Here is a 72,089-nt window from a genome sequence, read left to right as displayed (position 1 = left end):
GAGAGACAGGACAGGTGTTGTTTGATCAGTTTAATAACATGCTTAGGGAATGTGACTTTGGGAAATAGGTAATCTTAATGGGAGATTTTAACATTAATTATGAAGACAAGTTTTGTAGGAAAACCCTCAAACGGATCACTAATACCTGTGACCTTACACAGCTAGTTAAAGGGCCAACCAGGGTGACTTGTTGCTCTAAACCACAGATTGATTTGGTGTTCAGTAATAAACCAGAAAGAGTGACTAAATCATTCAATATGGTTCCTGGGCTATCTGATCATAATCTGACACTTATAGCCAGAAATCTGTCTAAGAGAAGGTTTAACCTCTCTACTGTTAGAAAGACGGATCAACTAAGAATATCTAAGAGTGAATTAAGCTATTTTGAAAACGCAATTAAGGTAATTAACTGGAATGATCTTTTGTCCTATACAGACGTGGAAGGTGATTGTCAAGTTTTTCTATCCACAATCCAAACTACAATAAATGGCTTCCTAAAGAAAATCAAATCCAAACCTGGCCAAAAGAGCACTCTTCCTTGGCTAAATGGAGAAATCTGGAAATTCATGAAAGAACGAGATTATGCAAAAAAAAAAAAACTAATATCCAAATTAGAGCATGACAGAAGTAGGTTTACCATGTTGAGAAATAAGGTGATGAAAGAAATCAGACAGGCCAAGGCAAACTTTTTTATGAACATCATAAACACAAAGGGAAATTCTAAACTGATCTGGGAGAATCTAAAAAAGTTTACAGGGAAAGAGCATAGTAACACTGCAAAAAGACTAGAAATCATGGTGAATAACAAGCTAACACAGGATGCAGTCGAAATAGCAATAGCCTTCAATTTCTACTTTATTGACTCTGTCAGGGTACTGACACAGAACCCCTCCACTGGTTTCTTGGGCTCAGTAAATGATGCTCAACCTGTCTTCATCATAAGGGAGGCTTCTGAGTCAAAGGTGAACAAGGTGATTAGCTCACTAAAGAACTTTTCTTAAAAACTACAAAGAGTCACTCATTGGCCCCATTACTAAGGTCACCAACACATCTATTGGTCTCGGGGTGTTTCCAAGGGTATGGAAGTCGGCCATAATAACGGTCATCTTTAAATCAGGCGACCCTGCTGACGTGAGTAACTACAAGCCCATTAGTATACTACCTGTGGTGTCAAAGGTTGTTGAAAAGTGTGTAGCAGAACAACTTATTGCCCACCTCAACAACAGCCCCTTCACATTACATTTCATGCAGTTTGGCTTCAGAGCGAAACACTCCACAGAAACGGCCAACTGCTTTCTTCTGGAAAATGTGAAGTTCAAAATGGACAACGGGTGCGTTGTTGGGGCTGTTTTTCTGGACCTAAGGAAGGCTTTTGATACTGTTAACCATGAGATTCTCATCACAAAATTGACTAAGTTCAACTTTTCCCCTGATGCCTTGAGATGGATGAAATCATACCTTGAAGGCAGAACTCAGTGTGTCAGAGTGAGCAATGAGCTGTCGCCCACTCTTAGCTATGATGTGGGCGTGCCCCAAGGGTCAATACTGTGGCCCCTCCTGTTCAGCCTGTACATTAATGATCTGCCTTCTGTCTGTACTGGGTCTGAAGTTCAAATGTATGCAGATGATACAGTGATATATGTGCATGCAAAGAGCAAACAACAAGCTGCACAAGAACTCACTACTGTAATGGTCCAGGTTACAAAGTGGCTCAGTGACTCGTGTTTGCATCTCAATGTGAAAAAAACTGTTTGCATGTTCTTCACAAAGAGGGCAACAGATGCTACTGAGCCAGATTTCTATGTGTCAGGGGAGAAGCTACAGGTGGCATCTGATTTTAAGTACCTTGGCATCATACTTGATTCCAACCTCTCTTTTAAAAAGCATGTGAAAAAGGTAATTCAAATAACCAAATTCAAGCTAGCTAATTTCAGATTTATACGAAATTGTTTGACTACAGAGGTAGCAAAACTGAACTTCAAATTTATGATACTCCCCCACTTAACATACTGCTTAACTAGTTGGGCCCAAGCTTGCTGTACAACATTAAGACCTATTCAGTCTGTCTACAAACAGGCTCTCAAAGTGCTTGATAGGAAGCACAATAGCCATCATCACTGTTACATCCTCAGAAAGCATGAGCTCCTAAATTGGGAAAATCTTGTGCATTACACCGACGCATGTCTTGTATTCAAGATCCTAAATGGCCTGGCTCCCCCTCCACTCAGTATTTTTGTTAAACAGAAAATCCAAACGTATGGCAGCAGATCCACAAGATCTGCCATGAGAGGTGACTGTATAGTTCCCTTAAGGAAAAGCACCTTTAGTAAATCCGTTTTCTCTGTGAGACCTTCCCATGTCTGGAATATACACTACATATACACTGAATATCAGACACACATATAACTGCACCACATATCACACTTTCAAAAAAAGCTTGAAGACATGGCTAAAGGTCAATCAGATTTGTGAACATGGTCCCTAGCTGTGTGTTGCCGCTTTCCATGTTGTCTGTAGCTTGTGAGGTGTGGAAACACTTTGTTGCTTTTATTAATTTTGTCTTGCTGCTTTTTGTTCTATGTTGCTATGGCTGTATGCTACGTCTTGCTTGTCCTATGTTGCTATTGTCTAAATTGTAATTGTTTTGAATTACCTGCCCAGGGACTGCGGTTGAAAATTAGCTGGCTGGCTAAAACCGGCACTTTTACTGAAACGTTGATTAATGTGCACTGTCCCTGTAAAAAATTAAATAATAATAATAATAATAAATAAATAAAAATGTAAAACATCAGCTGGGGAGAGCGTGATCACACAGTTGTCCGGAACATGAAAGTTAAATATTTCTAATCATTTATTTTGAATTTTGTGCTCTGCAATTTCACAGGATGTTGTCAAAATGTTCCGCTAGCGGAACCCCTAGCCGTAACAGGTTCTTGGTGACAGGGGCAGTATTTTCACATCCGGATGAACTGCATGCACAAATTCAACTGCCTGCTACTCATCCCCAGAAGATAAGATATGCATAGTATTAGTATATCTGGAGAGAAAACACTCTGATGTTTCAAAAACTGTTTGAATCATGTCTGTGAGTATAACAGAACTTATTTAGCAGGCAAAACCCTGAGGACAAAGCATTCAGAATAAAGAAATGTTGAGGTCACACTCTTTCCAATTAGTTTTCATTGGGAATCCAGATTTCTAAGGGACCTTCCTGCAGTGCCTACCACTTCCACTGGATGTCAACAGTCTTTAGAAATTGGTTGAGGTTTTTCATTTTTTCCTTTGTGTAATGAAGAAGTATCTTGAACGAGGGTAACTTGAAGTGTACTGTTAGATAGTGGCGCGTGACCAGAAAGCTAGTTACAGTTTGTTTTCCCGCTGTATTGAACACAGATCATCCCGTCTTCAATTGAATCTATTATTTACATAAAAAAATACCTAAAGTTGTATTACAAAAGTAGTTTGAAATGTTTTGGCAAAGTTTACAGGTAACTTTTGAGATATTTTGTAGTCACGTTGCGCAAGTTAGAACCAGCGTTTTTCTGGATCAAACGCACCAAATAAATGGACATTTTGGATATATATCGACAGAATAAATCGAACAAAAGGACCATTTGTGATGTTTATGGGACATATTGGAGTGCCAACAAAAGAAGCTCGTCAAAGGTAAGGCATTAATTATATTTTTATTTCTGCGTTTTGTGTCATGCCTGCAGGGTTGAAATATGCTACTCTCTCTTTGTTTACTGGGGTGCTGTCCTCAGATAATAGCATCTTTTGCTTTTGCCGAAAAGCCTTTTTGAAATCTGACATGTTGGCTGGATTCACAACAAGAGTAGCTTTAATTTGCTATCTTGCATGTGTGATTGAATGAAACTTTGGTTTTTATAGTAATTTATTTTAATTCGGAGCTCTGCATTCTCCCGGGCTTTTGGCCAGGTGGGACGCTTCCCACAAAACCCGGAGAGGTTAATCGACTAAAGCTCAGCATTCAACACCATAGTGCCCACGGAGCTCATCACTAAGCTAAGGACTTTGGGACTAAAGGGCCGCCCCCAGGTGGTAAGATCCTTAACACTGATCCTTAACACTGGGGCCCCTCAGGGGTGTGTACTTAGTCCCCTCCTTTATTCCCTGATCACCCACTGTGTGGCCAAACATGACTCCAACACCATTAAGTTTGCTGACGACACAACAGTGGTTGGCCTGATCACCGACAATGATGAGGCGGCCTGCAGAGAGGAGGTCAGAGAACTGGCAGTGTGGTGTCAGGACAACAACCTCTCCCGCAATGTGAGCAAGACAAAGGAGCTGATCGTGGACTACAGGAAAAGGTGGGCCAAACAGGCCCCCATTAATCTTTTATGGATAGGGGAGACGCTAGCGTCTGAAGTGGCCAATAGCCTCGGGAAATGCAGAGAGCCAAATTCAAATAAAATGCGATAAAACTCAAACTTTCATTAAAACACACATGCAGGGTACTCAATTAAGGCTACACTCGTTGTGAATCCAGCCAACATGTCAGATTTTTAAAATGCTTTTCGGCGAAAGCATGAGAAGCTATTATCTGATAGCATGCACCCCCCTGAACCCCCTGAACGAGCTGTAAACAAAAGAATTAGCGTAGCCGGTGCTACACAAAACGCTGAAATAAAATATAAAAAATGCATTACCTTTGACGAGCTTCTTAGTTGGCACTCCAATATGTCACATAAACATCACAATTGGTCCTTTTTTTCGATTAATTCCGTAAATGTATACCCAAAATGTCCATTTATAAAGCAGGTTTGATCCGGAAAAAAACAGCTTTCCAAAACACAACGTCACTACAAAACATTTCAAAAGTTGCCTATAAACTTTGCCAAAATATTTCAAACTACTTTTGAAATACAACTTTAGGTATTTTTAAACGTTAATAATCGATCAAATTGTAGACGGGGCAATCTGTATTCGATAGAGAAAGTAAACAAACATGCACCATTTTCCCTCTTGCGTAACTATCAACAGTGTAACGTTGTTCCAGGATGTGCCTCTTCTTCGTTTCACCAATGATTAACTTCAACCCAATTCCAAAGACTGGTGACATCCTGTGGAAGTCGTAGGAACTGTAAAATGGTCGCTATCAAATTTTCGTTGGCAAAGACAACTGGGGGAACGGTCAGAGGAAAAAAATAAAAAATTCGGAACAGTTTTTCCTCTGGGTTTTGCCTGCTACATAAGTTCTGTTATAGTCACAGATATTATTGAACCAGTTTTAGAAACTTCAGAGTGTTTTCTATCCACACCTACTAATCATATGCATATAACATATTCCTGGCATGAGTAGCAGGAATTTGAAATTGTGCACGCTATTTATCCAAAAGTGGAAATGCTGCCCCCTATCCTTTAAGAGGCTAACGTCGACTGGGCTGTAGTGGAGCGGGTCAAGAGTTTCAAGTTCCTTGGTGTCCACATCACCAGCGAACTATAATGGTCCAAACATATCAAGGCAGTTGTGAATAGGGCACGACAAAACTTTTTCCCCCTCAGGAGACTGAAAAGATTTGGCATGGGCCCCCAGATCCTCAAAAGGTTCTACAGCTGCACCTTCGAGAGCATCCTGACCGTTTGCATCACCACCTGGCAACTGCTCGGATGCTCGGCATCTGACCATAAGGCGCTACAAAGGGTAGTGCGAACGGCTCAGTACACCAAGCTCCCCCCAACCCCGCTCTTGTGCACTGTTTCTACTCACTGTTTGTTTGTTACCTATGCATAGTCACTTCGCCCCCACCTACATGTACAGATTACCTCGACTAGCCTGTACCCCCTCACACTGACTCGGTACCGGTGCCACCTGTATATAGCCTCTTTATTGTTATTCTTGTTGTGTTACTTTTTATTATTACTTTTTATTTTAGCCTACTTGGTAAATATTTTCTTCTTCTTGAATTGCACTGTTGGTTAAGGGCTTGTAAGTAAACATTTCATGGTAAAGTCTACACTTGCTTTATTCCCTCGCATGTAGCAAATAAAGTTTGATTTGATTTTAAATCCATCGACTAGGGCCTAATAAATGTATTTAAATTGACTGATTTCTTTATATGAATTTAACTCTGTAAAATCTTAAAAACTGTTGCATGTTGCCTTTATATTTTTGTTCAGGGTACAAAGAAGGATAAGCTTATTAGCACTGCCAGGCCACTAACACTTTCATTTTACAATGTGTGAGAAAATCTGTTCAGCGTGTCCTTACAGTGTCTACAGTCAGCTGTGCCCCACAATCTCATATTAGGATCCCAGCAAGACACATCCTGCCTCGCCAACCAGACTTTCTTTCTTTCTACAGAATCCAGATTATTTTCCCCTCTTCAACATGAATGGTTGAAACAAAGGGGAAATGAAAAATAAAACATAAATTGAAATATAATGAATGGTTTGGGATTTTGGCCCTTATTGAAAGAGGTGATCAACAACAATGCATTACTGACAACTAGTTTGACTGCTGTGTCAACTTGAGATGCCAAGGCAATATTCTTTGAAAGGAAGTTTAGTTTCTCAGGCCTAGTGTAATATTAATAACCAAGTTGTGCGTATTTCCAAGTTTCATTGAACTATGTTCAACATTCAAACCCACGCTGCGAACCGGACACACACTCGGGATATAATGTAAGCAATAGATAAATTGCTTACGTTATTTGTGCAGCATGTCATAACTAGCTGTCTTTTGAAACTCCTGATGTAAATTGCCATTGATGGGAGAGCAGATAATGCCAAGTATCTGCCATACTCCACAGAGGTTAACATAGGAATATCTCTCACTGTCAACTGATGAATTCCACTGCAGTGCTGATTGTAATGAAAGTCTTCACTCAGTTGGACTGATGATTAAAATATTTTGTCATAGGCTTAACAACATTCCCACATAGGTGTTATTTTTGTCCAGGTGAGAAAGGGCAGTGTGGAGTGCGATTGAGATTGCGTCATCTGTAGATGTGTTGGGGCGGTATGAGAATTGGAGCGGGAATAGGGTGTCGGGCGGATGTGAGCCATGACCAGCCTTTCAAAGCACTTCATGGCTACCGACGTGAGAGCCACGGGGCGGTAATCATTTAGGCAGGCTACCTTCGCTTCCTTGGGCACAGGGAAAATGGTGGTCTGCTTGAAACATGTAGGTATTTCAGACTCGGTCAGGGAGAGGTTGAAAATGTCAGTGAAGACACTTGACAGTTCATCCTCGCATGCTTTGAGTACACGTCCTGGTAATCCGTCTGGCCCTGCGGCTTTGTGAATGTTGACCTGTTTAAAGGTTTTGTTCACAACGGCTACCGAGAGCGTGATCACACAGTCATCCTGAACAGCTGGTGTTCTCGTGCATGCTTCAGTGTTGCTTGCCTCTGGTAGGCTCGCATCACTGGGCATTTCGTGTCTGCATTTCCCTTTGTAGCCCCTAATAGTTTTCTAGCCCTGCCACATCTGACGAGCGACAGAGCCGGTGTAATGGGATTCAATCTTAATCCTGTATTGACGCTTTGCTTGTTTGATGGTTTGTCTGAGGGCATAGCGGGATTTCTGATAAGTGTCCGGCTTAGTCTCCTGCTCCATGAAAGCGGCAGCTCTAGCCTTAAGCTCGATGCAGATGTTGCCTGTAATCCATTACTTCTGGTTGGGATATGTATGTACAGTCACTGTGGGGACGACGTCATCGATGCACTTACTGATGAAGCCGATGACTGAGGTTGTGTATTCCTCAACACCATTGGATGAATCCCGGAACATATTCCAGTCTGTGCTAGCAAAACAGTCCTGTAGTGTAGCATCCGGAAATGCATATTCTTGGTACCATTTGAAAGGAAACACTTTGAAGTTTGTGGAAATGTGAAAGGAATGTAGAAGAATATAACACAATAGATATGGCGAAAATTAATAAAGAAAAGAACAACCGTATTCTTTCACTGTAATAGCTACTGGTAATTGGACAGTGCAGTTAGATTAACAAGAATTTAAGCTTTCTGCCAATATCAGATATGTCTATGTCCTGGGAAATGTTCTTGTTACTTACAACCTCATGCTAATCGCATTAGCCTTCATTAGCTCAACCGTCCTGTGGAAGGGACATAGATCCTGTAGAAGTTAACACAATGTAATTATTGTAAGTTGTTTTGTTCACATCAAAGAAATGTAATCTGCTGTTGATTACAAACTAGACACATTTCCACAATACGTTAAAAACCTAATGTTTACTTCTGGATGGGTAAATCATTAGGGTTATTGTAGGGCTGTAACACAGTAAAGCACATCAAATACATTATCCATTGCTTAAAAAATATCCATCACTCATTTATCGTGTTTAACCATGTGTTGTTGATATAGTCACTTTTCTCTCTAAGGTGACAACAGGTATGAAATTATTACCATCCTCCCAATTGATTGAGGATGATAAATGACAAACTCTACTGCCACACAGAGTATGGAAACAGAAAAGCATGATTTCCTGGCAGTTGGTGAGATGGTAGTCCATGAGGTCATATCAATGTTCTGTCTGTCCTTGAGGTAGTTTAATGAATTTAATTAAAAGGGGGATATTGGTCCCATGGGAGTCAGTGTATTCCCCTTACACAAAGACTGTCCGGGTGAGTTCGGAACCAAGGAATACAATTTATAGACACAAATAATGCTAAATTGAGAATGTTACCTTAAGGCAGAGGTACTTTATTATTGTTAACGGAGCTGTTGAGTGGAGTTATATCCCCTCTGGAATCCACTATTTCCCAAGTGCTGAACTCCGGCGTCTGTGTTGCGCTGCAGTGTAGCCTAGTGGTTAGAGCATTGGACTAGTAACCGAAAGGTTGCAAGTTCAAATCCCCAAGCTGACAAGGTACAAAATCTGTCGTTCTGCCCTTGAACAGGCAGTTAACCAACTGTTCCTAGGCCGTCATTGAAAATAAGAATTTGTTCTTAACTGACTTGCCTAGTTAAATAAAGGTAAAAAAAAAAAAAAAAAAAAAAATTAAATTGGGTGGGAGCAGTGCCAAAAACATTTCCCAGTCTTCCCTTTGATTAATAACAGATGGTAAAAACATAGCCATAAATAACACAACAGTGGTTAATATCAATAAACAAGACAACACTGGATTTAGTTCAATAAACAAGACAACACTGGTTTTATTTCAATAAGCAAGACAAAACTGGTTTTATATCAATAAACAAGAACAACTAACTCTACTTCATTTAGATAATTACCAGAAATAAGAAGTATTTCAGATGTACTCTGCTCTCATATGTGTGTACATCAATGACTCCAGAACCATGACAGAGAGTTGCTGGTACTTAATGTGTATGTCATATAAATTGACTCAAGCCCAATTATTCAAATACTGTATATAGTTTCAACCTTTTAGCCGGTGGGTCGGGTAAGTAGCAGACAAAGACTCAAGTCGACTAATACAATGGCAACCAAGTAAGTCTAATGTAGCCCTATAGGAACTTAGAGAGTCAAGAAAAATGTGACAGTTGTCTTAGAGTCCAAATGTAGAGGGACCATTTCCATTGTCCATTACAAAATAAAGGCGTGCCAACATTTAATAAGACAGAGACCAGAGTCCAGATTGGAAAGTTCTGCTGTGTGATATGTGAACGTGGAGCCAACTCTCATAGCATTAAGTCATAAAAATGTTCTGTGTGAATACACTCCTTTGGAGTAAGGTAAACCACAAACAAGTTATGTCAACTCCACATAGGTTTGCTAAATGTCAGCCAAGCCGCAGGGCAATATTCAAACAGACCACAGTCCAAATTATATGTCAGATGAGAACCTTTCAAAACAAAAAACACGTTGGTAAAAAAAACTTCAGATTTGGTCAGTGCTGAAATGAACCTTTCTATCAAGTTTGGTGAGGGTCTCTAACATACTTGTGGTGAAAAGGCTCACAATCCCTCAATGTTATAAATGTGTTGTTAATGTGTTATAAATGGGCTATTTTCACTATTCATGATCAAATCTATCAAAACCACAACAAGATATGAAGCCACATTATTACTTCTGATTTCATATACAAGGTTTTTCAAAATCCTTACAAGCCCAAACTATGATGAAACTAAACATTCTTGAAGATGGAATTGTAATTCCATCAATGTGTCACACCCTGATCTGCTTCACCTGTCTTTGTGCTTTTCTCCACCTGCCTCCATGTGTCGCCCATCTTCCCCATTATCCCCTGTGTATTTACACCTGTGTTCTCTGTTCGTCTGTTGCCAGTTCATTTTGTTTTGTTAAACCTACCAGCATTTGTTCCCCTGCTCTTGTCTGTTCTTGTTGCTGTTTTCTAATCATTCCCTGTTTTGACCTTTCTGCCTGCTCTGACCCTGAGCCTGCCTGCCATTCTAAACCTTGTCCCATCTGACTGGATTATTGACCTCTGCCTGCCGTGACCCTGAGCCTGCCTGCCGTTCTGGACCTTTTGCACCCTTTCTGGATTATTGACCCCTGCCTGCCTTTGACCTGTCGTTTGCCTGACCCTGTACTAGAAATAAACTTTTGTTTCTCAGACACTGTCTGCAACTGGGTCATACCTGAAACCTGATAGTACGAACTGGCCATGACTGACCCAGCAGACTCGGACCAGCTCTGCAAAACCCTCTCCTCCCAAGGAGCCACCATTGGAAGGCACTAGGAGTTGCTTTGTGGTCTCATGGGTGGGTTCCAGACCTTGGTCGAACACCATGACCGACCATTTAACACATTGCTGGAGCAATTCCGTGGGTTATCTGTTAGGCAGCTTACCACAACGGTGATCTCCCAGCCTGCTCCAATGTCCCGAGAACCCCGCTTTCCTCCTCCGGAACGCTACCCTGGAGATTCCGGAACCTGCCGGGCTTTTCTCTCCTGGTGAGCATATTTTTCGAACTGCAGCCTTCTTCGTTCCCCTTGGACCACTCGAGGATAGCGTACATCATGACGCTGATATCCGGGAGGGCACTCGTCTGGGCCATGGGGGTGTGGGAGCAACAATCCACCATCTGCCTCAGTCTGGAAGAGTTTGTGGAGGGGGTTCGGAAGGTGTTTGATTCTCCGTTGTCCGGGAGAGAGGCTGCTCGCAAGCTGCTCCAGCTACGACAAGACTCCTGTAGTGTGGCAGACTATGCTGAAGATTTCTGCAAGTTGGCAGCTGAGAGTGCTTGAACCCAGGAGCGCTGTTGGACAGTATCGGAGGCAGCAAAGGACGAGCTTGCATCCCAGGAACTACCGATGAATTTCGACTCGCTCATCGCCTTGACCATTCGGATCGATAGGCTATGGGAACAAAGGAATGAGAGGAGATTCAATTCCACCTTGCCTCTGAGCTATTCTGGAATGGCTCCGTTGCTGAGAGAACCCAAGGCTATCCAAGATCCGCCGAGAGCCTCCGAAGACTGCCGAGCTAGGCTGTCTCCAGCTGAACGGCTATACAGCCTTCACACTAAGAGTTGCCTGTATTGCGGGACTACTGGTAATTTCGTCTCCACCTGACCACTAAAAGACCAGGCTCACCAGTAGGAGCGAGTACTCGAGTACTCTCCCCTTACTCGCATCCCTTTTCATGCCATGTTGCTGTGGGGGAACCAATCAAAATCTCTCTGGATACTCATCAATTCTGGGGCAGATGATAACTTTATTGACGCTAACCTGGCTTCCAAGCTGGATATCCCCACTCAGCCCCTCTACATTCCCATGGTCGTTAGAGCACTGGATGGGCATTCTATAGGCCAGGTCAGCCACAATACAACCCCTATCAACCTACTGTGCCTTGGAAAAGTATTCACCCCCTTGGCATTTCTTTCCTATTTTGTTGATTTACAACCTGTAATGGACATACACAAAATAGTCCAACTTGGTGAAGTGAAATGAAAAAAAATAACTTGTTTAAAAAAAAAAAATTAAATTTAAAACGGAACAGTGGTGGGTGCATATGTATTCACCCCCTTTCCTATGAAGCCCCTAAATAAGATCTGGTGCAACCAATTACCTTCAGATGTCAATAATTAGTTAAATAAAGCGTGCAATCTAATTGTCACATGATCTCAGTATATCTACACCTGTTCTGAAAGGAACCAGAGTCTGCAACACCACTAAGCAAGGGGCATCACCAAGCAAGCGGCACCATGAAGACCAAGGAGCACTCCAAACAGGTATCTGTCCATAGGACCACCGTACACTCCAAGGAGCTGGGCTTTATGGAATAGTGGAAAGAAAAAGCCATTGTTAAAGAAAAAAAATTGGTGTTCACCAAAAGGCATGTGGGAGACTCCATAAACATATGGAAGAAGGTACGCTGGTCAGATGAGACTAACGGACTAATCCGTGGGATGTTGAACTGGTTCGTCTTAATCTACCTCATTGACATCCTCGTCTTCTCCCTCTCCACCCAAGAACATGTGCTCCATGTCCGACAGGTTCTCCAACGCCACCTAGAGAACCAGCTTTTTGTAAAAGCAGAGAAGTGTGAATTCCATTGCTCCACCATCCCCTTTCTAGGTTACATCATCGCTGCAGGGAGTGTACAGATGGATCCCGGGAAGGTGAGAGCGGTGGTGGATTGGCCCCAGCCTACGTCCAGAGTACAGCTGCAACGTTTCCTGGGATTCGCCAACTTTTATCACCTTTTTATCCGGGGCTACAGCACCCTTGCCTCCGCCCTGTCTGCATTCACCTCTCCCAAGGTTCCATTCACGTGGTCCTCAGCTGCTAACTGGGCATTCCGGGACTTCAAACACCGCTTCACCCCAGCTCCCATCTTGGTTCATCCTGACCCGTTCCTCCAGTTCGTGGTGGAGGCCGATGCTTCAGATGTCAGAGTGAGGGCTGTCCTATCCCAGAGGTCTGCCCTGGACCTTAAGTTACATCCTAGGGTCTTCTTCTCCCACCGCCTCAATGCCACAGAGAGGAAATATGATGTGGGAATCGTGAGCTTCTCATTGTGAAGATGTCGTTGGAGGAGTGGAGGCAGTGGCTAGAGGGGGCGGGTCATCCTTTCATTGTGTGGGCCGACCACAAGATCCCGTAATATCTCCCCACTGCCAAGCACCTCAATTCCAGGCAAGCTAGGTGGGCCCTACTGTTCACCCGGTTCAACTTCTCCCTTTCATATCGGCCGGGATCCAAGAATGTCAAGCCGGATGCGTTGTCACGCCACTATAGCCCCACGGCTACTACCGTTCATCAACCTGAGACCATCCTTTCCACCTAGTGCCTGGCGGTGGCACTCGGCTGGGGATTAGTGAAGCAGGTTCATGAGGCATAGTGTTCCCGGCCGAACCCTGGGGTGGCAGATAACCGGATGCTCATTCCTGACATGGTCCACTCCTCGGTCCTGGAGTGGGCCTACTCCTCCAGGCTTGCCTGCTCCTGTCGGACCCTGGCTTTTGTGCAAAAACGCTTTTGGTGGCCTACCATGGTTCCTGATGTCTCCGCATTCGTCACCGCTTGCACGGTCTGTGCACAGAACAGGACTTCTCAACAATATCCGTCTGGTCTCCTCCAACCTCTGCCTGTCCCTCACCGTCCCCTGTCTCACATCTCCCTGGACTTTGTCACGGGTCTGCCCCTGTCTGATGGCCATCCTGACCGTGGTGGATTGGTTTTCCAAAGCCGCCCACTTCATTCCTCTCACGCTACTCTCTGACAAAGAGACAGCCCTGCTCATGGTGCAGCATGTCTTCCAGATCCATGGACTGCCAGTAGACATGGTCTCTGACCGGAGTCCTCTCGGAGTCCCTCTGTTTCTGGAAGGTGTTCTGCACCCTCATTGGGTTGTCGGCCAGCCTGTCCTCCGGGTTCACCCCCAGTACAATGACCAGTCGAAGCGAGCCAACCAGGACCTAGAAAGTACTCTGCACACTGTCTGGTCTCCATTCCCACCACCTGGAGCCAGTAGCTTGCGTGGGTCGAATACGCCTGCAACACCCTTCCCTGCTCTTCATCACCCTTTGAGTGTTCCCTGGGGTATCAGCCCCCACTCTTCCCTGAGCAAGAAGAAAAGGTCAACATACCTTCAGCCCAGACGTTTGTCCGCCGCTGTCGTCGTACCTGGAGGAGAGCCCGGCAGGCTCTCCTCAAGACCACCTCCAGGTATAGACGACAAGCGGATCACCACCGGACCCCGGCTCCCCGGTATCATCTTGGGCAGAAGGTATGGCTGTCCACCAGGGATCTGCCCCTCCGGGTGGCATCCCACAAACTCTCCCCCTGGTTTATCGGCCCTTTTCCCATCTCTAAAGTCTTTAGCCCCTCTGGTGTTCATCTTCTGTTGCCCTGTACCCTCCGCATACGTCCCACCTTTCATGTGTCCAGAGTTAAACCCATGACTCACAGCCCTTTGTCTCCTGTTCCAGAAATAAACTTTGGTTTCTTCGACACTGTCTGCATCTGGGTCATACCTGAAACCTGATACAATGTAAAAATAGAAAATGGCCTCAGCCATGAAAGTATAAAAGTATATACTACTGGATTCTATATCAAGGGTATTTTCATTTCGATACAGCTCTTTCAGAAATACGATCCTTAATATATATTTCCTTGGATGAGGTCTCTCTCCATAGTACAGTGTTTATTTACCCAGAGTCTCTTTCCTTGCCTCTGTAACTAACCAAAAGGTTTCTGCTGTTGCTTTGTCACGCAGTGCTTCAGCCCACTCCACCCGACCACAGGGCCTAAGGGCATGGGTGTGACTGGCTCACAGCTCAGCTCAGCCTCCCTCTCTCCTGGATCCTCCATCCCAGGAGCAAACCTGTGGCTTGGCACCATGCTATGCCGTTAGTTATACCTCAACGGTACCCCATATAGGGATATTTCACTGAGCTAACCGAATGATATATGTTTTGTCGACAACACAATTTGTGTAACATGGTGGATATGGATGACGTTGTTGACGTTTGATAATGTTTTATTCATCTTTTATGTTACCTATGTCGATATAGGCATCCCACAGGAATTTGTGATTGAATGGAACAATTGACTGGTGAGGGGAAAATAGACCTATAATTAAAGAGTAAATTCAGCTACTCTATGATTTAAGTAAAGAACAGCAGAGGAACAATTTTACAAATGCTTTATAAAGGAAATTAAGCTTGAAAGGACCCAATATAGAGCAAATGCAACTGGTAATACGACACGTTTTAAAAACAGTCTCTTCTAAGTTTGCCTGACAACAGCTAAATCTTGCATCCGTCTGTTATTATGGTGCTTCTAATTTTGTCCAGACGAACAGGGTTTGTAAGTTCAAACGGGTCAAAATCATAAAAAAATATGTCTGTATGATCCTTTACAGAATCAGGGTTAATACCCCACATACTCACTGTATAGATCCCCCCCCCCCACGTCTCTCACACACACACACACACACACACACACACACACACACACACACACACACACACACACACACACACACACACATCCTCAGATTAGTTTGTAATTCCAGGGATAAATGCTTTTTGAAAGATGTGATATATTTATATTTTTTAAATAAATGTATATTTAGGATGCTTAGTGTAATCTGATTACAGAGAATCATAACAATTTGTGATGTGATGGCTGTGTGTGTGTGTGTGTGTGTGTGTGTGTGTGTGTGTGTGTGTGTGTGTGTGTGTGTGTGTGTGTGTGTGTGTGTGTGTGTGTGTGTGTGTGTGTGTGTGTGCGCGCGTATAAATAAATGTATAACGCTGTATATTTAGGATGCTTAGTGTAATCTGATTACAGAGAATCATAACAATTTGTGATGTGATGGCTGTGTGTGTGTGTGTGTGTGTGTGTGTGTGTGTGTGTGTGTGTGTGTGTGTGTGTGTGTGTGTGTGTGTGTGTGTGTGTGTGTGTGTGTGTGTGTGTGTGTGTGTGTGTGTGTGTGTGTGTGTGCGCGCGTATAAATAAATGTATAACGCTGTGTATTTAGGATGCTTAGTGTAATCTGATTACAGAGAATCATAACAATTTGTGATGTGATGGCTGTGTGTGTGTGTGTGTGTGTGTGTGTGTGTGTGTGTGTGTGTGTGTGTGTGTGTGTGTGTGTGTGTGTGTGTGTGTGTGTGTGTGTGTGTGTGTGTGTGTGTGTGTGCGTATACACATGCTTGCTTGTCATGTTTATCAGTACTCTCCTCCCTGTAATCAGGTACCTGCGTCAGGTGTGTACATATCTAGTACTGTGCCTTAATGGTTTTGCTATCTTTTCATATTGACATTGGTAGCTTGTTACGTCACAGGCGGTGAGTTAGCCTGGCAGCTTAACCTTAACCCAGCTAAAGAGGGCACCTCCCCCCTCCCATATTATGACATTGTGTCACTGCGAGCAGATGCCTTCCCTGGCCCCATGCTGTGAGGTAACTGTTTGTTGTTGCAATTTCTGAAGCACAAAAAAGCTTCAAACAAGACTACCTGTATGTCGATATAACTCCACCAAATAACACAAATCTGGAATGCCACATGAACTGAACGGATGTTGTTAAAAGTCAAATATAAAAGTGAAATTAAACAATGTGTTGTGTTGATTTGTGTTATGCCCACCGTATTACGGTTTTGTCACACCTTATACAGTGGTTGTGGAGTTGAAACATGTCAAGATTATTTAACTTGAACTTGAACTTGAATTAATGCCTGGGTCACAGTAGGAAGCCTCAGGAACAATCTTTGAGTGTTTATCCGTCTAATTCACATCTGTATCTAACTATCAGAATAGACATTTTCCAAATCTAACCTACCATTTATTTACAAATGTAAAAAACAATGATTAGCGCAACCAGTGGTGAGATCAGCAAAGAGTGAATTAGTTAAAAAATAGATTTTCCTATAAAAGAGCACTCTCACAGAAGTGATATTTGTTCAACCTTCAGGCTAAGCTAACCATCATCCTACATTGATAATCACCATCCTCTAGCACATAGCAACAATGTAAAATTATGCATTTGCTGGCACAGAGTACATCCAGTATAAAATTATACGTCTCAAGAAAGGGAGACACAAAATTATAGCACAAATGCTTCCATCGACAACATATAATTTAATCCTCACCAAAAAATATATCTTTCATGCCAAATTGTGTGGCCTCCTTTGAATGCTTTGCATAGGCAGGGTACAATTATCCAATTTCAAGGAAATGTCAGTAATGCCTCTAAAACCGATATTTGCTGTTCACCTCTAGTTTAACAAAACATATCAAAGGTCTTTTGATGACGGAATCCTTTCCCTTATTGAGACTCCAAGAGTATCTCTGGGCCTTAAAAAAATATTGCTGTTAAATACTGCTTTTATAGGAAATTCAACATTTTAACATCCTTCATTCTGAGGTTGGGTTGGACTCTACAGGTCCACTGTGTATGGTGATGTTAGTAGTCCCTGAAACAATGAACTGTTGCTAAGGAGAAGAAAAAAACTATAAAGGATTTGGGATGTTGAATAAAGCCTGTGAAGTTAGATAACAACCAACACAGTATCAGTCCAGAGGTTTGGGTGTTCAGTTTGAACGGTTCTAGTCCCTGGAATATAACAGGCACAGACAATAAATGCCAAACTGCAGAGAGAGCAGAGCAGCTAGAGTTTGTTTTGTCAAAGACCGACAGAGAGGCTTTAAAGGGAAAGGGGATACCTGGTCAGTTGTAAACTGAATGCATTAGGCCCATATCCCCATGGCCTGAGCTAAATGATTAGCCAAGCATGATCAAATAGCTGCTCATAATATCCAGATGACTATCGGAGCTAAACAACAGATAGTCCTTTATATGATGAATGGTTAAGCTGAGGGTTAAGCTAAGAGGCACTGGAGTGGTACACTCTTAGAAAAAAGGTGCTGTCTAGAACCTAAAAGGGTTCTTCGGCTGTCCCCATAAGAGAACACTTTGAAGAACCCTTTTTGGATTCAGGTAGAACCCTTTTGGTTCCAGGTATAACTCTTTTGAGTTCCATGTAGAACCCTTTCCACAGAAGGTTCTACTTGGAACCAAAAAAGGTTTCTTCTATGGGAACAGCCAAAGAACCCTTTGGAACCCTTTTTTCTAAGAGTTTATAGTAAGGTGGCTGTCGTGAGAGAAACTGCCACTTTACTGATAGAGAAGTCCTCTTGTATATTTCAGCTAACCAGTGTCCGCCCCTCCATGTGGCCTATTGTACACTCTTGGAAAAAGGGTTCAAAAACCATTCTTCGGCTGTTCCCATAGAATAACTATTTTCAGTTCCAACCCTTTCCACAGAGGGTTCTACATTACCTGAAACCAAAAAGGGTTCCTCAAAGTGTTCTCCTATTGGGACAGCCGAAGCACCCTTTAAGGTTCTAGATAGCACCTTTTTTCTAAGATTGTAGGTCTTACAGAATTTCCTAAGGATTACCAGAAACCAACTCCCTTCATGTTGTCTTGCCTGGACATGCTGTTCAATTAAGGGAGAGCACAAAGCACCTCCTGGACTGAGGGCAATCTGAAAATAACACACTGTGCCTCTGCTTCTCTTGTCTCCAACAGATTAGCTCAGATGCTCCCAGCCACGGGGTCCTGTATGGCTGCGCGCGAAAACATCGCAGACACAGGTGGTGTCCTGTTCCCAATCTCACTCATCCTAAAACAGCTTTGCAGCTGCCAGCGAGGAAAAAAAAGAAAAGAAGGAGAAACATCTGTTCGGAGATTGCGTTTTTGTAAGACTGATTAACGAGCATAAGCCTCTGTTGCCAATCCCCCACCTTGTCGGGCCAAGTAGTTTCCAAGCATCGTCTGATGCCTAATGCAGGGCAGAATTTACACAGAAAGATATAGAAAATAATTTAGGAATAAGAGACCTTTCATAAATCCCTAAATCTCCATCAATATGCCAACAAATTGGTGTTTTCTGAGGTGCACATGTTTAATTCAGTTGTAAAGACCACTTTACCTCCAGTCTAGATAGCAAAAACATGTATTTGTTCTCTGTTGCCAGAGAATAGCGCAAATAAGGTTTCCCCCAAATATGTGATGTTTGTCTTTTTACATTGACACCCAGCACTGTATTGCCATACCAAATTTTACACTCTGAAAGCTAGCCCAATCAAACAAATAGAACCAATTATTTACATTTTATATGTTGGAGAATGTGTTCGGAAATTGCTAAACAGAAGAGAAAAAACATAACATATGTAAACTCATCCAAACGTCAACGTTAATAATGTTGTGTGTAAGTTTAAGCAGGGCAGAAGTGGAAGAAGTGGAAGAGGAGTGGAGAAGACGTAGAGTACACCCACCACCTCTCTCCCACACCAGGGATTATTGGCCGTGGTCCGTTGCCAAGATCATGTTAGGTAAGTCCGCAGAAGGAAACAAACCGCAGGAATAAAGGTGGGAGCTCTTGGGAACGTTGAGAGTTTTGAAGGCAGGAAGAGAAAGGAAGAGAGTAGGATATGAGAGTAGAGGGCGGGAAGGGGAATGGAGGGGGCGATAGCTGCTCTTTACAGGCCGGCTGTTTTCTCTCAGGTCCTCTTCGTAAAGAGACTAGCAGGTTATTTCATAGTTTAGGGTTGTTCATTATTTGACCCAGAGAGAGTTGCTGTAATGCTCCAGGTCGCCTTGAGTGCAAAAAAAACAGCTCCTTAGACAGGTAATGCATCAGAGGGAGCAGGAGTTCATGTAAGAGGATGGTTAGTTACAGTATGACTAGAATGCGTTCCCACTGGATATTTTTTTTTAATTTTTTACTAGGCAGTCAGTTAAGTCAGTTAAGAACAAATTCTTATTTTCAATGATGGCCTAGGAACAGTGGGTTAACTGCCTGTTCAGGTGCAGAACGACAGATTTTGTACCTTGTCAGCTCAGGGATTTGAACTTGCGACCTTTCAGTTACTAGTCCAATGCTCTAACCACTAGGCTACCCTGCCGCCCCTGTTGCTCTAACCACTAGGCTACCCTGCCGCCCCTGTTGCCAAGATCATGTTAGGTAAGGTGTTGAATCATTAAAAGAGTTCAAACTAGAGGGCGCTCTAGGTCTCTGCATATCCACAATGTCATTATAGTGTTCCTGTGTGGATTGGGTTTTAGCGGCTAAAATGTCACTCTTTTATGTCACATGGAACCTGGCTCATAACATCTTCTAACATCTGTTTCGCACTGCAGTGCCTCGGGGTGGAACAAAGGTAAACAGATTATGGCTGCTGCATCTGCACCAGTCACTGGAATTGGCCTGTTTTCTAGCTAATAGATAACCGACTACAACCCCATCATTCACGGCTATTGATTCAAAGCAACCACAGGTATTCTGCATTACTTAATCTACTCATCCATCACTGTGTAATATATCTCTGTGTAATGCTATTCTGTTTTTGTTACATATTGCAAATCTCATTTACCTCTTGGGGATGTCATTCGAAAACATCATGTTAACTTTCACTGCGGATGACACACACCTGTACATTTCAATGAAACATGGTGAAGCCCCAAAATTGCCCTCGCTAGAAGCCTGTGTTTCAGACATAAGGTAGTGGATGGCTGCAAACTTTCAGCTTTTAAACTCAGACAAAACAGAGATGCTTGTTCTAGGTCCCAAGAAACAAAGAGATCTTCTGTTGAATCTGACAATTAATCTTGATGGTTGTACAGTCGTCTCAAATAAAACTGTGAAGGACCTCGGAATTACTCTGGACCCTGATCTTTCTTTTGACAAACATATCAAGATTCCATCTACGTAACATTGCAAAAATCTGAAACTTTCTATCCAAAAATGATGCAGAAAAATGAATCCATGCTTTTTTGAACTTCTAGGTTAGACTACTACAATGCTCTACTTTCCGTCTACCCGGATAAAGCACTAAATAAACTTCAGTTAGTGCTAAATACGTCTGCTAGAATCCTAACTAGAACCAAAAAATGTGATCATATGATTCCAGTGCTAGTCTCCCTACACTAGCTTCCTGTTAAGGCAAGGGCTGATTTCAAGGTTTTACTGCTAACCTACAAAAAAAACTACATTACATGGGCTTGCTCCTACCTATCTTTCCAATTTGGTCCTGCCGTACATACCTACACGCTACGGTCACAAGATTCAGGCCTCCTAATTGTCCCTAGAATTTCTAAGCAAACAGTTGGAGGCAGGGCTTTCTCCTATAGAGCTCCATTTTTTATGGAACGGTCTGCCTACCCATGTGAGAGACGCAGACTCGGTCTCAACCTTTAAGTCTGTACTGAAGACTCATCTCTTCATTGGGTCATATGATTGAGTGTAGTCTGGCCCAGGAGTGTGAAGGTGAAGGGAAAGGCTCTGGAGCAACGAACCGCCCTTGCTGTCTCTGCCTGGCCGCTTCCCCTCTCTCCACTGGGATTCTCTGCCTCTAACCCTTTTACAGGGGCTGAGTCACTGGCTTACTGGTGCTCTTTCATGCCGTCCCTAGGAGGGGTGCTTCACTTGAGTGGGTTGAGTCACTGTCGTGATCTTCCTGTCTGGGTTGTGCCGTGGCGGAGATCTTTGTGGGCTATACTCGGCCTTGTCTCAGGATGGTAAGTTGGTGGTTGAAGATATCCCTCTATTGGTGTGGGGGCTGTGCTTTGGCAAAGTGGGTGGGGTTCCTGTTTGTCCCTCTCCGGGGGTATCATCAAATGGCGCCACAGTATCTCCTGACCCCTCCTGTCTCAGCCTCCAGTATTTATGATGCAGTAGTTTATGTGTTGAGGGGCTAGGGTCAGTTTGTTATATCTGGAGTACTTCTCCTGTCTTGTGTGAATTTAAGTATGCTCTCTCTAATTCTCTCTTTTTTTCTCTCTCTCGGAGGACCTGAGCCCTAGGACCATGCCTAGGGCATGGACTACCTGGCATGATGACTCCTTGCTGTCCCCAGTCCACCTGGCCGTGCAGCTGCTCCAGTCTCAACTGTTCTGCCTACGGCTATGGAACCCTGACCTGATCACCGGACGTGCTACTTGTCCCAGACCTGCTGTTTTCAACTCTCTAGAGACAGCAGGAGCGGTAGAGATATTCTTAATGATCGGCTATGAAAAGCCAACTGACAGTTACTCCTGAAGTGCTGACTTGCTGCACCCTCGACAACTACTGTGATTATTATTATTTGACCATGCTGGTCATTTATGAACATTTGAACATCTTGGCCAAGTTCTGTTATAATCTCCACCCGGCACAGCCAGAAGAGGACTGGCCACCCCACATAGCCTGGTTCCTCTCTAGGTTTCTTCCTAGGTTTTGGCCTTTCTAGGGAGTTTTTCCTAACCACCGTGCTTCTACACCTGCATTGCTTGTTGTTTGGGATTTTAGGCTGGGTTTCTGTACAGCACTTTGAGATATCAGCTGATGTAAGAAGGGCTATAGAAATACATGCGATTTGATTTGATTTATGCTAGAATACAAAATCCTAGATGTTTATTTATTTAACCCTATAATACATATAGATTTGGTATAGGTATACGTACCGGAGATTCATGTATTGTATTTCCTCTATTTTTCTGATGGTAAGGCTGTTCAAACTGTTCAACCCCCCCCCCCCCCACCCCCCGAGGTAACATAAGGACAATCTACCATTGCACACATGATGTAACCCCCCCGCCCAAGTAACATAAGGACAATCTACCATTGCACACATGATGTAACCCCCCCCACCCAAGTAACATAAGGACAATCTACCATTGCACACATTTTTATTAATATTTATACCCAAAGAAACAGTGAGATCTTTCATTCTTAATGTAGAACAACTGCGTAGCCTGTCATTCCTAATTATCATGTCACCATAGACAAAGGGTAAATATCTGCAGTTTATCAACATGCCTTTGATTGAGGATGACTTGGCGTATTTCTACATCACTCGTTCTCTTCCCATTACAATAGCTTAACCCCCCCCCCCCCCCCAAAACAGAACATTCCCTCTAATGATGTAAGTTATTAGGCCCACAAGAGTACCTCATTTCGAGATTATGAAGGTGCAGTCAACGGACGACTTCAGAATCATCCAACAAGCGTGACAAGTGCTGTGGGTAATTGTATTTTGTGGGGCTGAGAAAATGGTCCCAATTGGAGCATGTGTAAATTCTCCAAGTCACACTGTCAAATGACTGTATGTTTCTGTAAAAGGCAGAGTGATGCCAGAATTGTTTCCATTACACAGTGAGAATGAGAGTGTTCCGGATGACATCACAGGGCTCCACGTCTCTGCTCTGTGCTAGCTAGGAGTGGTGAATGTAACAGCTGGTTTTTATGCCACTCATACAGCCTCTGTAACATCCTGTCAGGTACTCTTCCTTATGAGGGTCTGCATGCGACTCAACATCCCAGGATATCTCGGAAACGTAAATGTTATGCCATGTTTGGAGTCACCAAGGCGTACGCTAAGGGAAAAATCCGGCGTGTTTCCGATTTTAATGCCTACATCAGAGCGGGTAACCAAACCAAGATGTGTTCAAGCACAATGTTGTTCCATTCAAAAGATGACTTCAGGTCTCAGGCCTGTGACTCACCAGATACAAAAACAAGTTGATTTATCAGAGTCACTTAATCCCTTTGTTTGCACATCGTTTGTAAACATATGCTGATGTTGTCTTTTAAAACAAACATTTGTACTTCTGTGTCAATTACTCCAAGAAGACAGCAGACACGCCTTTATTTTGAACAGTCCATCTTGGAATTAATTTGACTTTATACTGTAAATCACAACAGTCAGCCTTTAAAGTCTTGCTGAGAAGTGACAACACAGTAATTATCAAGCATGACAACACAGTAATCATCAGGCATGAGAAGGGACAACACAGTAATCATCAGGCATGAGAAGGGACAACACAGTAATCATCAGGCATGAGAAGGGACAACACAGTAATCATCAAGCATGTGCATTTCCAACCAATCAAATTGAGTTGATTGGTTTCTCTAAGCCCCTAGATTTCCACTTCTCAGAACCTACCACACCCCTCTCCTCTCTCTTTCTCTACTTAGCCAGTGGCTGTACTCTAGTCACAGTAGAGCAGGAAGAGAGGTTAATTTTCCTGGTGATGTCACTGGCCCCTAAGGCTCCTAGCTCCAGCGTGGGAGATGAGCGAGGGGAACGTGTGAAGCTTTGGAGTGTGATGATAACATGAATCAGGCCCCCGAGCAATGTCCTCACCGCATTCTGACATTCAGAGCACCTAGAGGGTAGTTACTTCCTGTGTTCCTCCACTTGGAGGGATGGGAAGGACCCAGAAAGGAAACAGTCCAGAGATTTTGACTGCTCTGAGAAAACAGGGATGTTATACTTTACTCTCTCTTCCCCAGGAAGAAGGGATGTCATTCCTCCTCTTTGTCCTCCTCACACCATCGCTTGGGTATTAATGGATCACTATTTCAGCTCAGGGTCAATGTCTGTCAAGAGAAATTCAACATACGTTTGACTACTGTGTTACCCCCACCACAATACAGTTTACTACTATACAAAAAAAACAGACATTATGGATCCAACACATTTAGTCACTTAATTGTGTTATTGTATGCCTTTGACCTTTATCCTATCACCTACTGGGTGCACCATAAAGTCTGTCACCTACTGGGTGCATCATAAAGTCTATCACCTACTGGGTTCACCATAAACTCTATCACCTACAATTTGCATGTCTTGCCCTGGCCTTACATTAGTTGTTAATAATTGATGCATGTGCATATAACTTCAGGCCCAATGGATGTAGAACTAGTATTCATGGTTCTGTAAGGAAGGACCCTAAGGGTGTATGAAAGGATTCTCATGAGCATTTCCTAGCTCATTGACAGACTTTATGGTGCACCCAGTAGGTGACAGACTTTATGGTGAACCCAGTAGGTGATAGAGTTTAGGGTGCACCCAGTAGCACCCAGTAGGTGATAGAGTTTAGGGTGCACCCTAAACTCTATCACCTACTGGGTTCACCATAAAGTCTGTCACCTACTGGGTGCACCCTAAACTCTATCACCTACTGGGTTCACCATAAAGTCTGTCACCTACTGGGTGCACCATAAAGTCTGTCAATGAGCTAGGAAATGCTCATGAGAATCCTTTCATACACCCTTAGGGTCCTTCCTTACAGAACCATGAATACTAGTTCTACATCCATTGGGCCTGAAGTTATATGCACATGCATCAATTATTAACAACTAATGTAAGGCCAGGGCAAGACATGCAAATTGTTTCAATATTATCTTTTAAATTAAACAACCTTAGAAACTCAAATACAATTTGCTAATCACAGAGAGTAAATAACCAACACGAGAGCTGATTTAAAGAGCTGCTTACGCGATATAAGGATTCAGTTGATTGGTTGCAGAGTTCTTTGAAGTGAACATGTAAATGAATAGCTGGATGTTCAGCTAGAGATTTAGAGATTTTGATCTTCCTACACGAAGATCTCATTCACCGTAACATAACATCAAGTATTTGTGTCACTTTCCATTTCAAAGGGGCCCGGTCTTGTGAAGAGGGAGATGACAACCTGCTCTTAATCTGCCTTCTATCCCCAGTTAGAATAATTCAGAGAGCAGAGCTTTCAGTGTGACTACGGTCTTTAACAGAGAGCACAGCCCCATGGGAGCCGGCCTAATGGCGCTGTGTGTGTGTGTGTGTGTGTGTGTGTGTGTGTGTGTGTGTGTGTGTGTGTGTGTGTGTGTGTGTGTGTGCGCGTGCGTGTGTGTGTGTGTACAGGAGGGCTCTGTAGTTCCTCCTCCCACGTAGGTCAGTGGGAATGCATTGGGGCTACATCCTGGACTCCACGTAGGGGGAGGAAAAATAAATACAACCCCCAAAACGCGTCTGCGATCTCAAGCAGGAATGCGTCAGGGCATGGGAATATCACTCGCCCAAGAGGACACTTTGGCTGGGGTTGAAACTGCAGCTAACAGTTGGTGGTGGGAGAATCCCCCCCCACCCCCCTCACCCTGCCCCCGCCACTCCGACAAATCCTTGTCTGCCACTATCGGCTTGCCCAGCAGCACTCACAAGGAGCTTGAGAGAACGTGTGTGGGAGGAGACCTCGCTTATATGTGCAGGTTTGCCTTGACTACAGCCCCCACTCCCTTCATAAACACACACTCTGCGAAACACTCACCCCATGTCCCTGCCCTTGCCTCCCTCTGTCCCCAGGGATGGTCTAATGTACTCAGAGCAGGAAGGCCTACGAACATGGCTTAGACAGCTGCCCAGCACTCCTGACAATTTATGAGAGAGAGAGAGAGAGAGAGAGAGAGAGAGAGAGAGAGAGAGAGAGAGAGAGAGAGAGAGAGGTAGCTGAGAGTCGGAGGATGACAGGGCCTTTGGTTCATCAGGGTATGAAGAGCACATCGTTCCCACGGCGGGAAGGTCTACAGAGGTTAGACACTCTGACTGGACTGGGCAGACACTGGCTAGAATGATGAGCCAGGATAGTGCTCCAAGAGATCCAGACCCAGGGACCGCATGGAGAAGAAGGGGAGTAATAAGCAGTGGCCACTCATTAGTTCTGATAAGGCTGACAGGACAGGCCCTGTTGGGATGGATGGAGAGACTACCATAAACACTGTCTGGTCCACCAGACTGGTCCACCGTTAGACATGGGAGGAGACAACTCTACAGTGACAAGCTGAACCTTAACTACATTCATGTCATGTCACTGACTCTGACCTGGAGCTTCCTGACAAGATTCCACTGTAACACCCAAGAAATCATTCCTGGAATGAAGACAGCACTCTTGTAATGATTTGATTATGGTAATCAAACTGTAATTAGGATTTGATGTGATTTCATCTAAAAGAAACAAACAATAAAACACGTCTTAGCTAAACAGGGTGATACTCTAAATTAAAGCTTTCAGTCAGAAAGGGGGAAACCCCAACGAATGAATCCTGCCCTGATTAGGTGCAAACTAGAAGTCAATTAACAAACTGTTCAATTGAAAATAAGGTTTATAATTGTTAAATTACCAACTTAAACATCGTTTCTCCCAAAATTAATAATGTACAATCAGTTGTTCCTATTAGCGATTCTTCTTCTCTAAGAGTTAATTTCATTCTGCTTTATAAGTGTCTGGTCCTCGTCTAACCTCCACTTTGATCCAGTCTAATTGCCATTAGTTGGAAATAAATCCAAAGTTTTTTTTTTCACCTCTTTCATTCAGAATGATATGCAAATGATATGGAAGGTAATTAAATGTGCTGTGTCTCGGTATGTTTAACGGTACATGGAAATGTTAGTTCAAGTGGTTTCAAAGTCTAGCAGCCAGGGGAAAGTAAGAGTAGAAATTGAAAGGGAAAATATATGCTCAGATGATTAGAACATGAAGTAGACCCTTAGCCTCAACTAAGTAGACCCTTAGCCTTAACTAAGTAGACCCTTAGCCTCAACTAAGTAGATAGACTCTTAGCCTCAACTAAGTAGATCCTTAGCCTCAACTAAGTAGACCCTTAGCCTTAACTAAGTAGACCCTTAGCCTCAACTAAGTAGATAGACACTTAGCCTCAACTAAGTAGACCCTTAGCCTCAACTAAGTAGATAGACACATAGCCTCAACTAAGTAGACCCTTAGCCTCAACTAAGTAGACCCTTAGCCTCAACTAAGTAGATAGACACTTAGCCTCAACTAAGTAGATAGACACTTAGCCTCAACTAAGTAGACCCTTAGCCTCAACTAAGTAGACCCTTAGCCTCAACTAAGTAGATAGACACTTAGCCTCAACTAAGTAGACCCTTAGCCTCAACTAAGTAGATAGACACTTAGCCTCAACTAAGTAGACCCTTAGCCTTAACTAAGTAGACCCTTAGCCTCAACTAAGTAGATAGACACTTAGCCTCAACTAAGTAGACCCTTAGCCTCAACTAAGTAGACCCTTAGCCTCAACTAAGTAGACACTTAGCCTCAACTAAGTAGACCCTTAGCCTTAACTAAGTAGACCCTTAGCCTCAACTAAGTAGATAGACACTTAGCCTCAACTAAGTAGACCCTTAGCCTCAACTAAGTAGACCCTTAGCCTCAACTAAGTAGACTCTTATCCTCAACTAAGTAGACCCTTAGCCTCAACTAAGTAGACTCTTAGCCTTAACTAAGTAGACCCTTAGCCTCAACTAAGTAGATAGACACTTAGCCTCAACTAAGTAGACCCTTAGCCTCAACTAAGTAGATAGACACTTAGCCTCAACTAAGTAGACCCTTAGCCTCAACTAAGTAGACTCTTAGCCTCAACTAAGTAGACCCTTAGCCTCAACTAAGTAGACTCTTAGCCTCAACTAAGTAGACCCTTAGCCTGCACTGTAAGAGCATAGTTGTAAGATCTGTTCTTTATTGTTATATTTGAATTTGCCCATTAATTAAACCTTGGAGTATCGCACCAGCAACCCCCCCAGGTTGAGGACAACCTGTACCCCCCCCCCCCAGAGAGTCCAGAGAGGCTTTAAAGGACAGAGAAAAGAGAGAGTCCAGAGAGGCTATAGAGCCCAGAGAGTCCAGAGAGACCAGAGAGACCAAAGAGTCCAGAGAGGCTTTAGAGACCAGAGAGACCAGAGAGTACAGAGAGCCCAGATTGTACAGAGAGGCTTTAGAGGCCAGAGAAACCAGAGAGGCTTTAGAGTCCAGGGAGTCCAGAGAGACCAGAGAGGCCAGAGATCCCAGAGAGCCCAGAGAGACTTTAGAGGCCAGAGAGTCCAAAGAGGCTTTAGAGATCATAGAGAACAGAGATGCCAGAGAGGCTATAGAGACCCAAGTGACCAGGGAGTCCAGAGAGTCCAGAGAGGCTTTAGAGTCAGCGAGACCAGGGAGTCCAGGGAGGCCAGAGAGGCTTTAGAGCCCAGAGAGGCCAGAGAGGCCAGAGAGATCAGAGAGTTCAGAGAGGCCAGAGAGTCCAAAGAGGCTTTAGAGTTCATAGAGAACAGAGATGCCAAAGAGACTATAGAGACCCGAGAGACCAGGGAGTCCAGAGAGTCCAGAGAGCCAAGAATGTCCAGAGAGGCTTTAGAAGCCAGAGAGTCCAGAGAGTCCAGAGAGGCTTTAGAGCCCAGAGAGGCCAGAGAGACCAGAGAGATCAGAGGGTTCAGAGAGGCCAGAGAGACCAGAGAGGCTTTAGAGTCCAGAGAGTCCAGAGACGCTTTAGACACCAGGGAGACCAGCAATACCAGAGAGTCCAGAGAGGCCAGAGAAGCTTTATAGTCTAGAGCGACCAGAGAGTCCAAAGATGCCAGAGAGCCCAGAGAGGCCAGAGAGACCAGAGAGTCCAGAGAGGCTTTAGAGGCCAGAGAGCCCAGAGAGTCCAGAGAGGCTTTAGAGACAAGAGAGTCCAGAGAGACCAGCAAGTGCAGAAAGGCTTTAGAGACCAGAGAGCCCAGAGAGTCCAGAGAGGCTTTAGAGGCCAGAGAGACGAGAGAGTCCAGAGAGGCTTTAGAGACCAGAGAAACCAGAGAGACCAGAGAGCACCGAGGGTCCAGAGAGCCAATAGAGGCCAGAGAGCCCAGCGAGTCCAGAGAGTCCAGATAGTCAAGATAAACTTTAGAGCCCAGAGAGTCCAGAGAGACCAGAGAGGGCAGGGAGTCCAGAGAGGCTTTTAGAGGCCAGAGAGTCTAGAGACGCTTTAGAGCCCATGGAGGCCAGCGATGCCAGAGAGTCCAGAGAGGCCATATAGTACAGAGAGAACAGAGAAGCTTTAGAGTCCCGAGAGTCCAGAGACCAGAGTGTCCAGAGAGTCCAGAGAGACCAGTGAGTCCAGAGAAGCATAGAGTCCAGAGAGTCCAGAGAGGCTTTAGAGACCAGAGAGACCAGAGACCAGAGTGTCCAGAGAGTCCAGAGAGACCAGTGAGTCCAGAGAAGCATAGAGGCCAGAGAGGCTAGAATGTCCAGAGAGGCCAGCCGAACTGAAGCATGCTGACACCTTAACCCTTACCCTAAACCAAACTCTGTGTATATGACTAGTAGTGTGTAGTTCTAACCCTAAAGCTTACTACAAACTATACGCAGATGCAAGGTTCGGAGTGTTGCAATGAAAATGTTTGCCACAAAAGGGAAGGCTTCTTGTAATACGCTTCCAGCATTCAACATACTTTTTTGCTATCTGAAAATTGAGACACGCCGTATCATTAGTTCAGCAGCCGTGGAGGCAGTGTTATCACTTGGTTCCTTGATCTGATCTATAGGCTATATAGGCTATTCATCTAAGTAGCCTATTTGCATTGATATCTCAGCGACTGTTCAAACAGTAAACCAAACAACAAGAATCCATTTTTAAGCCAGCTAACCAGGCTACAAGCTTGCTACTATAAGCAAGGGAAGGTGACTCTTCCTTGTTTTCACAAAATGAAAAGACAAAAACCAAAAATGTTGCCTTTGTGAATGGGGTGGGAACGGCGAGGATATCGTGTTACCAAAAAGCTGTCTGCTATTCCAAAAGTCCCACTCCACCCACGTGTAAGCATGCATATAGATCAACGGAATTAAGCTGGTAGTAATCTTAACCCAAACTCTATGTACATGACTAGCATTGTGTAGAACTAACCATGTGTACATGACTAGTAGTGTGTGGAACTAACCCTGTGTACATGACTAGTAGTGTGTAGAACTAACCCTTACCCTGTGTACATAACTAGTAGTGTGTAGAATTAACCCTTACCCTTACCCTGTGTACATAACTAGTAGTGTGTAGAACTAACCCTGTGTACATGACTAGTCGTGTGTAGAACTAACCTTGTGTACATGACTAGTAGTGTGTGGAACTAAACCTGTGTACATGACTAGTAGTGTGTGGAACTAACCTTGTGTACATAACTAGTAGTGTGTAGAACTAACCCTGTGTACATGACTAGTAGTGTGTAGAACTAACCCTGTGTACATGACTAGTAGTGTGTGGAACTAACCCTGTGTACATGACTAGTAGTGTGTAGAACTAAACCTGTGTAGATGACTAGTAGTGTGTGGAACTAAACCTGTGTAGATGACTAGTAGTGTGTAGAACTAAACCTGTGTACATGACTAGTAGTGTGTAGAACTAAACCTATGTAGATGACTAGTAGTGTGTAGAACTAACCTTGTGTACATAACTAGTAGTGTGTGGAACTAACCCTGTGTACATGACTAGTAGTGTGTAGAACTAAACCTGTGTAGATGACTAGTAGTGTGTGGAACTAACCCTGTGTACATAACTAGTAGTGTGTAGAACTAAACCTGTGTAGATGACTAGTAGTGTGTGGAACTAACCCTGTGTACATAACTAGTAGTGTGTAGAACTAAACATGTGTAGATGACTAGTAGTGTGTAGAACTAACCCTGTGTACATAACTAGTAGTGTGTAGAGCTAAACCTGTGTACATGACTAGTAGTGTGTGGAACTAAACCTGTGTACATGACTAGTAGTGTGTGGAACTAAACCTGTGTACATGACTAGTAGTGTGTGGAACTAAACCTGTGTACATGACTAGTAGTGTGTAGAACTAACCCTGTGTACATGACTAGTAGTGTGTGGAACTAAACCTGTGTAGATGACTAGTAGTGTGTAGAACTAACCCTGTGTACATGACTAGTAGTGTGTAGAACTAACCCTGTGTACATGACTAGTAGTGTGTAGAACTAAACCTGTGTACATGACTAGTAGTGTGTGGAACTAAACCTGTGTACATGACTAGTAGTGTGTGGAACTAAACCTGTGTACATGACTAGTAGTGTGTGGAACTAACCCTGTGTACATTATTATTAGTGTGTTCTGGTTATAGGGCAACAGCACTGAACTGGAATGGTCTTGGACAGCAGGCCTCAGTGTATAAGAGTTTATTAAGCTACAGCTGAATTGTATCCTCTTAAGGGAAATTGTGCCCCAATTTCCTAATCTGATAAAGCTTGTCTGTCTGACTCTGTTCCAGATCTCTTTCATTTGACCATTTGCTGAGATCACCTCAAACAGCTATTTAACTTTATCTGATGCAGTCTCGTGAAAGAAAAAAGTCAGGTCATTCCATGTGAACAAGTAGAGAAGTGGGGAACCTTTTCTGTCGTGGAAATAAACGATTCCTCTAAGCCTTCTCCTCCTCTAAGAGCTGCCTTCTGACCTGTGTGTGTATCATCTTGTCTCTTGTATTAAATATTTTGTCAGATGTCACTCAGTAACATACTCACTGTGACTTAGCTCTGGCTGTGAGCTCTATGTTCTCCAACAAGCCAAATTAGTGCAAACCGGACAACGCAGAAAGCTGCAGCTGTTTGGTTAACTATTTAGCAGTCTTATGCATTGACACTTTTTGCACTAACTCTTTTTACCTCTATGCACACACACTGGACTCTTCCCACACACTCACACACACACTGGACTCTACCCACACACTCACACACACACTGGACTCTACCCACACACTCACACACACACTGGACTCTACCCACACACTCACACACACACTGGACTCTACCCACACACTCACACACACACTGGACTCTACCCACACACTCACACACACACTGGACTCTACCCACACACTCACATACACACTGGACTCTACCCCCACACTCACACATACACTGGACTCTACCCACACACTGGACTCTACCCACACACTGGACTCTACCCACACACTGGACTCTACCCCCACACTCACACATACACTGGACCCCTTACAGTGAAATGCTTACAGTAGCGAGGCTATATACAGTAGCGAGGCTATAACAGTAGCGAGGCTATATACAGTAGCAAGGCTATAACAGAAGCGAGGCTATATACAGGCGCCGGTTTGTCAGGCTGATTTGAAGCAATATGTACATGTAGATATTGTTAAAGTGACTATGCAAATATGATAAACAGAGAGTAGCAGTAGTGTAAAAGAGGGGTTGGCGGGTGGTGGCGGGATACAATGCACATAGCCCGGTTAGTCAATATGCGGGGACACTGGTTGGTCGACCCAATTGATGTAGTATGTACATGAATGTATAGTTAAAGTGACTATGCATATATGATAAACAGAGAGTAGCAGCAGAGTAAAAGAGGGGTTGGGGTGGCACACAATGCAAATAGTCCAGGTAACCATTGGTTACCTGTTCAGGAGTCTTATGGCTTGGGGGTAAAAACTGTTGAGAATCATTTTTGTCCTAGACTTGGCACTCCGGTACCGTTTGCCATGCGGTAGTAGAGAGAACAGTCTATGACTGGGGTGGCTGGAGTCTTTGACAATTTTTAGAGCCTTCCTCTGACACCGCCTGGTATAGAGGTCCTGGATGGCAGGAAGCTTAGCCCCTTAGTGATGTACTGGGCCATACGCACTACCCTCTGTAGTGCCTTGTGGTCGGAGGCCAAGCAATTGCCGTACCAGGAGGTGATGCAACCATGCTCTCGATGTTGCAGCTGTAGAACCTTTTGAAGATCTGAGGGCCAAATCTTTTTAGTTTCCTGAGGGGGAATATGCTTGAAAGTTCCTCTGTGGAGACGGGAGAACCTTCCAGAAGGACAACCATTTCTGCAGCACCCCACCAATCAGGCCTTTATGGTAGAGTGGCCATACGCAAGCCACTCCTCAATAAAAGGCACATGACAGCCCGCTTGGAGTTTGCCAAAAGGCACCTAACCGACTCTCAGAGCATGAGAAACAAGCTTCTCTGGTCTGTTGAAACTAAGATTGAACTCTTTGGCCTGAATACCAAGTGTCACATCTGGAGGAAACCTGGCACCATTCTTACGGTGAAGCATGGTGGTGGTAGCATCATGCTGTGGGGATGTTTTTCAGCGGCAGGGACTGGGAGACTAATCAGGATCGAGGGAAAGATGAACGGAGCAAAGTACAAAGAGATGCTCCAGAGCGCTCAGAACCTCAGACTGGGGTGAAGGTTCACCTTCAAACAGGACAACAACCCTAAGCACATAGCCAAGACAATGCAGGAGTGGCTTCGTGACAAGTCTCTGAATGTTTTTGAATGGCCCAGCCAAAGCCCAGACTTTTCGATCGAACATCTCTGGAGAGACCTGAAAATAGCTGTGCAGCGACGCTCCCCACCCAACCTGACAGAGCTTGAGTGGTTCTGCAGAGAAGAATGGAGAATTCCCCAAATACAGGTGTGCCAAGCTTGTAGCATCATACCCAAGAAGACTTGAAGCTGTAAACACTGCCAAAGGTGCTTCAACAAAGTACTGAGTAAAGGGTCTGAATACATATGTAAATGTGATATTCCATTTTTATTTAATTTTTAAATGCAATTTTCTTTTTACAAAAACCTGTTTTTGCTTTGTCTTTATGGGTTATTGTGTGTAGATTGTTTAGTGGAGAAAAACAATTTAATCCATTTTAGAATAAGTCTGTAACGTAACAAAATGTGGAAAAAGTCAAGGGGTCCGAATACTTTCCGAATGCGCTGTATCAACCTGAATTACCTTCTACCCCTGCACGTCGACCCGGTTCTGGTACACCATGTATTTATATCGTCAGTCTATCATTGCTCATTGTGTATTCCTTGTGTTACCATCTTTTTCTATAATTTTATTACTATGTTTATTATTATTATTATTTTGTATTCTGCTTTGTTGGAAAGGGCCCATAAGTAAGGATTTTACTGTTAGTCTATACCTGTTTTTTACGACGCATCTGACAATTCAAATTGTCACAAAGCCTGGGAATTATTTGTGATATTGTAGGCCAGCCTACTGTACAATATACTGTATGATGCATACTGTACTATTGCATAATATTTGATCATTTTATTTTGAGCAGATTAATAGATACTTGTACTGTCCAACTGAAGAAGACATTTTTTTTAATAAAAAAATGCCATTCTTGCATCAGTTTCCTGTTTCCTGTTTCCTGTATTACTTCCTGTATGCTACCCAACCTTCCCATGATTATCCTCTTTGTTGACCCATGGCACTTGTTTTCATCATGGGCACGTAGGTGAACGCTGGCAGATTGTGCTTACCTTTTATGTCCTACATTAGATGGTGGCAAGGAAAAGAGCTTCTTACACACCAAAATGAAAATCCTCTCGGCCTGTTTGAGTGCTTAGGCAGCCAACCAAATATACTCAGGTATCTGAGCACTGGCTCAATCACTATGATGAAACATCATTGGCAACTCTCATCATCTCTCCCCTCTCTCTCTCTCTCTCTCTCTCTCCCCCCACTTCTATTTCTCTCTCTACCTCCCTCTTGTAGCATTAACAACGCTCCTGGTTTGGACAAACACTCCCTGGCATGCGTGGTAATTAATTAAAGAGATTAATTAGACCAGGCCGTTTTTAATGTGGTGATATGAGCTTAGCGAATGAGACGCTTGGGTCAGAAATGGATCATTCCAGGGGTTTATAAATGTAATGTAGAAGTGAAGATGGAGATAAAGCCTAATTCCCCTCAGCTCATCTGAGCTCTTTTATCTTCTGGTACTGACCTGTTGTCATCTGCCTCCTATCTCTATGGCCATACAAAATCACCAACCTTAGTGAAGTGAACTCACACACACATACATTAACTCTGTGCACACTCCACAACAGCTCAAGAAGCCCTTGGTAAACAGTACTCCTCTAAGCAGGGCTTATTTTAAAACATGACAATTGACAGATGATGTGTTAAGAGACCTATGAATTAAGGGGCTATGTTATGGCAACCAACATTACCTTTTACTACATTAGGCATTGTAAACCTCTATCTCTACTGAACCCTCAGATAAGCCTGCAGCAGATGTGTGGGTGTTTACTATAGGGTTCTCTATTTGCAATATGATAGATACAAATGTTTCACTCTGTCTTGACAGGCTTCAATGTTTCCTTTTGGATTGACCATTTGCCCCCCAGTATTAAACACACTCAATTGACCTGTTATTGTGCATGGGCTTATAGTTGTGAATCTCTAATGTATATACATTGTCCTGGCAAATCAAACTATTTACGGGTTAGGGCATGTGGCAACAAAAACATAATTCACTTCTTAGCTGTACCTTTGAAAGTTTTGAGTGGTACGTCTATAGTAGCTTTAAATCTGCATTCAACATATTATAATGTGAGGAGTATGCCAACCAGCAATAGCCCCAACAGTATCAACATGACACAAATACCATCATATTAGTCTTGTCTTTGATAGTCCAGTCAGATAAGGTCCTGTCTAATAGTCCAGTCAGATAAGGTCCTGTCTAATAGCCCAGTCAGATAAGGTCCTGTCTAATAGCCCAGTCAGATAAGGTCCTGTCTTTGATAGTCCAGTCAGATAAGGTCCTGTCTAATAGTCCAGTCAGATAAGGTCCTGTCTAATAGCCCAGTCAGATAAGGTCCTGTCTAATAGCCCAAGTCAGATAAGGTCCTGTCTAATAGCCCAGTCAGATAAGGTCCTGTCTCGTAGCCAAGTCAGAGAAGGTCCTGTCGTTGATATTCCAGTCAGATAAGGTCCTGTCGTTCATAGTCCAGTCAGACAAGGTCCTGTCTAATAGTCCAGTCAGATAAGGTCCTATCTAATAGTCCAGTCAGATAAGGTCCTGTCTAATAGCCCAGTCAGATAAGGTCCTGTCTTTGATAGTCCAGTCAGATAAGGTCCTGTCTTTGATAGCCCAGTCAAATAAGGTCCCGTCTAATAGCCCAGTCAGATAAGGTCCTGTCTAATAGTCCAGTCAGATAAGGTCCTGTCTAATAGCCCAGTCAGATAAGGTCCTGTCTAATAGCCCAGTCAGATAAGGTCCTGTCTTTGATAGTCCAGTCAGATAAGGTCCTGTCTAATAGTCCAGTCAGATAAGGTCCTGTCTAATAGCCCAGTCAGATAAGGTCCTGTCTAATAGCCCAAGTCAGATAAGGTCCTGTCTAATAGCCCAGTCAGATAAGGTCCTGTCTCGTAGCCCAGTCAGAGAAGGTCCTGTCGTTGATATTCCAGTCAGATAAGGTCCTGTCGTTCATAGTCCAGTCAGACAAGGTCCTGTCTAATAGTCCAGTCAGATAAGGTCCTATCTAATAGTCCAGTCAGATAAGGTCCTGTCTAATAGCCCAGTCAGATAAGGTCCTGTCTTTGATAGTCCAGTCAGATAAGGTCCTGTCTTTGATAGCCCAGTCAAATAAGGTCCTGTCTAATAGTCCAGTCAGATAAGGTCCTGTCTAATAGCCCAGTCAGATAAGGTCCTGTCTAATAGCCCAGTCAGATAAGGTCCTGTCTTATAGCCCAGTCAGATAAGGTCCTGTCTAATAGTCCAGTCAGATAAGGTCCTGTCTAATAGTCCAGTCAGATAAGGTCCTGTCTAATAGCCCAGTCAGATAAGGTCCTATCTAAAAGCCCAGTCAGAAAAGGCAATTGATAGTCCAGTCAGATAAGGTCCTGTCTAATAGTCCAGTCAGATAAGGTCCTGTCTAATAGCCCAGTCAGATAAGGTCCTGTCTAATAGCCCAGTCAGATAAGGTCCTGTCTAATAGCCCAGTCAGATAAGGTCCTGTCTCGTAGCCCAGTCATAGAAGGTCCTGTCGTTGATATTCCAGTCAGATAAGGTCCTGTCGTTCATAGTCCAGTCAGACAAGGTCCTGTCTAATAGTCCAGTCAGATAAGGTCCTATCTAATAGTCCAGTCAGATAAGGTCCTGTCTAATAGCCCAGTCAGATAAGGTCCTGTCTTTGATAGTCCAGTCAGATAAGGTCCTGTCTTTGATAGCCCAGTCAAATAAGGTCCCGTCTAATAGCCCAGTCAGTTAAGGTCCTGTCTAATAGCGCAGTCAGATAATGTCATGTCTTTGAAAGCCCAGTCAGATAAGGTCATGTCTTTGATAGTCCAGTCAGATATGGTCCTGTCTAATAGCCCAGTCAGATAAGGTCCTGTCTAATAGCCCAGTCAGATAAGGTCCTGTCTTTCATAGTCCAGTCAGATAAGGTCCTGTCTAATAGTCCAGTCAGATAAGGTCCTGCCTTTGATAGTCCAGTCAGATATGGTCCTGTCTAATAGTCCAGTCAGATAAGGTCCTGTCTAATAGCCCAGTCAGATAAGGTCCTGTCTTTCATAGTCCAGTCAGATAAGGTCTTGTCTAATAGTCCAGTCAGATAAGGTCCTGCCTTTGATAGTCCAGTCAGATAAGGTCCTGTCTAATAGTCCAGTCAGATAAGGTCCTGTCTAATAGTCCAGTCAGATAAGGTCCTGTCTAATAGCCCAGTCAGATAAGGTCCTGTCTAATAGTCCAGTCAGATAAGGTCCTGTCTAATAGCCCAGTCAGATAAGGTCCTGTCTAATAGCCCAGTCAGATAAGGTCCTGTCTAATAGTCCAGTCAGATAAGGTCCTGTCTAATAGCCCAGTCAGATAAGGTCCTGTCTAATAGCCCAGTCAGATAAGGTCCTGTCTAATAGCCCAGTCAGATAAGGTCCTGTCTAATAGTCCAGTCAGATAAGGTCCTGTCTAATAGTCCAGTCAGATAAGGTCCTGTCTAATAGCCCAGTCAGATAAGGTCCTGTCTAAAAGCCCAGTCAGATAAGGTCCTGTCTAAAAGCCCAGTCAGAAAAGGCATTTGATAGTCCAGTCAGATAAGGTCCTGTCTAATAGTCCAGTCAGATAAGGTCCTGTCTAATAGTCCAGTCAGATAAGGTCATGTCTAATAGCCCAGTCAGAAAAGGCATTTGATAGCCCAGTCAGATAAGGTCCTGTCTAATAGTCCAGTCAGATAAGGTCCTGTCTAATAGTCCAGTCAGATAAGGTCCTGTCTAATAGCCCAGTCAGATAAGGTCCTGTCTAATAGCCCAGTCAGATAAGGCATTTGATAGCCCAGTCAGATAAGGTCCTGTCTTATAGCCCAGTCAGATAAGGTCCTGTCTTTCATAGTCCAGTCAGATAAGGTCTTGTCTAATAGTCCAGTCAGATAAGGTCCTGCCTTTGATAGTCCAGTCAGATAAGGTCCTGTCTAATAGCCCAGTCAGATAAGGTCCTGTCTAATAGCCCAGTCAGATAAGGTCCTGTCTAAAAGCCCAGTCAGAAAAGGCATTTGATAGTCCAGTCAGATAAGGTCCTGTCTAATAGTCCAGTCAGATAAGGTCCTGTCTAATAGTCCAGTCAGATAAGGTCATGTCTAATAGCCCAGTCAGAAAAGGCATTTGATAGTCCAGTCAGATAAGGTCATGTCTAATAGCCCAGTCAGATAAGGTCCTGTCTAATAGTCCAGTCAGATAAGGTCCTGTCTAATAGTCCAGTCAGATAAGGTCCTGTCTAATAGCCCAGTCAGATAAGGCATTTGATAGCCCAGTCAGATAAGGTCCTGTCTTATAGCCCAGTCAGATAAGGTCCTGTCTTTCATAGTCCAGTCAGATAAGGTCTTGTCTAATAGTCCAGTCAGATAAGGTCCTGCCTTTGATAGTCCAGTCAGATAAGGTCCTGTCTAATAGCCCAGTCAGATAAGGTCCTGTCTAATAGCCCAGTCAGATAAAGTCCTGTCTAATAGCCCAGTCAGATAAGGCATTTGATAGTCCAGTCAGATAACCCTTCTATGGCGTACTTTGGAATTAGGGTTTCACATGCGATATGAAAGCATGAGCTGTGTCACAACCCTGTTCAAACCCCATTCTCTCTCTCACAAGATTTGATTAACGCACAATGATAGTGTCTGAGATTAGAGAGAAATATATCTCATTTCAATAAAACCATCCGCGAGTCAGTCACCCAGAAAGTCACGCCACCACTTTGTTCTCTGTCGCTGAGAAACATTCTTTGTTAACATATTTATTGAATTTGTTAAGGGTATTAGTTACAGTATGTCCACATTACTTTTCCACTAAGTTATCTAGCTCACTGGCTTTTGAACATTCTTCGGAGGAATTGCGTTCTTCAGAACAGCTGTACAGTTAGATCCATAATTGTTGGTACCATTGATAATCATGTGTAAAAACGTTATAAATGATACAAATACTAAATAATACAAATACCTCTATATAGCTCTACCTCTATATAGCTCTACCTCTATAATAGCTCTACCTCTATATAGCTCTACCTCTATATAGCTCTACCTCTATATAGCTCTACCTCTATAATAGCTCTACCTCTATATAGCTCTACCTCTATATAGCTCTACCTCTATATAGCTCTACCTCTATATAGCTCTACCTCTATATAGCTCTACCTCTATATAGCTCTACCTCTATATAGCTCTACCTCTATATAGCTCTACCTCTATATAGCTCTACCTCTATATAGCTCTACCTCTATAATAGCTCTACCTCTATATAGCTCTACCTCTATATATATATAGCTCTACCTCTATATAGCTCTACCTCTATATAGCTCTACCTCTATATAGCCTCTACCTCTATATAGCTCTACCTCTATATAGCTCTACCTCTATATAGCTCTACCTCTATATAGCTCTACCTCTATATAGCTCTACCTCTATATAGCTCTACCTCTAATAGCTCTACTCTATATAGCTCTACCTCTATAATAGCTCTACCTCTATATAGCTCTACCTCTATATAGCTCTACCTCTATAATAGCTCTACCTCTATAATAGCTCTACCTCTATATAGCTCTACCTCTATATAGCTCTACCTCTATAATAGCTCTACCTCTATATAGCTCTACCTCTATATAGCTCTACCTCTATAATAGCTCTACCTCTATATAGCTCTACCTCTATATAGCTCTACCTCTATAATAGCTCTACCTCTATAATAGCTCTACCTCTATATAGCTCTACCTCTATATAGCTCTACCTCTATAATAGCTCTACCTCTATATAGCTCTACCTCTATATAGCTCTACTCTATAGCTCTCTTTCTACCTCTATATAGCTCTACCTCTATATAGCTCTACCTCTATATAGCTCTACCTCTATATAGCTCTACCTCTATATAGCTCTACCTCTATATAGCTCTACCTCTATATAGCTCTACCCTCTATATAGCTCTACCTCTATATAGCTCTACCTCTATAATAGCTCTACCTCTATATAGCTCTACCTCTATATAGCTCTACTCTAATAGCTCTACCTCTATATAGCTCTACCTCTATATAGCTCTACCCTCTATATAGCTCTACCTCTATAATAGCTCTACCTCTATATAGCTCTACCTCTATAATAGCTCTACCTCTATAATAGCTCTACCTCTATAATAGCTCTACCTCTATAATAGCTCTACCTCTATAATAGCTCTACCTCTATATAGCTCTACCTCTATAATAGCTCTACCTCTATATAGCTCTACCTCTATAATAGCTCTACCTCTATATAGCTCTACCTCTATAATAGCTCTACCTCTATATAGCTCTACCTTATATAGCTTCTACTTCTATAATAGCTCTACCTCTATATATAGCTCTACCTCTATATAGCTCTACCTCTATATAGCTCTACCTCTATAATAGCTCTACCTCTATATAGCTCTACCTCTATATAGCTCTACCTCTATATAGCTCTACCTCTATATAGCTCTACCTCTATATAGCTCTACCTCTATAATAGCTCTACCTCTATATAGCTCTACCTCTATAATAGCTCTACCTCTATAATAGCTCTACCTCTATAATAGCTCACTCTATATAGCTCTACCTCTATAATAGCTCTACCTCTATATAGCTCTACCTCTATAATAGCTCTACCTCATATAGCTCTACCTCTATATAGCTCTACCTCTATAATAGCTCTACCTATATAATAGCTCTACCTCTATATAGCTCTACCTCTATATAGCTCTACCTCTATATAGCTCTACCTCTATATAGCTCTACCTCTATATAGCTCTACCTCTATATAGCTCTACCTCTATAATAGCTCTACCTCTATATAGCTCTACCTCTATATAGCTCTACCTCTATATAGCTCTACCTCTATAATAGCTCTACCTCTATATAGCTCTACCTCTATATAGCTCTACCTCTATATAGCTCTACTCTATATAGCTCTACCTCTATATAGCTCTACCTCTATAATAGCTCTACCTCTATATAGCTCTACCTCTATATAGCTCTACCTCTATATAGCTCTACCTCTATAATAGCTCTACCTCTATATAGCTCTACCTCTATATAGCTCTACCTCTATAATAGCTCTACCTCTATATAGCTCTACCTCTATATAGCTCTACCTCTATATAGCTCTACCTCTATATAGCTCTACTCTATATAGCTCTACCTCTATATAGCTCTACCTCTATATAGCTCTACCTCTATATAGCTCTACCTCTATAATAGCTCTACCTCTATATAGCTCTACCTCTATATAGCTCTACCTCTATATAGCTCTACCTCTATAATAGCTCTACCTCTATATAGCTCTACCTCTATATAGCTCTACCTCTATAATAGCTCTACCTGCTAATAAATAGCTTCTACCCGTCTATAATAGCTCTACCTCTATATAGGCTCTACCTCTATAGATGGCTCGTACCTCTAGATTAGCTCTAGCCTCTATATAGCTCTATCTAACCTCTATATAGCGTCTACCCTCTATAATAGCTCTACGACCTCTATATAGCTCTACTACGTCTATAATAGCTTCTACCTCTATATAGCTCTACCTCTATAATAGCGCTACCTCTAGATAGCTCTACCTCTATATAGCTCTTAACCTCTATAAGAGCTCTAACCTCTATAATAGCTTCTACCTCTCATAATAGCTCTACGCTCTATATAGCTCTACCTCTATAATAGCTCTACCTCTATAAGTAGCTCTACCTCTATAGAGCTCTAAACCTCTATATTAGCTCGACCACTCTATATAGCTCTACCTCTATAATAGCTCTACTCTATATAGCTCTACCTCTATAATACTCTCCTCTATATAGCTACCTCTATATAGCTCTACCTCTATATAGCTCTACCTCTATATAGCTCTACCTCTATATAGCTCTACCTCTATAATAGCTCTACCTCTATATAGCTCTACCTCTATAATAGCTCTACCTCTATATAGCTCTACCTCTATAATAGCTCTACCTCTATATAGCTCTACCTCTATAATAGCTCTACCTCTATATAGCTCTACCTCTATAATAGCTCTACCTCTATATAGCTCTACCTCTATATAGCTCTACCTCTATATAGCTCTACCTCTATATAGCTCTACCTCTATAATAGCTCTACCTCTATATAGCTCTACCTCTATAATAGCTCTACCTCTATATAGCTCTACCTCTATAATAGCTCTATTGCTAAAAAAAATTGGGAAATAACATTATTTTAAAATAATACAATTGCTCATTTAGTTAAAAATCCCACAAAGGATGTGGGTCAAAATTATTGTCACCCGTTTTCAATACTCCAGCACCCTCCCCGAGCGAGGATAACAGCACTCAGCCTTTTTCTAAAATGTTTTATGAGTTTGAGAACACATTGGGAGGGATATTAGACCATTCCTCCTTACATAATCCTTCCAGATGCCTGATATCATTCGTCTGCCCTTATGGACGGCCCTCCTCAATTTAAACCACAGTTTTTCAATGGATTTCAAGTCCAGAGATTGAGATGGCCATTGCAAAATGTTGATTTTGTGGCCAATGAACCATTTCTTTGTGGATTTTGGTTAGTGCCTGGGGTTATTGTCTTGCTGGAAGATCCACTTGTGGTCAAGTGTCAGACTCCTGTTAGAGGCAACCGGGTTGTTGGCTAAAATGTCCTGGTACTTGTTAAAGTTCATGATGCCATTGACCTTAACAAGGGCCCCAGGACTAGGGGAAGCAAAATTGCCCCATAACACACAAAAATTCAAGAGCGTATTTTACTGTAGGCACACGGTACTTTTCTGTATATGCTTCTATTTTTTAACGCCAAACCTACCACTGGTGGGCGTGGCCAAAGTGCTCTGTTTTCGTGTCATCTGACCATAACACCACCAGGACTTTGATAAACGGCATTGGCACTTGGATTGGAACTGATGCTATGGTCAGATGACGTGAAAATAGAGCTCTTTAGACATGCACACCAGTGCACACCAGTGCACACCAGTGCCATCTGAACATGCTTTGGATGAATTATGTTCTTTACAAGAGATGTATGTTCCTCAAATTGGTTTGTGAATAAATCAAAGGTAAGTCTATTCCACCTTCTTTCTTTCTTTCTTTCTTTCTTTCTTTCTTTCTTTCTTTTTCTTTCTATCTTTCTTTGTTTTTTAGTTTTTTTCACTCATAGTTTCCTGTTACCAATACTCAGGAAATGGCATATGGAACACTTCCTCATTCAACTGTTTTTTCAATTTTGAACAAAACCGTGGTGCTTTTTACTGCAAAAAAACAACAACAGAGTCTCAGGTGTACGTCGGTATCTGGTGGGAAAAGACGATCAAGGGAGATCCTTTCCACCTGCAACCTCTTCACTCACACACACACACACACACACCGACTGTGTGGGATCACAGTCGGCCTACAGGGTTCAAGTGGCTAATGGTAGACAGGCCGCCACTTTGTAGCAATTACTGTGTGACTGTTTGACCCCAGCATTTCATACAAAGAGGACCTCCACTTCTCACTAATTCTTTATCTCACATACTGTACATGTTCACAAAGTGAGCCTCAATGAGCCACAGTCAATACGTAAAGGCTTAACTAAAGCTTGGCATTAAAAGTTAACAATGTGTATGTCGTTCCTTTGTCATTCTTATACTTTATTACCATTAGATAAAAAAATTAAAAAAATTAGTATCAACTTTACAGAAATCCACAGTCCATGCTTTTTGTGTACCCTACATAGCTGCTGCACATACAAAACATGCTGTTGAGAAATTACTAATTTGACTGACAACAGGGGAGGCTTGGATCTTCCAAACCGTCATCTTTCTCTGAAAGAGATGAACTGGTTGTGGTGTTTTTTTACTCCAGGCCTTAATCCCTCCAACCACAGCGTTACATCCGGTGTTGGACAGGAATCCAACAAATATTTATGTGGAGTACTGCCCTGCATTTACAGACCCATTATCTGAAACAAAATGTCTCCCCCTCAACAGTGTTTCATTCCAAATTACGTTATCCCATGTCTGCTCCCACTCTGATGGTTTAACAGCTCCTTAGGTGTTGCTCCGGACTGTTCAGACAAAGACCAGGGACATGACACAGCCTAATGGCTCATTCCTTTACTTTATCATCTGAGCCCAGGGAAGAAACAGACCAAGGTTTACATAACAGCCGAGTGTTCGCTGAGCTGGATGAGCATCTGAAGAGCTCCGATTGGCTCCCTTCCCCTGTCACTTTCTCCAGTGAGTTATGTTCAATGTCACCCCACATGCCCTCGCTATCATCAGTGATAATTACCTCGTAAAAAAGGACACACACTCTGCCTCCCTTCTGGGGTCATCAGACCATAGCTTTTTTTTTCCCCTTTCACTCGTAGTTTCCTGTTACCAACTGCATGAACTCCTCACATGTCTCTTGCTTTATCTGGGCCCCTGGGAAAGCACATATAAACTCTCTCTCTCTCTGTCCATCTACATGACACACACACACACACACACACACACACACACACAACTCAATACAAAGGTCTAAGGTGACCAGTTATTTAACAAATTAACAATGCTCTAAAAATAGAATATCGTCAAATGTGATTTTGATGTTATTACTCCTCCACCTCATCTCCTGCTCCAATAGGACATACCCCTAGGCCCTGCTGCCAGGGACCTCTTGAGTCTGCCACTCTGATATGACTGGGCCGAATGATTGATTTAGACACAGCTTTTCCCCCAGCCCATTTGTCCCCGCTGTGATCCTGTCAGCAGACTATACAGCTGGCTGTCAATACATGGGCTGAACCCTGTCATGTGGAGACAGAAGGGTGTTCACTGACACTGGTGTCCCACACGTACCATGCAGGCATTCCACTTCATACTGTTAGTTAGACTGCTGGGTCAGCAGCGAAGAAAATAGAAGAGAGGAGAGGGGAGGAAAGGCTTCAGTATAACAGTATAACACGTTCCATCACGCAAGGCAGAAACCGTAATGCAGAGAGCTCTGCTTCAGGGACTCATTCAATGAAATGGACAGCTGAGAAACGGATGTAATCATCTGAGTTGTAAAATAAATATAAGGAAGTTGAAAACGTTATGATTGGACACAGACAAATAAAATAACACAAAGGAGATGTTGAAAGTCTCACGTAGCCAGAGAGAAGAACCATTGAAATGGCAATATGGAAAATACCTGAACAAAGATGTGTGGCCCAATGACATTGAGAGTTTCGCCTGTTGAGGGAAATCAGGAGTGTGCTACAAAAGCTGAAAATTGAGAAATAGAAAATATGAATAAAAAACACACACCTTGGCTTGGATAACGCCATTACCTCATCTTCTCTAATACAAGACTAATACTAGACTACAGGATGAGAGGACAGAAAGAATGGGTCTTTCCAGGACAATAGTGCTGTCCTCTCCTGGAATGAGCACTCTGGTATAGCTGCTCATCCATGACCTCCAAATGAACCCAAACCAGGGGAAATAATACCAATAGTACTGAATGCATTTAATATCGTCTAGAATCCTTGTCAGTGAGCTGCATCTGACTTATAATTCATAACAGACCAAGTTCCACACTGCTTCTACATCTGCATTACTCGCTGTTTGGTCTTTTAGGCTGCGTTTCTGTATAAGCACGTTGTGACATCTGCTGATGTAAAAAGGCCTTTATAAATACCGTTGATTGATTCGATTGATCAACACTTTCCGTGTTACAGCTGTAGAACGTAGCGGAGGTGACGTATTAGCGGAGGTGACGTATTAGCGGAGGTGACGTATTAGCGGAGGTGACGTATTAGCGGAGGTGACGTATTAGCGGAGATGGCCATGGTGACGTATGAATTATTGTGTTTAATGTTGAGGTTCACTTCCAGCTCTGCGCAACTCCCATTCCCATGCCCACTCAACTTTTCCAGCCGAACAACTAGAGCCGTACTACATAAGCACTGTCATGTTGAATCAACAGTTATTGAATAAACCTCTATGTTGCTGTTAACCTGACTCAGATGTAGAGCAGCAAGGTGAAGCAGTCTCCTGAACGATTCTAATGTTTTCCTCTCATTAAAGGGTGCAGCCAACCAGAGAGACACAGGATGGATGCAAATGAGTATGCAGTCGGTAGGTTGCTCAATGTAATGCTCTAATTAGGGCAATTTGATCAAATCTCCTCCTGTTATTAGACATAGTTATGTTTCCTTGATCTGTCTTCCCTCCTGATTGTTGAAATGATGAAGACAACATGCTGAGAGCCGAAGAACTCCACTGTGGTTTCTTGTGTCTTACCTGTGGTTGAAATCAACTAAATGTACAAAATGAGTATTGATGAAAATGATTTGAATATGAAAAGCCTACACGATTTGTTGCATCAATCAATATTTTTCTTTTCATATTAAAATTGCAAAACGTACATTCAGTTACTCATATACCTATGTAATAACTCTGTAATTACTGAACTATAATGGATACTTGTGCTTTGGAACAAGCGATTCTCAATATGACAGATGAACTACACTACAGGCTATATGGTATATTATACTACATTTCATCAACAAAGTCAGAATTGTGAACGAAGAGTTGTACTGTCTACAGACAAGAGTCATGTGATTTCACACTGAGTCTTGTCTGGGATGGATCTTTGATGTTTATTACAAGGCTTCAGGCTTCTGTCAGGAGAAGAGAACGATAGGAGGGAGGGAGGGAGGGAGGTAGGGAGGTAGGGAGGGAGGGAGGGAGGGAGGTAGGGAGGTAGGGAGGGAGGGAGGGAGGGAGGGAGGGAGGGAGGGAGGGAGGGAGGGAGGGAGGGAGGGAGGGAGGGAGGGAGGGAGGGAGGGAGGGAGGGAGGGAGGGAGGGAGGGAGGGAGGGAGGGAGGGAGGGAGGGAGCCTAAGTGTAGTTCATCTGTCATATTGAGAATCGCTTGTTCCAAAGCACAAGTATCCATTATAGTTCAGTAATTACAGAGTTATTAGGGAGGGAGGGAGGTAGGGAGGGAGGGAGGGAGGGAGGTAGGGAGGGAGGGAGGGAGGTAGGGAGGGAGGGAGGGAGGGAGGGAGGGAGGGAGGGAGGGAGGGAGGGAGGGAGGGAGGGAGGGAGGGAGGGAGGGAGGGAGGGAGGGAGGGAGGGAGGGAGGGAGGAGGGAGGGAGGGAGGGAGGGAGGGAGGAGGGAGGGAGGGAGGGAGGTACTCTTTGAAGAGGTAGGGTTTCAGGTGCTTTTGGAAGACGGGCAGGGACTCTGGTGTCCTAGCTTCAGGGGGTAGCTGGTTCCAACGTTGGAACGTAAGATAACAGCAAAGGGTATATAGTATAAAGCACACTTAGGCTTACACACTCAGTAAAATGGTATTCTGCCCGGATCTTGTATGTTTACAGCTTGGGATGTTACAGGAGCTCCTAACACACCTTTAGAATGCATTTGTCACACAGTTATAAAGTAGATATTTGATTTCAGTCAACAATGGTAGCATTTAATGTCCAATGGGACACGTGCACAGACGCACAGACGCACAGACGCACAGACGCACAGACGCACACACACACACACACACACACACACACACACACACACACACACACACACACACACACACACACACACACACACACTCACAGTGTAGGGAGACGTCAGGTGGTGTTAACTCAGCACTGGTCCCACAGGGACAGCTCGTGGGTAAGGTAGTCTGCCACAGACCTGATTGCTAACCAGACACTAGCCATGCTATTCCCACATGCTCAGGCCATTGTGTAGAATTTACTAGGGTCATCACTAGGTTAGTGACCATGCCGTGTAAAGGGTTAGATAAGTGGTTTCTATATAATCTGTGTGTCACTAATTAAGACAGCTTACTGTTTCCTCTGCTATTTGAAATGAGTGGTGGGAAACAGAGATTCCCCCATTATAGCATCTATCTGTCAGCATTACAGGCCCACACTAACCCACTCTGACAAATCTTGGCAGCAAATTCCCATATATAGTGGGAAGCTGAATGTGTCAGCTTAAATTATTATGTTTATAGAACTTGAAGTACTATCAAATGCCCTTGCTTCACTCAAAGGGTATTCCTTCCCTCACTAGCAGGGTATTCCTTCCCTCACTAGCAGGGTATTCCTTCCCTCACTAGCAGGGTATTCCTTCCCTCACTAGCAGAGTATGCATTCCTTCCTTCACAAGCAGGGTATTCCTTCCCTCACTAACAGGGTATTCCTTCACTCACTAGCAGGGTATTCCCTCCTTCCTTCACTAGCAGGGTATTCCTTCCCTCACTAGCAGGGTATTCCTTCCCTCACTAGCAGGGTAATCCTTCCCTGACTAGCAGGGTATTCCTTCCCTGACTAGCAGGGTATTCCTTCACTCACTAACAGGGTATTCCTTCACTCACTAGCAGGGTATTCCCTCCTTCCTTCACTAGCAGGGTATTCCTTCACTCACTAGCAGGGTATTCCTTCCCTCACTAACAGGGTATTCCCTCCTTCCCTCACTAACAGGGTATTCCCTCCTTCACTCACTAGCAGGGTATTCCTTCCCTCACTAACAGGATATTCCCTCCTTCCTTCACTAGCAGGGAATTCCTTCCCTCACTAACAGGGTATTCCCTCCTTCCCTCACTAACAGGGTATTCCCTCCTTCCCTCACTAGCACGGTATTCCTTCCCTCACTAACAGGGTATTCCTTCCTTCCCTCACTAACAGGGTATTCCTTCCTTCCCTCACAAGCAGGGTATTCCTTCCCTCACTAGCAGGGTATTCGGTCCTTCCTTCACTAGCAGGGTATTCCTTCCGTCCCTCACTAGCAGGGTATTCAGTCCTTCCTTCACCAGCAGGGTATTCCTCCCCTCACTAGCAGGATATTCCATCCTTCCCTCACTAACAGGGTATTCCTTCCTTCCCTCACTAACAGGGTATTCCTTCCCTCACTAACAGGGTATTCTTCCCTCACTAACAGGGTATTCTTCCTTCACTAACAGGGTAGTCCTTCCTTCCTTCACTAGCAGTATATTCCTTCCCTCACAAGCAGATTGTTCCTTCCCTCACTAGCAGGTTATTCCTTCCTTCCCTCACGAACAGGGTATTCCTTCCTTCCCTCACAAGCAGGGTATTCCTTCCCTCACTAGCAGGGTATTCGGTCCTTCCTTCACTCGCAGGGTATTCCTTCCGTCCCTCACTAGCAGGGTATTCAGTCCTTCCTTCACCAGCAGGGTATTCCTCCCCTCACTAGCAGGATATTCCATCCTTCCCTCACTAACAGGGTATTCCTTCCTTCCCTCACTAACAGGGTATTCCTTCCCTCACTAACAGGGTATTCTTCCCTCACTAACAGGGTATTCTTCCTTCACTAACAGGGTAGTTCTTCCTTCCTTCACTAGCAGTATATTCCTTCCCTCACAAGCAGATTGTTCCTTCCCTCACTAGCAGGTTATTCCTTCCTTCCCTCACGAACAGGGTATTCCTTCCTTCCCTCACAAGCAGGGTATTCCTTCCCTCACTAGCAGGGTATTCGGTCCTTCCTTCACTAGCAGGGTATTCCTTCCTTCCCTCACTAGCAGGGTATTCAGTCCTTCCTTCACCAGCAGGGTATTCCTCCCCTCACTAGCAGGATATTCCATCCTTCCCTCACTAACAGGGTATTCCTTCCTTCCCTCACTAACAGGGTATTCTTCCCTCACTAACAGGATATTCTTCCTTCACTAACAGGGTAGTCTGTCCTTCCTTCACTAGCAGGGTATTCCTTCCCTCACTAGCAGGGTATTCCTTCACTCACCAGCAGGGTATTCCTTCACTCACTAACAGGGTATTATTTCCTTCACTAACAGGGTATTCCTTCACTCACTAGCAGGGTATTGTTTCCTTCACTAACAGGGTATTCCTTCCTTCACTAACAGGGTATTCCTTCCTTCCTTCACTAGCAGGGTATTCCTTCACTCACTAACAGTGTATTCCTTCCTTCCTTCACTAGCAGGGTGTTCCTTCCTTCACTAGCAGGGTATTCCTTCCTTCCTTCCTTCACTAGCAGGGTATTCCTTCCTTCACGAACAGGGTATTCCTTCCTTCCTTCACTAACAGGGTATTCCTTCCTTCCTTCACTAACAGGGTATTCCTTCCCTCACTAACAGGGTATTCTTCCCTTACTAACAGGGTATTCTTCCTTCACTAATAGGGTAGTCCTTCCTTCCTTCACTAGCAGTATATTCCTTCCCTCACAAGCAGATTGTTCCTTCCCTCACTAGCAGGGTAGTCCTTCCTTCCCTCACGATAACTTCCCGGCGCCGACAGAGATGGCCGCCTCGCTTCGCGTTCCTAGGAAACTATGCAGTTTTTTGTTTTTTTACGTGTTATTTCTTACACTAGTACCCCAGGTCATCTTAGGTTTCATCACATACAGCCGAGAAGAACTACTGAATATAAGATCAGCGTCAGCTCACCATCAGTACGACCAAGAATATGTTTTTCGCGATGCGGATCCTGTGTTCTGCCTTACAACCAGTGCCACGGGATGGTTCCCATGCAGCGACCCAAAAAAACGAAAAAGAGGGAAACGAAGCGGTCTTCTGGTCAGACTCCGGAGACGGGCACATCGTGCACCACTCCCTAGCATTCTTCTTGCCAATGTCCAGTCTCTTGACAACAAGGTTGATGAAATCCGAGCAAGGGTAGCATTCCAGAGGGACATCAGAGACTGTAACGTTCTCTGCTTCACGGAAACATGGCTAACTGGAGAGACGCAATCCGAAGCGGTGCAGCCAGCGGGTTTCTCCACGCATCGCGCCGACAGAAACGAACATCTTTCTGGTAAGAAGAGGGGCGGGGGCGTATGCCTTATGGCCAACGTGACATGGTGTGATGAAAGAAACATACAGGAACTCAAATCCTTCTGTTCACCTGATTTAGAATTCCTCACAATCAAATGTAGACCGCATTATCTACCAAGAGAATTCTCTTCGATTATAATCACAGCCGTATATATCCCCCCCCAAGCAGACACATCGATGGCTCTGAACGAACTTTATTTAACTCTCTGCAAACTGGAAACGATTTATCCGGAGGCTGCATTCATTGTAGCTGGGGATTTTAACAAGGCTAATCTGAAAACAAGACTCCCTAAATTTTATCAGCATATCGATTGCGCAACCAGGGGTGGAAAGACCCTGGATCATTGTTACTCTAACTTCTGCGACGCATATAAGGCCCTGCCCCGCCCCCCTTTCGGAAAAGCTGACCACGACTCCATTTTGTTGATCCCTGCCTACAGACAGAAACTAAAACAAGAAAATCAAATCAAATTTTATTTGTCACATACACATGGTTAGCAGATGTTAATGCGAGTGTAGCGAAATGCTTGTGCTTCTAGTTCCGACAATGCAGTAATAACGAACAAGTAATCTAACTAACAATTCCCCCCAAAAAACTGCTGTCTTATACACAGTGTAAGGGGATAAGGAATATGTACATAAGGATATATGAATGAGTGATGGTACAGAGCAGCATAGGCAAGATACAGTAGATGATATCGAGTACAGTATAACATATGAGATGAGTATGTAAACAAAGTGGCATAGTTAAAGTGGCTAGTGATACATGTATTACATAAGGATGCAGTCGATGATATAGAGTCCAGTATATACGTATGCATATGAGATGAATAATGTAGGGTAAGTAACATTATATAAGGTAGCATTGTTTAAAGTGGCTAGTGATATATTTACATCATTTCCCATCAATTCCCATTATTAAAGTGGCTGGCGTTGAGTCAGTGTCATTGCCAGTGTGTTGGCAGCAGCCACTCAATGTTAGTGGTGGCTGTTTAACAGTCTGATGGCCTTGAGATAGTAGCTGTTTTTCAGTCTCTCGGTCCCAGCTTTGATGCACCTGTACTGACCTCGCCTTCTGGATGACAGCGGGGTGAACAGGCAGTGGCTCGGGTGGTTGATGTCCTTGATGATCTTTATGGCCTTCCTGTAGCATCGGGTGGTGTAGGTGTCCTGGAGGGCAGGTAGTTTGCCCCCGGTGATGCGTTGTGCAGACCTCACTACCCTCTGGAGAGCCTTACGGTTGAGGGCGGTGCAGTTGCCATACCAGGCGGTGATACAGCCCGCCAGGATGCTCTCGATTGTGCATCTGTAGAAGATTGTGAGTGCTTTTGGTGACAAGCCGAATTTCTTCAGCCTCCTGAGGTTGAAGAGGCGCTGCTGCGCCTTCCTCACGATGCTGTCTGTGTGAGTGGACCAATTCAGTTTGTCTGTGATGTGTATGCCAAGGAACTTAAAACTTGCTACCCTCTCCACTACTGTTCCATCGATGTGGATAGGGGGGTGTTCCCTCTGCTGTTTCCTGAAGTCCACAATCATCTCCTTAGTTTTGTTGACGTTGAGTGTGAGGTTATTTTCCTGACACCACACTCCGAGGGCCCTCACCTCCTCCCTGTAGGCCGTCTCGTCGTTGTTGGTAATCAAGCCTACCACTGTTGTGTCGTCCGCAAACTTGATGATTGAGTTGGAGGCGTGCTTGGCCACGCAGTCGTGGGTAAACAGGGAGTACAGGAGAGGGCTCAGAACGCACCCTTGTGGGGCCCCAGTGTTGAGGATCAGCACGGAGGAGATGTTGTTGCCTACCCTCACCACCTGGGGGCGGCCCGTCAGGAAGTCCAGTACCCAGTTGCACAGGGCGGGGTCGAGACCCAGGGTCTCGAGCTTGATGACGAGCTTGGAGGGTACTATGGTGTTGAATGCCGAGCTGTAGTCGATGAGGTCTGTCCAACGCTGGTCCGACCAAGCTGACTCCACACTCCAAGACTGCTTCCATCACGCGGACTGGGAGATGTTTCGTATTGCGTCAGCCAACAACATTGACGAATACGCTGATTCGGTGTGCGAGTTCATTAGAACGTGCGTTGAAGATGTCGTTCCCATAGCAACGATTAAAACATTGCCCAACCAGAAACCGTGGATTGATGGCAGCATTCGTGTGGAACTGAAGGCGCGAACCACTGCTTTTAATCAGGGCAAGGTGTCTGGTAACATGACTGAATACAAACAGTGCAGCTATTCCCTCCGCAAGGCTATCAAACAAGCTAAGCGCCAGTACAGAGACAAAGTAGAATCTCAATTCAACGGCTCAGACACAAGAGGCATGTGGCAGGGTCTACAGTCAATCACGGACTACAGGAAGAAACCCAGCCCAGTCACGGACCAGGATGTCTTGCTCCCAGGCAGACTAAACAACTTTTTTGCCCGCTTTGAGGACAATACAGTGCCACTGACACGGCCTGCAACGAAAACATGCGGTCTCTCCTTCACTGCAGCCGAAGTGAGTAAGACATTTAAATGTGTTAACCCTCGCAAGGCTGCAGGCCCAGACGGCATCCCCAACCGCGCCCTCAGAGCATGCGCAGACCAGCTGGCCGGTGTGTTTACGGACATATTCAACCAATCCCTATACCAGTCTGCTGTTCCCACATGCTTCAAGAGGGCCACCATTGTTCCTGTTCCCAAGAAAGCTAAGGTAACTGAGCTAAACGACTACCGCCCCATAGCACTCACATCCGTCATCATGAAGTGCTTTGAGAGACTAGTCAAGGACCATATCACCTCCACCCTACCTGACACCCTTGACCCACTCCAATTTGCTTACCGCCCAAATAGGTCCACAGACGATGCAATCTCAACCACACTGCACACTGCCCTAACCCATCTGGACAAGAGGAATACCTATGTGAGAATGCTGTTCATCGACTACAGCTCGGCATTCAACACCATAGTACCCTCCAAGCTCGTCATCAAGCTCGAGACCCTGGGTCTCGACCCCGCCCTGTGCAACTAGGTACTGGACTTCCTGACGGGCCGCCCACAGGTGGTGAGGGTAGGCAACAACATCTCCTCCCCGCTGATCCTCAACACTGGGGCCCCACAAGGGTGCGTTCTGAGCCCTCTCCTGTACTCCCTGTTCACCCACGACTGCGTGGCCATGCACGCCTCCAACTCAATCATCAAGTTTGCGGACGACACAACAGTGGTAGGCTTGATTACCAACAACGACGAGACGGCCTACAGGGAGGAGGTGAGGGCCCTCGGAGTGTGGTGTCAGGAAAATAACCTCACACTCAACGTCAACAAAACTAAATGCAGAGGGAACACCCCCCCATCCACATCGATGGAACAGTAGTGGAGAGGGTAGCAAGTTTTAAGTTCCTCGGCATACACATCACAGACAAACTGAATTGGTCCACTCACACAGACAGCATCGTGAGGAAGGCGCAGCAGCGCCTCTTCAACCTCAGGAGGCTGAAGAAATTCGGCTTGTCACCAAAAGCACTCACAAACTTCTACAGATGCACAATCGAGAGCATCCTGGCGGGCTGTATCACCGCCTGGTATGGCAACTGCACCGCCCTCAACCGTAAGGCTCTCCAGAGGGTAGTGAGGTCTGCACAACGCATCACCGGGGGCAAACTACCTGCCCTCCAGGACACCTACACCACCCGATGCTACAGGAAGGCCATAAAGATCATCAAGGACATCAACCACCCGAGCCACTGCCTGTTCACCCCGCTGTCATCCAGAAGGCGAGGTCAGTACAGGTGCATCAAAGCTGGGACCGAGAGACTGAAAAACAGCTTCTATCTCAAGTCCATCAGACTGTTAAACAGCCACCACTAACATTTTATTTATTTTTATTTTTTATTTTTATTTTACCTTTATTTAACCAGGTAGGCAAGTTGAGAACAAGTTCTCATTTACAATTGCGACCTGGCCAAGATAAAGCAAAGCAGTTCGACAGATAAAACGACACAGAGTTACACATGGAGTAAAAACAAACATACAGTCAATAATGCAGTATAAACAAGTCTATATACAATGTGAGCAAATGAGGTGAGAAGGGAGGTAAAGGCAAAAAAAAGGCCATGATGGCAAAGTAAATACAATATAGCAAGTAAAATACTGGAATGGTAGTTTTGCAATGGAAGAATGTGCAAAGTAGAAATAAAAAAATAATGGGGTGCAAAGGAGCAAAATAAATAAATAAATACAAATTAAATACAGTTGGGAAAGAGGTAGTTGTTTGGGCTAAATTATAGGTGGGCTATGTACAGGTGCAGTAATCTGTGAGCTGCTCTGACAGTTGGTGCTTAAAGCTAGTGAGGGAGATAAGTGTTTCCAGTTTCAGAGATTTTTGTAGTTCGTTCCAGTCATTGGCAGCAGAGAACTGGAAGGAGAGGCGGCCAAAGAAAGAATTGGTCTTGGGGGTGACTAGAGAGATATACCTGCTGGAGCGTGTGCTACAGGTGGGAGATGCTATGGTGACCAGCGAGCTGAGATAAGGGGGGACTTTACCTAGCAGGGTCTTGTAGATGACATGGAGCCAGTGGGTTTGGCGACGAGTATGAAGCGAGGGCCAGCCAACGAGAGCGTACAGGTCGCAATGGTGGGTAGTATATGGGGCTTTGGTGATAAAACGGATTGCACTGTGATAGACTGCATCCAATTTGTTGAGTAGGGTATTTGAGGCTATTTTGTAAATGACATCGCCAAAGTCGAGGATTGGTAGGATGGTCAGTTTTACAAGGGTATGTTTGGCAGCATGAGTGAAGGATGCTTTGTTGCGAAATAGGAAGCCAATTCTAGATTTAACTTTGGATTGGAGATGTTTGATATGGGTCTGGAAGGAGAGTTTACAGTCTAACCAGACACCTAAGTATTTGTAGTTGTCCACGTATTCTAAGTCAGAGCCGTCCAGAGTAGTGATGTTGGACAGGCGGGTAGGTGCAGGTAGCGATCGGTTGAAGAGCATGCATTTAGTTTTACTTGTATTTAAGAGCAATTGGAGGCCACGGAAGGAGAGTTGTATGGCATTGAAGCTTGCCTGGAGGGTTGTTAACACAGTGTCCAAAGAAGGGCCGGAAGTATACAGAATGGTGTCGTCTGCGTAGAGGTGGATCAGGGACTCACCAGCAGCAAGAGCGACCTCATTGATGTATACAGAGAAGAGAGTCGGTCCAAGAATTGAACCCTGTGGCACCCCCATAGAGACTGCCAGAGGTCCGGACAGCAGACCCTCCGACTTGACACACTGAACTCTATCAGAGAAGTAGTTGGTGAACCAGGCGAGGCAATCATTTGAGAAACCAAGGCTGTCGAGTCTGCCGATGAGGATATGGTGATTGACAGAGTCGAAAGCCTTGGCCAGATCAATGAATACGGCTGCACAGTAATGTTTCTTATCGATGGCGGTTAAGATATCGTTTAGGACCTTGAGCGTGGCTGAGGTGCACCCATGACCAGCTCTGAAACCAGATTGCATAGCAGAGAAGGTATGGTGAGATTCGAAATGGTCGGTAATCTGTTTGTTGACTTGGCTTTCGAAGACCTTAGAAAGGCACGGTAGGATAGATATAGGTCTGTAGCAGTTTGGGTCAAGAGTGTCCCCCCCTTTGAAGAGGGGGATGACCGCAGCTGCTTTCCAATCTTTGGGAATCTCAGACGACACGAAAGAGAGGTTGAACAGGCTAGTAATAGGGGTGGCAACAATTTCGGCAGATAATTTTAGAAAGAAAGGGTCCAGATTGTCTAGCCCGGCTGATTTGTAGGGGTCCAGATTTTGCAGCTCTTTCAGAACATCAGCTGAATGGATTTGGGAGAAATAGAAATGGGGAAGGCTTGGGCGAGTTGCTGTTGGGGGTGCAGTGCTGTTGTCCGGGGTAGGAGTAGCCAGGTGGAAAGCATGGCCAGCCGTAGAAAAATGCTTATTGAAATTCTCAATTATGGTGGATTTATCAGTGGTGACAGTGTTTCCTATCTTCAGTGCAGTGGGCAGCTGGGAGGAGGTGTTCTTATTCTCCATGGACTTTACAGTGTCCCAGAACTTTTTTGAGTTAGTGTTGCAGGAAGCAAATTTCTGCTTGAAAAAGCTAGCCTTGGCTTTTCTAACTGCCTGTGTATAATGATTTCTAGCTTCCCTGAACAGCTGCATATCACGGGGGCTGTTCGATGCTAATGCAGAACGCCATAGGATGTTTTTGTGTTGGTTAAGGGCAGTCAGGTCTGGGGAGAACCAAGGGCTATATCTGTTCCTGGTTCTAAATTTCTTGAATGGGGCATGTTTATTTAAGATGGTTAGGAAGGCATTTTTAAAAATTGGCAGTAGCCACATTGAGTGGCTACTGCCAACACACTGTCAATGACACTGACTCTACTCCAGCCACTTTAATCATGGGAATTGATGGGAAATGATGTAAATGTATCACTAGCCACTTTAAACAATGCTACCTTATATAATGTTACTTACCCTACATTATTCATCTCATATGCATACGTAGATACTGTACTCTATATCATCGACTGCATCCTTATGTAATACATGTATCACTAGCCACTTTAACTATGCCACTTGGTTTACATACTCATCTCATATGTATATACTGTACTCGATATCATCTACTGTATCTTGCCTATGCTGCTCTGTACCATCACTCATTCATATATCCTTATGTACATATTCTTTATCCCCTTACACTGTGTATAAGACAGTAGTTTTTTTTGGAATTGTTAGTTAGATTACTTGTTCGTTATTACTGCATTGTCGGAACTAGAAGCACAAGCATTTCGCTACACTCGCATTAACATCTGCTAACCATGTGTATGTGACAAATAAATTTGATTTGATTTGATTTGATTTGAACAGGGTACTCCTTCCTTCCTTCACTAACATGGTAGTCTGTCCTTCCTTCACTAGCAGGGTATTCCTTCCCTCACTAGCAGGGTATTCCTTCACTCACCAGCAGGGTATTCCTTCACTCACTAACAGGGTATTATTTCCTTCACTAACAGGGTATTCCTTCCTTCCCTAACAGGGTATTCCTTCCTTCACTAACAGGGTATTCCTTCCTTCCTTCACTAGCAGGGTATTCCTTCACTCACTAACAGTGTATTCCTTCCTTCCTTCACTAGCAGGGTATTCCTTCCTTCACTAACAGGGTATTCCTTCCTTCCTTCACTAGCAGGGTATTCCTTCCCTCACTAACAGGGTATTCCTTCCTTCACTAGCAGGGTGTTCCTTCCTTCACTAGCAGGGTATTCCTTCCCTCACTAACAGGGTATTCCTTCCTTCACTAACAGGGTATTCCTTCCTTCCTTCACTAACAGGGTATTCCTTCCTTCCTTCACTAACAGGGTATTCCTTCCTTCATTCACTAACAGGGTATTCCTTCCTTCACCAACAGTGTATTCCTTCCTTCTCTCACAAGCAGAGTATTCCTTCCTTCACTAACAGGGTATTCTTTCCCTCACAAGCAGGGTATTCCTGGAAAGTTGTAGATTTAGAAACTTTAAGATGTTATAGGAATGTAGTTGGCCATGTTGTTGTATTCCTGTCCATGATTAATGTGTTTTAAATCATGCGTCATTTTTTTTCTCTCTCCAATAATTAAATATAGTAAATACAAGGCATGTGTTCCATCAACATGCAACATAATTTCAAATACAAAATAAAATCCCCTGTGGTCATGTGTAGACTAGTTATTTGCCATAGTCCATTTCCAGTCAGAGAGAGCAGAGGGCCCTTCACAACGATCTGTTATGGTGTTTCATCTTGTGCTGCTGGTGCCCCGGGGCCCAGTCTGGTCTCTTAAGGCTGTGTGTTATCCCCTGGGGTGAGGTGGGGATCAGGGCCCCTCGGTGTCTCCGGCCCAGAACAAGAAGAGCCCACTCAGACAAGACCCAGTGAACAGGGCATCATTGATCGGTGATATCTGAAAGGGTCACATCTGGGCCAAACCTCCACAAGCAGCCCACTGTGTCGCCACAGATCCCCTTCGCTTATGAAATCAAACGCACATTCACAACTGCCTGTGGTTCTCCTCTGTCCTCATTCCTCGGTCCTTTCACATCCAAATCGCCTCCTCTGGGGACGAGGAGAGGATCAAATCATTATCTATTCTGCCCTTTTGAAAAACACGTTGATTTGTCTCCATGAGACGTGTTTTTTTTTTCTTGGGAATATAAGAGTAAATCACAGCAGGCTGTTGAAACAACAGGAAAGCCTTTGGGACTATCCAGCTTCCTGTGACGAGACTTGACACGTGTGCTGCTTTACCAAAAATGCAATGCTTTAGTATCCAAGGGTGTCCTCAAAATCATTTGAATCATCACAATGTACAAATGTCCTCAAATTATCGATGACATTATTATCCTTATTCACATGTGTTTTTCTAAAGGATCAATATCATTACATTCATTTAGAACTTGTCCAATGTAGAATATCAGAAAGAAAAGTAAAGATCTGACACTCACCCTCTCACCCTCTCACCCTCTCACCCACTCACCCTCTCACCCTCTCACCCACTCACCCTCTCACCCTCTCACCCACTCACCCACTCACCCTCTCACCCACTCACCCTCTCACCCTCTCACCCTCTCACCCACTCACCCTCTCACCCTCTCACCCACTCACCCACTCACCCTCTCACCCTCTCACCCACTCACCCTCTCACCCTCTCACCCACTCACCCACTCACCCTCTCACCCACTCACCCTCTCACCCTCTCACCCACTCACCCTCTCACCCTCTCACCCACTCACCCTCTCACCCTCTCACCCACTCACCCTCTCACCCTCTTACCCACTCACCCTCTCACCCTCTCACCCACTCACCCTCTCACCCTCTCACCCACTCACCCACTCACCCTCTCACCCTCTCACCCTCTCCAGAACTTCTCTTTCTTCAAGTTTTGCTTTGGCCTAGTTGTTGAGTTCAAGAAGGTCACTCATGGACCATGCTAGGGACAAGTGTTGAGGATAATAGCATGGGAAGTAAACACGAGATGATTCACAGGAGAGGAGCTGCATACTGTGCCCGGAACATTCAGCAGCTTCTAATGGCTTCGGGCTTCTTTACAGGCCGTTCATCTGGTGGGTCAGTGGAGGCAGATGTTCATCGGCGTCAATGAATGGTCTTAATCCTAACCTTGAGGACGTGCTGGGAACTCCGCTGTAAACCATCGCTCTGAGAGACCCAACTTCCTGTTGATTTCTGTAATATTGTATACAACCAACACAACGTATCATACAGTCATTTGCCTCATCTTCTTGGCTCATCCTCAGGCTGTTTGTAATGACTTCCATGAACCAATATAATAACTCGAAAAAATCTAGTGATGCTGCCTTCATTTGCATCCTCTCTTCCCTCATGGATTAGGGTTAGAGTCAAACGAATTCAAGCCGCAGCACATCTCTGTGATTTTGGTTACTTTTAGGGAGACGCACAAACTTAAACAGTGAGCCTCTTTAAGCCTTAGGCCTGAGGAAGATCTGTACAGCGTCCACATTGATATATGTTGTCAGTTGTCCCTGATCTCGCAGTGCACAGCTGTGACCAGCGGCCATGAACAGTGGCCGTCTCTCTTTTCCCACAATGTCATGCCTGTGATGCCCAGGGACCTCCCTGCTCTATCGGGTCACCATGGTCACCACTGACCTCCTAGCTCGGGGTAAGTGTGACTCTAAAGACAACAAGAGGTACGGGGGGGGACACATACACACTCATACACAGGTGTCTCTAGGCCATCTGTCCTGTGTGAGCGCCACGGCAGGTGTCTCTAGGTGATCTGACCTGTGTGAGCGCTCCGGCAGGTGTCTCTAGGCCATCTGTCCTGTGTGAGCGCTCCGGCAGGTGCCTCTAGGCCATCTGTCCTGTGTGAGCGCTCCGGCAGGTGTCTCTAGGCCATCTGTCCTGTGTGAGCGCTCCGGCAGGTGCCTCTAGGCCATCTGTCCTGTGTGAGCGCTCCGGCAGGTGTCTCTAGGCCATCTGTCCTGTGTGAGCGCTCCGGCAGGTGTCTCTAGGTCATCTGTCCTGTGTGAGCGCTCCGGCAGGTGTCTCTAGGCCATCTGTCCCGTGTGAGCGCTCCGGCAGGTGTCTCTAGGCTATCTGTCCTGTGTGAGCGCTCCGGCAGGTGTCTCTAGGCCATCTGTCCTGTGTGAGCGCTCCGGCAGGTGTCTCTAGGCCATCTGTCCAGTGTGAGCGCTCCGGCAGGTGTCTCTAGGCCATCTGTCCTGTGTGAGCGCTCCGGCAGGTGTCTCTAGGCCATCTGTCCTGTGTGAGCGCTCCGGCAGGTGTCTCTAGGCCAGCAGATACAAAGGAAGATGCAGAGGGATGGATGACACTTGTCTGTTGACCTGTATGTCACATGATGCACATTCCTTTACCAACTATTCTTCATATACTGCATATGCATTTATGTAAAAAATAAAAATAAAAATCCTCAGTTTTATTACACCTGCTTCCTAAAAGCTTTAAAGATCAGTGGTGATATGTGTAATTCTATATATATGCAGGGTGCGAGCATACTGTACATAAAACTGTGGGACTCTGTGAGGAAATTGTCTTTGTTTCTGTAAAACCTCATCCACCCACGCACAACATGGCTATCCCCTAGCTAAAATGTAATAACATGCAATTGCAAGGTTAAGTATTGATTATTTCCACAGTTCAGTACAGTGGCATACTGTTCATGCTGGGAGCTGTTTGTGTTTCTGTTCTGTTTTAGACACAAACTCTGCAGAGTGAGTTGTTGGCTGCTTCATCATTTCATTAATGCTTCCTTCATAAGGGCATTGATATGGTAGGTTCAGAAAGGAGAGGATGTCTCACGGCACAAAGACTTGGCAAACAGTTCGATCACATCATTAAAAAACACTGGCACATCTGGAGCACTGACCCACAACTGGAAAAGACGTTTAAAGGACCCCCGCGGGTAGTTTTTTCGACGCGCCCCCAAACATCAGTCAAATGGTGGTGAGGTCTGATCTTCCACCAGTGCCATGTAGCACCTTCCTGGACAATGTGCCGGGTGGTAACTACAGATATGGCCAATATTCCCAGTGTAACTTTACCAACAAATGCACAATGTTCAATCACCACATCACGGACAAGACCATTAAGATTAAGAGTATCATCACGTATTCTACAAAAATAATTGTCATTCCTGACAAAGTGTGTTTGTGCTATGTAGGAAGAAAAAAAAACGATGCAGGAAAAAAAAACGAAACGAGCTCTGAAAACAAGAATAGCAGAACACAGGAGTAATGACCGGGACTCTTGACCAGAGAAACCCAGTGGCCGTCATGGAGGCCCATCATTACGGAAGCTCTCTGACATACATTGATATGGAACATGTTAAGACTCCTAGACTCTGTGTGTTGCTCTGGATGGGAGTCTGTGTGTTGCTCTGGATGGGAGTCTGTGTGTTGCTCTGGATGGGAGTCTGTGTGTTGCTCTGGATGGGAGTCTGTATGTTGCTCTGGATGGGAGTCTGTGTGTTGATCTGGATGGGAGTCTGTGTGTTGCTCTGGATGGGAGTCTGTGTGTTGCTCTGGATGGGAGTCTGTGTGTTGCTCTGGATGGGAGTCTGTGTGTTGCTCTGGATGGGAGTCTGTGTGTTGCTTTGGATGGGAGTCTGTGTGTTGATCTGGATGGGAGTCTGTGTGTTGCTCTGGATGGGAGTCTGTGTGTTGCTCTGGATGGGAGTCTGTGTGTTGCTCTGGATGGGAGTCTGTGTGTTGCTCTGGATGGGAGTCTGTGTGTTGCTTTGGATGGGAGTCTGTGTGTTGCTCTGGATGGGAGTCTGTGTCTTACTCTGGATGGGAGTCTGTGTGTTGCTCTGGATGGGAGTCTGTGTGTTGCTCTGGATGGGAGTCTGTGTGTTGCTCTGGATGGGAGTCTGTGTGTTGCTCTGGATGGGAGTCTGTGTGTTGCTCTGGATGGGAGTCTGTGTCTTACTCTGGATGGGAGACTGTGTGTTACTCTGGATGGGAGTCTGTGTGTTGCTTTGGATGGGAGTCTGTGTGTTGCTCTGGATGGGATTTAAATGAAACAGCGTCTTTACTGCAGGTATAGTGTTTGTTTTATATATTCAATTTGAAAAATTAAAAAAGACTCCTAGAAGGAGGGGATACTGATAATCTATTACTGAGAAAATAATTGTTATTTGATTCACTGTTTGTCCACCATGTCTCCTAAAGGTCTGAACCAAGAGTTTGATGTCAGACCATTTCTTACATGAATATGTTTCGTTGATTTGCCTGGCCATCCAGGACTTCACTTGGTCATTTTGTCTATATGTATATATTAGATTCTGTGACAACTACATGTGCCCATCTCATTGATTTCAAATTAATAGAGGGACACAAGTTGATTTTTAATATGGTATTCCAACAGTTTTCAACGTAATATTTTTTACTGTTGCCTAGGTTTTAACTCGCCCAATTTAAATAGGTATAATCTTTTATGATTCATTGATGAATTATGATTGACTGTGCACAACAGTGAAGTGAAGTAAATTGTTTCCACCCCCACCATGTGTCATGTGCGTAATGGTCATGTCAGGTGAAATTAGTATATTTGGGGATGTGAGCACTCAGTGTGTTTGACCTGACGAAGATTCGATTCAGATTGAAACGTTGTCAGTAAATCTGTGAATAAAGAGCATAAACAGTGTCCTGTTCTTTACTAGTATTCTTCATTAGCCCAGCATACGTTTTTAAAGATGATGCGTATGACCACAGACATCCCTTCAACAGCGCACACACACACACACACACACATACACACACACACGCAGAAACACACAGCACACATAAGCACGCAGAAACACACACAACACACACACACACACACACACTCACTGTCTAGGCCTCTTTCCTCCAGAGCTGTTCAGAGGCACAGGCAGAGGGGAGCAGAACAGAGCAGAGTAGTGCAGGCTGGTAAGCTGGCCCTCTACCCCCTTTGTGTTTTATCATGTGTAGGACTACCAGACCACACATGTGAGTGAGTGAGTGAGTGAGTGAGTGAGTGAGTGAGTGAGTGAGTGAGTGAGTGAGAGAGAGAGAGGGAGAGAGAGAGAGAGTGGGTTGTGCCGTGGCGGAGATCTTTGTGGGCTATACTCGGCCTTGTCTCAGGATGGTAAGTTGGTGGTTGAAGATATCCCTCTAGTGGTGTGGGGGCTGTGCTTTGGCAAAGTGGGTGGGGTTATATTCTTCCTGTTTGGCCCTGTCCGGGGGTGACCTCGGACGGGGCCACAGTGTCTCCTGACCCCTCCTGTCTCAGCCGCCAGTATTTATGCTGCAGCAGTTTATATGTCAGGGGGCTAGGGTCAGTTTGTTATATCTGGAATACTTCTCCTGTCCTATTCGGTGTCCTGTGTGAATGCTCTCTCTAATTCTCTCTTTCTCTCTTTCTTTCTCTCTCTCGGAGGACCTGAGCCCTTGGACCATGTGTCACGACTTCTACCGAAGGTAACTCCTCTCCCTGTTCGGGCGGCGCTCGGCGCTCGGCGTCGCCGGTCTACTAGCCGCTACCGATCCCTTTTTCTTTTTCTGGTTGTTTTGTCTGTGTTCCTTTTCACACCTGGTTTTCAATTGCTTTGATTTCTGTTGGTATATAGGGCACCTGTTACCTGCCGTAATTCGTGCAGGATTAGACTTGTGTGTATTGCGCTCGAGTGTATTTGATGTTTGTTGTTTTTTCGCTATTACGCACGTGTATGTAAAGTGTCGGAACTGTGTTTGTTCCTCCGTGTGTTTGCACGAGTATTCGAGAGCGTAGTTTTGGGATTTTTTTCTGTGCCGTTTGTATTGGTGGACTATATTATTAAAACACGCTTCTCAGACATCCCTGCTCTCCTGCGCCTGACTCCTACACCTCTCACCAAGACGCATGTTATCACAGAATCCTGCACCAATATAATTATGGAGTCAGCAGGAGCGGACGCACTTCCAGGGTCCGTGGAGGAGCGAGTTCAACACCACACGGCAGTGTTACACCGACTGGGGACCGCCATGGATCAGGTGATGGCGACGATGGAGAGATGGGAGAGAGGTGGCCTTCCCACACCGTTATCAGCTACACCCCAACCAGCACCACTACCCTCTCCTTCATTGCCTGAGCACAGTGGAATTCGACTCGCCCTCCCGAGGGAGTATGATGGGACGGCGGCCGGGTGCCAGGGCTTCTTACTCCAGATGGACCTATACCTGGCGACTGTTCGTCCGGCTCCTTCGGGGGGTGAGAGCGTGAACGCCCTCGTCTCCTGCCTCGCAGGTAAAGCCCTGGAGTGGGCCAACGCGGTATGGAACGATCCTGATTCGGCGAGGGACCACTACCCAGAGTTCACCCGTCGCTTTCGGGCCGTGTTTGATCACCCACCTGAGGGTCGAGCGGCGGGTGAACGGCTGTTCCATCTGAGGCAGGAGAGGAGGAGTGCTCAGGACTTTGCTCTAGAGTTCCGGACCTTGGCCGCTGGCGCGGGATGGAACGACAGGGCCTTGATCGATCACTATAGGTGTAGTTTGCGTGAGAACGTCTGTAGGGAGCTGGCCTGTAGAGACACCACCTTGTCCTTGGACCAATTGATCGACATGTCCATTCGGTTGGACAACTTGCTGGCGACCCGCGGACGTCCAGATCGGGCTCTGTCAGTTCCATCTCCCAGCTCCACCACTCCAACACCCATGGAGCTAGGAGGTGCTTCAGCAAGGGCGACCGGAGGAGGGGGCCTTTCCTGTGCCAGCTGTGGTCGCAGAGGGCACACTGCTGACCGGTGCTGGGGGGGTCCCCCCGGGAGTCGAGACACCAGGCCGAGCACTGCCCGGACACCTCAGGTGAGTCGGCACCAGGCTCACCCAGAGCCCCCTGTTGGTCACATGTATGTATGGATTGTTTTTCCTGAATTTTCCGCTCTGTCCCGGCATAAGGCGCTAGTAGATTCAGGCGCGGCGGGGAATTTTATTGACCGCGGTTTAGCGAACAGGTTAGGGATTCCCCTTGTTCAGCTGGACAAACCCTTCCCAGTGCACGCCTTAGATAGCCGACCATTAGGGTCAGGGCTAGTCAGGGAGGCCACGGCTCCACTGGTTATGGTTACGCAGGAGGGTCATGAGGAGAGAATTAGTCTCTTCCTCATTGATTCTCCTGCGTTTCCAGTAGTGTTGGGGATCCCCTGGTTGGCCCGTCACAACCCCAGGATTTCGTGGCAACAGAGGGCTCTACAGGGGTGGTCGGAGGAGTGCTCAGGCAGGTGTGTAGGAGTTTCCATCGGTGCTACAACGGTGGAGAGTCCAGACCAAGTCTCCACCGTGCACATTCCCTCAGAATATGCCGATTTGGCTATCGCCTTCTGTAAAAAGAAGGCGACCCAATTACCACCTCATCGACGAGGGGATTGTGCGATAAATCTCCTGGTAGGCGCTGCACTTCCCAGGAGTCACGTGTATCCCCTGTCACAGGAGGAGACGTTGGCTATGGAGAAATACATATCGGAATCTCTGGGGCAGGGGTTCATTCAGCCCTCCATCTCACCTGCCTCCTCGAGTTTCTTTTTTGTGAAGAAGAAGGAGGGTGGTCTGCGTCCGTGCATTGACTATAGAGGTCTAAATTCCATCACGGTGGGGTATAGTTACCCGCTACCTCTCATTGCCACGGCGATTGAGTCATTTCACGGAGCACAGTTTTTCACAAAACTGGATCTCAGGAGTGCATATAACTTGGTGCGTATCCGGAAGGGAGATGAGTGGGAAGACGGCGTTTAGTACCACATCCGGCCATTATGAGTACCTCGTCATGCCGTACGGGTTGAAGAATGCTCCAGCAGTCTTCCAATCTTTTGTGGATGAGATTCTCAGGGATCTGCACGGTCAGGGTGTGGTGGTTTACATCGATGATATTCTGGTCTATTCCGCTACACGGGCCGCGCATGTGTCTCTGGTGCGCAGGGTACTTGGGCTGAGAAATGCTCGTTCTTCCAACAGGCCGTCTCCTTCCTTGGATATCGCATTTCCACATCGGGGTTGGTGATGGAGGATGACCGCATTGCAGCCGTGAGTAATTGGCCGACTCCAACCACGGTAAAGGAGGTGCAGCGGTTCTTAGGGTTTGCCAACTACTACCGGAGGTTTATCCGGGGTTTTGGGCAGGTGGTAGCGCCCATTACGTCACTGCTGAAGGGGGGGCCGACGCGTCTGGGGTGGTCGGCTGAGGCGGACAGGGCTTTTGGTCGCCTGAAGGCTCTTTTTACCTCTGCTCCCGTGCTAGCGCATCCGGACCCCTCTTTGGCATTTATAGTGGAGGTGGACGCATCCGAGGCTGGGGTTGGAGCCGTGCTCTCCCAGCGCTCGGGTGCGCCACCGAAGCTCCGCCCCTGTGCTTTCTTTTCTCGGAAGCTCAGCCCGGCGGAGCAAAACTATGACGTGGGGGATCGGGAGCTGCTAGCTGTTGTCAGAGCCCTGAAGGTGTGGAGACATTGGCTTGAGGGGGCCCAGCACCCTTTCCTCATCTGGACTGACCACCGTAATCTAGAGTACATTCGTGCAGCGAGGAGACTGAACCCTCGTCAGGCAAGGTGGGCCATGTTTTTCACCCGATTTAGGTTTACCATCTCCTATAGACCCGGCTCCCAGAACACTAAGGCAGACGCACTGTCCCGACTATATGATACAGAGGAGCGGGCCATTGACCCTGCGCCCATCCTCCCGGCTTCTTGTCTAGTGGCACCTGTAAGGTGGGAGGTGGACGCAGACATTGAGCGAGCATCGCGTGTTGAGCCCACTCCTCCACAGTGTCCAGCGGGACGGGTGTATGTTCCGCTGGAGGTTAGAGACAGGTTAATTTGGTGGGCTCACACATCCCCCTCCTCTGGTCACCCGGGGATTGGGAGGACGGTGCGATGTCTTAGTGGGAAGTACTGGTGGCCCACTTTAGCCAAGGACGTGAGGGTTTATGTGTCCTCCTGCTCAGTGTGCGCTCAGTGCAAGGCTCCTAGGCACCTGCCCAGAGGGAAGTTACAACCCCTTCCCGTTCCACAGCGGCCTTGGTCACACCTGTCGGTTGACTTCTTGACCGATCTGCCACCGTCACAGGGCAACACCACGATCCTGGTCGTTGTGGATCGGTTTTCTAAGTCCTGTCGTCTCCTCCCTTTGCCCGGTCTCCCTACGGCCCTACAGACGGCGGAGGCCCTGTTTACTCACGTCTTCCGGCACTACGGGGTGCCTGAGGATATTGTTTCTGATCGGGGTCCCCAGTTCACGTCCAGGGTGTGGAAGGCGTTCATGGAACGTTTGGGGGTCTCGGTCAGCCTGACCTCTGGGTTTCACCCCGAGAGTAATGGGCAGGTGGAAAGAGTGAACCAGGATGTGGGTAGGTTTCTGCGGTCGTATTGCCAGGACCGGCCAGGGGAGTGGGCGAAGTACATCCCCTGGGCGGAGATGGCCCAGAACTCACTCCCCCACTCCTCTACGAACCTGTCACCCTTCCAATGTGTGTTGGGCTATCAGCCGGTCCTGGTACCATGGCATCAGAGCCAGACCGAGGCTCCTGCGGTGGACGATTGGGTGAAACGCTCAAGGGAAACCTGGGAGGCCGCCCACGGGTACCATAAACGGGCCGAAGGGCGGCAGAAGGCCAGTGCCGACCGCCATCGCAGCGAGGCCCCGGTGTACACACCGGGGGACCGGGTCTGGCTCTCGACCCGAAACCTGCCCCTCCACCTGCCCTGCCGGAAGCTGGGTCCGCGGTTTGTGGGGCCATTCAAAGTCCTGAGGAGAATAAACGAAGTGTGTTATAGGTTACAGCTCCCCCCGTGGACTGGGAGGGGTACGGTCCGGAGGAGAGATGCTGGGTGCCGGTGGAGGACGTACTGGATCCACCTATGCTAAGGGAGTTTCACCGCCTCCATCCGGATCGCCCTGCGCCTCGTCCTCCGGGTCGTCCTCGAGGCCGGCGTCGTCGCGCTGCGGGAGCCGTGCGTCAGGGGGGGGGTACTGTCACGACTTCTACCGTAGGTAACTCCTCTCCCTGTTCGGGCGGCGCTCGGCGCTCAGCGTCGCCGGTCTACTAGCCGCTACCGATCCCTTTTTCTTTTTCTGGTTGTTTTGTCTGTGTTCCTTTTCACACCTGGTTTTCAATTGCTTTGATTTCTGTTGGTATATAGGGCACCTGTTACTTGCCGTAATTCGTGCAGGATTAGACTTGTGTGTATTGAGCTCGAGTGTATTTGATGTTTGTTGTTTTTTCGCTATTACGCACGTGTATGTAAAGTGTCGGAACTGTGTTTGTTCCTCCGTGTGTTTGCACGAGTATTCGAGAGCGTAGTTTAGGGATTTTTTTCTGTGCCGTTTGTATTGGTGGACTATATTATTAAAACACGCTTCTCAGACATCCCTGCTCTCCTGCGCCTGACTCCTACACCTCTCACCAAGACGCATGTTATCACACCATGCCTCAGGACTACCTGACATGATGACTCCTTGCTGTCCCCAGTCCACCTGGCCATGCTGCTGCTCCAGTTTCAACTGTTCTGCCTTATTATTATTGGACCATGCTGGTAATTTATGAAAATTTGAACATCTTGGCCATGTTCTGTTATAATCTCCACCCAGCACAGCCAGAAGAGGACTGGCCATGCCACATAGCCTGGTTCCTCTCTAGGTTTCTTCTTAGGTTTTGGCCTTTCTAGGGAGTTTTTCTTAGCCACCGTGCTTCTACACCTGCATTGCTTGCTGTTTGGGGTTTTAGGCTGGGTTTCTGTACAGCACTTTGAGATATCAGCTGATGTATGAAGGGCTATATAAATCAATTTGATTTGATTTGATTTGAGAGAGAGAGAGTGAGAGAGAGAGAGAGAGAGAGAGAGAGAGAGAGAGAGAGAGAGAGAGAGAATGAGAGAAGGAGAGAATGAGAGAATGAGAGAATGAGAGAATGAGAAAGAAAGAAAGGCTAATGAGAGGTGATGTAAACCTGTTGTTTAGCAAACAGACCTGCCACAGGGAATTGGGCATACCAAGCGCCTCTCAGGGGTTGTCACATGAGATCAGGAGGCAGGAGCTGTACAGTATGTGGAGGTAGAGGGAAAGGAAGGCTAAGGGGAGGTCACATGAGATCAGGAGGCAGGAGCTGTACAGTATGTGAAGGTAGAGGGAAAGGAAGGCTAAGTCAGACTGGCTGGAAGCACAGTGACAGCCTCAGGAGCAGGCTCAGTGCTCAGTGAGCCGTCTGGCCCTCAGCCAGGTGCAGGCGTGTGCCAGGTGCTCAGTGTCCACTGGGATGACTGCAACTCACTGATCCATGACAGAGAGAGGAGGGGGGAGGAGAGAGAGAGAGGGTGGAGAGAGAGAGAGAGAGAGAGAGAGGGGGGGGGGAGAGAGAGAGAGAGAGCAGAGAGAGAGCAGAGAGAGAGAGAGAGAAATAGAAAGTGTTACGTAGCATCGTTGACCCATATTCCAGTAGGCAGGAATTACCTGCTTTGACTGGCAGACACAGTGAGTCACTGGGGCAGGTGAAATGTAATCGAGGAACAACGACATCACACTTTGTGCTGCTGCATGGCATGAGGCTTGTGTTGTTGTGTTATGTTAGGATGGGGATTCTCTGCTGTACGTCTGAGGTGACTGTGTGTGAATTCATGAATTCATGAAAAATAAATGTTGCGTCGAATCGTCAATTGGCAACCCCTCCCTTATGGGATTAATTGACACATAAACAAACATTACAATAATTAAATGATCATTCTTCTTCCGGTGTTCTCTGCATCGCATAAAGAATGAAAAAATGTAAGGTAAAAATCAATAAATAACAGTAAATAATGTGTGTAAGTGTTGACTGCACATCTGAGATGACTGTGAGTGTTGTTGTGTTGACTGCACATCTGAGATGACTGTGTGTGTTGTTGTGTTGACATGGGATGAAAAAAATATAGCAGAATTGTACAAATATGAACTACTGTAGGAGTTTGTTGATAGCAACAGAACCAGAATGTCTTCAGTGAATATACAGTATGCTGACATCTGTTTTAATAAGATTAGCAGTGTTATCAAATCCAATATTGCAAATCAGTGTAATTTGATTGAAAATTCGACTTTTATTAGAATATTGATGGTCTTTTTTTCAATACATGTCAAAGGCACAGAATCTAAAGTTCTCCATCTTAATCCTCCTATGAACTATCACAAGAGTTACGATGGCTTCCATCATCATTATATAGACTAATGACATCTTGTTTGATGACATCATGTGCGACGCGTCTTGATTTGCGTGCCGTTACACTGACCATTTATTCTCTTCAAATGGAAGAGTATCGTTGAACTGCCTACTGTATGGTCCCGTTCATTAGACCTTAAAGTTGAACGTCTCTGTATCAAGTATCTAAAGACATAAATATTGATGCTCCAACTTCAGCATGCAAACGATACCTTATCAATATTCTATTATAAGGAATCAAACTACTAATAGTAAGTAGTAAGTTAAATATGGCAGTATTGTTAAATATTGCATGAAAAACAGTCATAGTGAAACACGTTAAAAGTTGTTTGTTGATAATCCCTAAAC

At 45.1% G+C, this 72,089-nt stretch overlaps 1 long non-coding RNA gene across 1 annotated transcript; it reads left to right on the top strand.

The window, feature by feature from the left end:
- Nucleotides 1–17,942: 17,942 nt before the first annotated feature.
- LOC116357700 (uncharacterized) lies at nucleotides 17,943–21,450 on the top strand. The gene is made up of 3 exons (XR_004205618.1): nucleotides 17,943–19,265; nucleotides 20,074–20,210; nucleotides 21,345–21,450. It is a non-coding gene; the product is annotated as an uncharacterized LOC116357700 (long non-coding RNA).
- Nucleotides 21,451–72,089: the final 50,639 nt, after the last annotated feature.

The sequence above is a fragment of the Oncorhynchus kisutch genome, linkage group LG26, assembly GCF_002021735.2.
Source record: "Oncorhynchus kisutch isolate 150728-3 linkage group LG26, Okis_V2, whole genome shotgun sequence".
Taxonomy (NCBI): Eukaryota; Metazoa; Chordata; class Actinopteri; order Salmoniformes; family Salmonidae; genus Oncorhynchus; species Oncorhynchus kisutch.
The sequence above is the reverse complement of the archived record's forward strand: the minus strand, read 5'-3'. Positions and strand labels throughout refer to the sequence as shown.